General features: G+C 35.2%; 2 protein-coding genes and 1 non-coding gene across 3 annotated transcripts; 2 read left to right on the top strand and 1 right to left on the bottom strand.

The window, feature by feature from the left end:
- The first annotated feature begins 20,462 nt into the window (after positions 1-20,462).
- Positions 20,463-35,875, top strand: LOC127136919 (uncharacterized). The gene is made up of 3 exons (XM_051063428.1): positions 20,463-20,780; positions 21,132-21,910; positions 35,749-35,875. Exons 1-3 carry the CDS (start codon positions 20,463-20,465, stop codon positions 35,873-35,875), a joined length of 1,224 nt encoding a protein of 407 aa, XP_050919385.1.
- An 11,152-nt stretch (positions 35,876-47,027) lies between these two features.
- LOC127136918 (uncharacterized) lies at positions 47,028-47,504 on the bottom strand. Its single transcript, XM_051063427.1, has one exon. The coding sequence runs from the start codon at positions 47,502-47,504 to the stop codon at positions 47,028-47,030; it is 477 nt and encodes a 158-aa protein (XP_050919384.1).
- A 1,175-nt stretch (positions 47,505-48,679) lies between these two features.
- Positions 48,680-48,786, top strand: LOC127077545 (small nucleolar RNA R71). Its single transcript, XR_007787342.1, has one exon. It is a non-coding gene; the product is annotated as a small nucleolar RNA R71 (small nucleolar RNA).
- Positions 48,787-72,089: the final 23,303 nt, after the last annotated feature.

Raw genomic sequence — 72,089 nt, 5'->3', positions numbered from 1 at the left:
TGGACTTGAGGAAGATGAGCCTCAGAAAAAGACAAGTTTGTGGCTATAAAATCCAAAGGTAAATCTGAGAAGGCCAAAGCTTTTCAAGCTGAAGAAGAAGAGTCAGAAGAAGAAAATGAGTTGTCTCTACTCTCTAGAAGGATCAACCATCTCTGGAAGAAAAGACATATGAATTTCAGAGTTCACAAAAGAACATGTGGACATTCTGAGTTAACCTCTAGGCAGCGGAGGTCTGAAGCTGATCAAGAAGTCACTTATTTTAAGTGCAAGTAGTCGGGTCATTACAGAAATGAGTGTCCCAAACTCATGCCTAAGAAGAAATTCTCTATAGAAAAGAAGAAGGTTCTTATGGCTACCTGGGATGACTCAGAAGGTTCAGAAGAAGATTCTAAAGAAGAACATGCTCACATGGCACTAATGGCTAACTTAGAGGCATCTGACTCTGGATCAAAATCATATCATACTCAAATGAGGTATTCTCTAATATTACTCATTCTGAAGTCGAGTTCTCTCTCACTGAAATTCTTGAAAAGTTTCTGAGTCTTCAGAACAGACACAAGAATTTGAAAATAATCCATGTAGCTGACTCTGAAGCCCTTAGTGAGATGATGAAAGAAAATTCTAATCTGAAAGAGAAGTTATATGTTCTTGAAAAAGATAACTCAGTTCTAAAAAGAAAGAGTAAATAACTTGAAAAATAAATTCTTTCAGAAGCTCTTATGGAATCTGATGATGTCATAAAAAAATATGACATGGCTTTTCAGATTTTTTTTGCACAAAACATAGACAAAAGCAAAATGTCTTCCATGATCTATAGAGTAAGCATAAATGGGAAAAAATGTATTGGTTATGAGCCACTTAAACACTCTAGGGTCAAACCTAAATCTAAACAAAATGCTACAAAACCAAAATCTCTATACTCCATTTCACTTAAGGGCACACACACGATTATGCTGCACAAAACCCCTAGTTAAGAAAAACTCTAGGAAAACTAACAAAAAAGGATCCAAAAAGATATGGGTACCTAAAGATAAAATGATATATGTTATAGACATCCTTAGCAACAGAGTTGAAACACAAGTCATGATATCTGGAATCTGGATGCTCACGACATATGTCAGGAAGAAGGCCTATGTTCCAAAGTCTGAAACTTAAGCCTAGAGGCACTGTAGGTTTCAGAGGTAATTAAAAGGGTAATGTTTTTGGCTCTGGAAATGTTGTTAATGCTCTCTCCCTTCTATAAATAATGTTTTACTTAAATGTTTAATGCATAAATTATTGTCCATAAGTCAATTATGTGACAATGATTATGATATTATCTTTAATAAAAAAAAGAAAAATTGTTAGTCAGAAGGATGACTCTATACTTTTCAATGGCAAGAGGATGAATAACATTTATAAGATTAGACTTTCTGATTTAGAAAATCAAAATGTTAAGTGTCTCATGTATGTCAATGAAGAGAAATGGACCTGCCATGGATGGTTAGGCCATGTTAGAATGAGAAGGATCTCAATACTTAATAAGCTAAACTTAGTCAGAGGCCTCCCAAATCTAAAATTTGCTTCAGATGTTCTTTGTGAGACATGTTATAAAGGTAAGCTTTCTAAAACCTTTTCCAAAAACAAGAATGTTTCTTCAACCTTCAGGCCTTTTGAGCTTTTACATATTGACTTGTTTGGGCCTGTGAAGATAGCCTCTATCGAAGGTAAAAAGTATGGATTTGTCATTGTTGATGACTACAACAGGTGGACATGGATTAAGTTTCTTAAACACAAGGATGAGCCACATGTTGTGTTTAATACCTTCTAATCCCAAGTACAAAATGAGATATACCTTAAGATTGTTAAAGTCAGAAGTGATCATGGTGGAGAATTTGAAAATAAATATTTTGAAAAACTCTTTGATGAACATGGAATTTCACATGATTTCTCTTGCCCTAGAACTCCTCAGCATAATGGAGTTGTAGAGAGGAAAAATAGACCTTTATAAGAAATGGCCAGAACCATGATCAATGAAACAAATATTGCAAAGTACTTATAGGCAGAAGCAGTCAACACATCTTGTTACATTTAGAACAGGAGCTCTATAAGACCTATTCTAGGTAAGGCTCCTTATGAAATGTGGAAAAACAAAAAATACAACATTTCATATTTTTCATCCTTTTGGATGTTCTTGCTTTATTCTGAACACTAATGAAAACTTAAACAAGTTTGATTCTAAAGAACAAAAATGTATCATGTTAGGATACTCTGAACGTTCAAAAGGCTACAAAGTATATAACACTAAAACAAGAATTATTGAGGAATCAATTCATGTTAAGTTTGATGATAAGCTTGACCTTGACAAGTAAAATCTAGTTGAAAAGTTTACAGATATAGAGATTGGCTACTCAGATTTTGAAGGTAAGGAATCTAGAGTTAAAGACTCTAAAGATTTTGAACCCAAAGTTGTTCAACCTATATCCGAAGCTACTGCCTCTCAAGCACCTCCGAGGAAACAAATGCAAAGTTCTTCATATTCTGAGGAATTGATTCTAGGAGATAAAATTGAACCTATAAGAATCAGATCTTCTTTCAAAAATTATGAAGAAATGCTTTTGGGACTGGTGTCTTTAATAGAAACTACTTCCATTGATGAAACACTTTTGGACACTAAGTGGATTCTGGCTATGCAAGAAGAGCTAAATTAATTCTCCAGAAATGATGTATGTGATATTGTGCCTAGACCCAAAGGAACCCATGTGATAGGAACCAAATGGGTCTTCAGAAATAAGTTGAATGAGCAAGGAGAAGTGGTAAGGAACAAAGCCAGACTGGTTGCACAAGGCTATAGTCGACAAAAGGGAATTGGCTATACTGATACCTTTGCACCAGTGGCCAGATTAGAGTCTATTCGTATCTTAACTTAATTTTTTGTAAATCACAACATCATTCTTTATTAGATGGATGTTAAAAGTTAATTTTGTGAATTATTATATTACTAAAGAAGTGTATGTACATCAACCTCCTGGTTTTGAAAATCACAGAAATCCAGATTTTGTTTACAAACTCAATAAATCATTGTATGGTCTGAAACAAGCTCCTAGAGCATGATATGAAAGACTAAGAAATTTTCTTTTGAAAAATGATTTTACAAGAGGGAAAGTAGATATAACTCTATTTTGTATAACATTCAAAAATGATATCTTAATTGTGCAAATTTATGTTAATGATATTATTTTTGGTTCTGCTAACGCTATTATTTGCAAAGAATTCTTTAAGTCTATGCAGGAAGAGTTTGAAATGAGTTTGATGGGAGAACTAAATTTATTTTTGGGGATTCAGATCAACCAAGATTCAGAAGGGACATATATTTATCAAAGAACTTTTGAAGAAGTTTGACTTGTCAGAATGTAAACTAGAAACCTCCAATGCATCCAACATGCATTCTGGAGAAAGATGAAAGCAAACAGGTATCAAAAGGTATACAAAGGTATGATTGGATCTCTCTTATACTTTACTGCTTTTAGACAAGATATTTTATTCAGTGTATGTCTTTATGCTGGATTCCAATTAGATCCTAGAGAAATCACTTAACTGTTGTTAAAAAGATCTTTAGATATATTAAAGCTACTACTGATCTTGGTGTATTTTATAGAAAATCCAAAGATTATAAATTAGTAGGTTATTGTGATGCTAATTATGCTGGGGATAGACTAGAAAGAAATAATACCATTGGAAGTTGTTAGTTTCTAGGTTAAAATCTTATTTCTTTATCTAAAAAAGGCAATCAACAATAACATTATCAACTGCAGAAGTTGAATACATTGCCGCATCTGGTTGCAACACTCATATTCTCTGGATGAAAAGTCAGCTAGAAGATTATCAATTATATGAGAGTAACATTCCTATTCTTTGTGATAATACTTTTGCAATTTTCTTATCAAATAATCCTATTTTGCACTCTAGAGCTAAACACATAGAAATCAAACATCATTTTATAAGAGTTTTTGTTCAAAAGGGTGTAATTAGTTTAAAATTCATAGATACAAACCATCAATGGACTGACATCTTTACAAAACCCTTGCTGAAGATAGATTTGTTTTAATTCTGAAAAATCTAAAAATGGAACTTTGTCCAGAATAAAAAAAATATTTTCAATTGTGTAGCCTTTTAAGAGTAAAGTATGACTCAAAGATATATTGGCTCTGAACCAGTTAACCCTCTGAAGTTTAGAGGCTCTCTAGGTCAAAAGGTTCAAAGTCAGAACCCTTATATGACTTTCTGTCTTCTGGACTCTAAGTTGTTAATAATAATGGTATAATCAAGAACTTTTGCATGACTATAAAGCAAGACAAATGTCCTACATTAAATTCATCTAAATGTTTGATGTGACCCATTAGGAAAATATTTCTTGGCCCAAGAGAAATTCTTTTCACTTACCTCCCTTTGTCAGTTTGCATGTGATTTTAAAATATTTTTTTTTACTTTTTAAAAACTGCTTTCTCTTATGTCTTTTCAAATGTCTTGTATTTAATCTTTTCAATGTTTAGCCTTAATAGCTTATGACAAGCATGCTCTATTGCGTGTCTTGGTTTAAATGCTATTACTGCTACATGTGTTGGTTCCTGTTGAGTATATTCATTTAGGCTTCTACCTATTCCCTCCTATATCTTTTTAACTCTTTTCTTCCTTCTCTATTTGAACTCATCTATAACTCTTTTATTTTTCATCTCATCTTGCACTTGTTCAAATCACTTTAAAAAACTTCCATCTTCCTTTCCCTTTCAAAATATCCAAAATGTGTTCTGTTTGTGGAGTCGCATGCCCCCTCACCATTGTTTCTGAAAAATTCGTTGACTTCGACGAATTTAAAAATCATGGTTTGGATATTCTAAGTTACGTTCGATCCCAAAAATGGGTGAATTACTTTAACATGCTTGAATGACCCACTATCATATTCTCATTAGAGAATTATTGACAAATGTGTCCCTCTTACAACTTAGACAAGATGCTTTGTGCATTAAGTCTGATGTTTTTGGAATTTCCATTTCCATAACTCCTTCTCTGGTTGATAAGGAAATTGTATGCGAGGAAGTTGGGGTTCATATGGACATGTACCCAAGGATAAGTCTATTTATTTGAGAGAATTCTAGATAAGATCCTTGCTACCAAGAAAAATATGGCAAGTGTCTCATCACTTCTTCCCAAGGCGAAGATCTGGCATCAACAACTGGTGTCAAAATTTCAGTCACAAGAAGATGCGCTAGAAACACTCACCTATGTTGACAAGCATCTTATCCTCTTCATCTTGTCGAGGACTAGGGTTAACCTTCACCTCACAATCTTCAACTTCTTGAGACAAAAGATGGTTGCCTCTCACGAGAGAGTATCTTCTCTCATACCTTTTGGAAGAGTTATTTCTGAACTTTTCTTTCAACAAGGTATTGTTGAGAGTGTGTAGGAGGATGGGTTAACGGAGGCTCTGGAGACCACCTGGAGTCAGAGGCTTGCTGCAACTTAGGACCCTCTAGTGTTGGATTCTTTCTGCTCTAGTTTCTCCTTTCCATAGTTTTCTTTTCTTGGCATCTTCTTGTATTTTATCTTCTTTAGTATTATTTTGTTCATCAATGAAAAAATATTTTCATTTCTCTCGTTTTTACTCTTTGTTTTGCATTTTATTTTATTTTGCTCTTCTATTTTTATCTTTTTGATTGATGACAAAGGGGGAGAAAATGGATACTATTTTTATATATCTTGTGGCCTTAATATATCCCAAACATAGCTAAAATCAAATTGATAATCAAATATTTTTTGAAGTCTCAACTCAGGGGGAGCTTCAAAACCTCACTCTGAAGAAATTAAGAAAAATGTGATAAGTACGTAGAGGAAGCTTACAAACCTTACTCTGAATTTTAGAATACTTATCTATTTTGAACTTTTATTCAAACCAAAATTATTTTGAGTCTTAAACTCAAGGGGAGCTTGTAAACCTCACTTTGTAGATTTAATTTGAAGAAATGATTTTGAAAGTATAAAACTCAGAAGGAGCTTACAAACATATATCTGATATAAATACGATTATCCAAGTAAAAATTATTCGTCAAAATAAATGGATTTGTCATCATCAAAAAGGGGGAGATTGTTGGAATAAGTTTGGTTCTACACCTATCCTTGAGTTTTGATGATAACAAAGTGTAGAGAACAATTTTGTACTCTAATCATTTTACTGAGTGTGTAGAAATTGGAAACATACTATAACTCTGAAGATGTCTAGAATCTGAACCAATTGATAAAAGTGTGTTTACAAACAAGTCAACTTTGAAGTATCAAGTCAATATTTTTTAATAGAAACCATCCAGACAGACTCTGATAAAAGGTTATAACTACCAGCTTATGAAAGTCTCAGCACCCATTTCTCCAAAGACTCTTAAGTCTCACCAAAGTTCTCAAGGCTTCATGTGATCTCTACTCAAGCTTCAATCCACTTGCATAAAGAAGCTTCCGACTAGAAGATACGTATCAAAATGTCAACGATGTTTGATGTGATAGAAGTACAAAATAAAATCTAATCTCTATGTAAAGTACTATACTTTGGCCCACTAAAACTTCTCACATCCCATCGACCTCACCAACTCTCTGTTGCAAGCTCTACTCTAGTGTTGCATATGAAGTGACCTTCATATAACGTTCACATAGAAGATTTTTCATCTTCACCTCCCAACGGATCTATTTGCTTTTATATAAAGAGGTATTTGAAGATTGAAGAGACATGAAGATAGAGATACACACACTGAAAAATCATTAACGCTTACACTCAGGATACATGTATAGAAAAATATAAAAAATAATTATTTCTCACACTTAAACACTTAGAACAAAAAACTCATTGAATATTCTTGTTAAGTGTATACTTGGTTTAAACTTGTGTATCTGCTGATTTGAAGCATCTTGTAAACATAAAATTTTCTATTGTAACTCTAATTGTATTCATTAAGCGGCCAAGTTGGTTAGACTCTTGAGAAGTCAGTGACAAGTAGAGAATTAAATCTCCTTAAGCGACCAGGTTGGTCAGGATCTTAAGGAGTCAGTGACCGTCCGATTTCATAGGGGACCGGTTGGGTCATAATTCTTAAAATGCCAGTGATAGGTTATCATTGTTTTTGTGATCAGTTTGGATATTGGATTAAGTCCTTGTTAAAGGTGAAATCACTCAGGCGTGTGGACTGTACGCAACCTCGTTAACTGCGAATCAGGATAAAAATACTTGAGTTCTTTTCTTTATCATTATTCTTGTTGTTTGAGTTATTGGATGCAAAAAGTTTTAAATTCACAATCTCAATTCAAAACCCTCTTTCTTGTGTTTCTTGCACTTTCAAGCCAAGGGGCATAAAAAATCCTTTTAAGCCTATAAAAACGACCTATTTAAATAAAAATGAATAAATTTATTATTATTATTATTATTATATTATATTTTGTACTTTGAACTAAAATATGAAAATAAATGTCATAACTTTGTCATTAGTTTTTTTTCATAAATTCTCTCAAACAAATAGTATCACAAAATTTATGTTAATTGCTAAACTCAAATGAGTCAATAAAAACAAACATTTAGTATCGCTGATATTTGAATTTGTTAATCTATTTAACATTAGTTGAATTTATTATTTATAAATGTTCAAATGAAGTAGGTTTTTAAGTAGGCTAGTAGGTTAATCGGATCTTCAAAAGTACTAGGTTCAGACCTAAAAATAAGTCAATGATAGGCTAGAGGTCATTCTTAGATTTTGAATTTTTTAGCAGACCAAACTCATATTTAACGAAGCTTAACTCGGTACTGCCTTTTCTCATCCCTAATAATGAGTTCAAAAATACTATAAGTGTGATGAGTCATCCTCATAAACTTACGAGATTAATTACTATACACTGTCAGTATAAAAAATTTTACACTGTCGATTCATCATCATCATCCGTTTGTATTACTTTATAGATTTTTAAAATAAAAATCATTTTTTTTTAACATTTGACGTCTATGATTAACTGACGGTGTAAAATTCCTTTACACTATCAGTGTATTTCAATTAAACTCTAAATTTTATTAGTAGTGACTAATTCAAAATACAACTGATCCATAACAAATTATGGATTAAATAGATCGAAAAGATGAACTCAACCCATTTTAACTAGGATAATAGTCACTATTAATTTTTTATTTATTTATAGACGAAATAATAATAAGTACTTAAAATTTACAAAATTCAAATCTCGACGATGAAATCTAACAATATATCGACTTAATTGAGCTAAGATTGCAAACCTATTAAATCAAGTATTAATGTGAGTGTATTTCCACTTTATTAAATTGTATACACGAGTATTTGATCCTTGTAGAATAAGATTTTATATAGTCACTATTAAACGTTTTATAACAGGGAAAAATCTTGTTCACTATTTTGTAGAATATTTGTACCTGACTACCTTAGGTGGAGCATATTGAGCTTCTAGCCATTTTTATTCAATTTGTTGTGGAATAATTTATCCATACAGCATATAGAATGTACTTAGGATAAAAAAGGATATAATTAGGTAAAAATAAAAAAATATTCCTTAGTTTTATTCCTTGGTTCTATATTCTATACCTTAGTCTACTCTCTTTCAGACATGATATAGACTTATCATAGTTTTATAAAAAATAAATAAGGAAAACTAAAAAAAACAAAATTTAGAGTCATGTGGAAGAGACTTATAGTAATTCTTAATCAATTTAATTATATTATTCTTTTAGTTTGTGTTGTCATTTAAAAACTGCATTATCAACAAAAAAATAAAAAAATAAAGAAAAGCTATAATAAAATGAAGATACTTAAATCGAAGCTATAGATTATCTTAATGAGAGAATATTATATGATTATGCAGATTATTAGAAAAAACATAAAGATAAAGATATTCAAACATCATTGCAAACAGTGCTAAGATGGTCAAGGATTATACATGATTGCAAAATGACCACTGTGATTGTACAGAACTGACAGCGTCTTTATGCCAACTAACTCGAATTTTTTTTAGTTGTCATCTATTTTCCCTATAATTTATATGTTTTATGTTTTTAAAAATGTTCAATAAAATGTTTAATTGCTTTTTTAAAATATATGTACATGGAACCATAAGCCTCTAACACTTATATTTTTCTTATCTCTTATTAAGAATCACACTTCCTTAGAAAAATTCTAACCTATGAGATCGTTGTATAACTTAGTGAGTAAAGTTTTGGCTAATAAATTGGAAGAGATAATGTATAAGATAATTAGCTTTAACCAGTCCGCTTTCTAAAATGGAGAATGTTGATTGATAGAGTAGTGTCGATTAATGAGGTGATTTATTTCGGTAAGCGAATTATGAAAGCTTGCCTAATCTTTAAAATTGATTTTGTAAAAGCTTATGATTGAGTTAGCTAGAGCTTCTTGAATGATATGCTTATTAGATTTGAATATAATGATAAGTGTGTGAATCTATGTGTTTGTATGTATAAAGATGACAATTCCGCAAAAGATCATCTCTGATGTTTTGATGACGACAACGATAATTAAAGTCAGTGTCAATAACTTTCATCCTTGATGATGGTGACCTAACAAGAGAACCATCTCATGCCTCATCAATACAAAGAGACTCAAAATTAAAGTGTCTATATGATCAGGAGTGATCCAACAAAGAATCTTGAAGCCTAAGATAAAGTGTGAAAGCTCGCCAAGTCCACTACTACAGAAAAGTGATTTGACCTCGGACGCGAAAGGGCTTTAACCTCGGTTACACAGACTAGGTAACGAAAGGTGTCATAAAAACTTGATACTTTACCCATCAATTTTGGAATAACCGGTGGGTAAAGTGTTCTTTACATCGCTTTGATCCCTAGCTTCTATATTTTTATTATTTTCAGAACTGGATGATGCGCCCCCTGTTACCTCTCGGTTATTTGAGAAATCAAGGTAATAGATTAACATTATTACCTCGGTTTAAAATAATAACCGAGGGGAAAACATTGATATTTAATTTTTTTATTTTTAATTTTCTATAGTTTAGTTTTAACCTGTATTACAAAATAATATTTTGGCCATTTCTAAAATATAAATACTATTACAGAATCATATTGTTCCATTTTCAGAAATAAGTACATTTTGGCCATTTATCAAACATAATCGTTGTACCATAAATATTCATTGTATACACCATTTTCAAACCCAAAATGACACATGTACACCTTATAAGTTTACAACAAATTAAAACTAAAATGCAATAACCATTTACAAATGATAAATCAGCCAAAGCAATAACTAAAATGCAAAATCTTGTAGGCCGTCAAAAAGTTCGCTTATGTGATTTGTCACCGGTTGTAAAACACCTATAATTTGAACCACATTTGAAACCAATTAAGATCATCATCAACAACAACATTAAATATTTAGTAAAAAGAATATAAGTGATATAAAACATTTACTTACTAGTTTTCCCATATCCCCTCTTGATGATCACGATGAATAACATGCACATCATCATCAGAATCATTTTCTTTTGACGATAGACACACGTGTGTTGCAAAAAAAAGGGGTATCAAAATTAAAATCTCGATTTTCATCACTATCAGGAATATATCTTCCTTGAAGAACAATTGACCATCTTGTGTTAGAAGGATCAGCGACATAAAAAACTTGTTTTGCTTGGGATTCCATGATGAATGGTTCATTCATATAAGTCACCTCTTCTCTATCACCTATTCTCCATCACCTCTTCTCCATCACCTCTTCTCCAACTTTTTGTTGTTGTTGTTGTTGTTGTTGTTGTTGTTGTTATTCTTGTTGTTCTTGTTGTTGTTCTTGTTATTGTTGTTGTTGTTATGGTTATTGTTGTTGTTGTTGTTATTATTATTGTCGTCGTCATCGTTGTTGTTGTTGTTGTTCTTGTTGTTGTTATTGTTATTCTTGTTGTTCTTCTTGTTGTTTTTATTGTTGTTGTTTTTGTTGTTGTTGTTGTTGTTCTTGTTGCTCTTGTTTTTGTTCTTGTTTTTCTTGCTATTGTTGTTGTTGTTGTTATATTGTTGCATTTTTTTTATTTTATTAAAAGACATACAACAACGGTTGTTTAAAATAACTGTTGTGATATACTGAGACATATAACAACAATTATTTAAAGTAACTATTGTGATAGGTTGCATGCTACTTAACTTATAATCACGGTCGCACGACCATGGTGGAAAGAATCATACATACAATCATACATTATCTCACAACGCTTGATCAGACATGGTTCTATCCCATTTCCAACCATTATGAGAGGTGTTTTCCTTAGTAGTGCGGACACCTCTTCAACTATGATTTGGGCTTAAGTCTCTTTTTTCGATTTTCTTCCCCTTTCATTCAGACAATTATATTAAGGCATTTGGAATTATTAATGTCCTCACATGCACAAGATCGATCGAGAAGTTTTTTCTAGGAACATTTTTATTTTTATTTTTATTTTTCGATGAATTTACGCACTTTGGTATTTATTGGTACACTTTGGCACGACATTTGAGAATCAACCGACGTTAGGATAGATAAACGGGTGAGAGTTACCTAACTTAGAAGGTTTATTTGTATTTATTGTCTTTTTCATTATTTTGGTGCCCATATTATTTGTGTCTCAACCAATCATACATACATGCAAGTCTTTAATCATGTAGGACCGTCAATATTAACTAATAGGAAATACTTCTCAGAGCCGAGTACTATGGCATAAATCTACACATTGGACTCACGTCCTTACTCTGAGGGACCTAAGGTGTTTGGATAATACCTAAGTTTTTAAACTTTCCCAATTCCCCTAGTCCTAGCCTCTCTTCCCTCAAACTCTATATACTTTGTCATCTCCCCCACAATCGAAGCTTGTCATAAAAAAAATTCACGGTCTTAGTATTTGGAAAAACTACGAAAATATGGTCTTAATGCATCAATCAAACTAGATTTTTTTTTTAAAAAGGAAGAAACAAAAACAAAAAATTGCAAGGAATAAAAATGTGATAAAAATAAAGAAAAATTCAAGAAAATAAATAGATACCCCCCAAACTTGAACCAACCATTGTCCTCAATGTTTTAGCATAGCATGAGTTGAGCTATCAAGGTTCCTGCTAAAAAGAAACAACAAAAAGAAAACGTAAGTACGAAAGAATGTGGGTTTCCTCCTACTAAGTGCTTTGTTTAACATCGTTTAGCTCGACGGTCTATGAGTGCAAGAAATCATGGTGGATCCTTCAAGATCAAACTCACCCCTTGGTCAACAGCATCCCTAGAGGAATATTGTTCCAGCCTTTCCATGTTCACGATAAATGGTCCCGTGGGCTCACTCCAAACTTCAATTTCTCTATACGGTGTTACCTTCTTCACAACAAAGGGTCCAGATCACCACGACCGAAGTTTTCCAGAAAAAAACTTAAGTCTTAAGTTAAACAACACGACCAAGTCTCCTTCTTTGAATACCCAATTTATAATCCTTTTATCGTGCCATCTCTTAGTTTTCTCCTTGTATAACTTTGCATTCTCGTACGCGTCAAGCCGTATCTCCTCCAACTCACTCAACCGCGATTTCCTCTTTTCTCCCGCTGCTTGGTAGTCTAAGTTGAGGGCTTTAATGACCTAATAAGCTTTATGCTCTAACTCAACAGGCAGGTGACATGACTTCCCATAAACTAGCCTAAAAGGGGTCATACCTATAGGATTTTTAAAGCAGTTCAGTATCCCCAAAGTGCATTGTCGAGTTTAGAGGACCAATCTTTCATAAAGAGGGAGACTATCTTTTCTAAAATGACTTTTATCTCTCCATTAAAGACCTCTACTTACCCATACTTTTTTAGTAAGCTTTCAAACTGTCTAGCAATGAAATCTAACCCCCCGTCGCTTATTATAAGCCTAGGTACCTCAAACCTTGGGAAAATAATATTTTTGAACAATTTTATCACAACTCATGCGTCATTAGTTGGAGAGGTAATGACCTTAATCCATTTTGACACATAATCAACCACCATGAGGATATGTTGATTCCCTAAGGATGAGGGGAACCATCCCATGAAATCAACCCCCCAGACATCAAAAATTTTGACCTCAAGAATGTTATTTAGAGACATCTCATTTCTCTTCGATATGTTTCCCGTGTGTTGGCACTGGTCAACTTCTCTATGAAAGCATAAACATCTTTGGACATATTTTGCCAATAAAGGGCAGCTTGCAAATTTTTTGACATAGTTTTATTGGTGCCAGCATGTCCACCGTAGGAAGAAGCATGGCAGTGAGTCATGACACTCTTAGTTTCCTCTTCGGGGATACACCTTCAGAAAATTCCGTTGACACCTCTCTTAAAGAGCAAAGGCTCGTCCCAATTGTAGTGTTTCAAATCAGAGAAAACCTTCTTTTTACGTTGATAATTCAAACCCGGAGGTAAAACTCTGGTAGCAAGGCAGTGGATAAAGTCAACATACCAAGGTGAATCCTTATCAATCAACGCAAAAAGTTTTTCATTTGGGAGAGAGTCATCAAGAGGTAACTCATCCCCTTTTAAATCAGTTAACCCAGATAAATGGTCGGCAACCACATTCTCCGTCCCTTTCTCGTCCATAATCTCAATATCGAACTCTTGTAGTAACAAGATCTATCTAATTAGCCTAGGCTTGACATCCTTTTTACTTAGGAGGTACCTAATGGAATTATGGTCAGTGTAGACAATTATCTTCGACCCTACAAGGTATGAGCGAAACTTATCCTTGGCAAAGACAACGACACATGCTTCTTTTTCGGTGGTCACATAATTAATTTATGCCTCATCCAAAGTCCTACTAGCATAATATATGGCATGCATTTTATTGGCCTTTTTATGACCCAACACCATGCCAACGACGTAATCAATAGCATCACACATGATCTCAAAAGGTGTGCCCCAATCCGGGGGCTGCATTATGGGGGTGGAGATCAAAGCACTTTTTTAAGCTAAAAAAGCTTCAAGACACTCATTATCAAATTTAAATTCAGCATCTTTCATCAATAGTATGGTTAGGGGCTTGGTAATCTTAGAGAAGTCCTTAATGAACCGGAGATAAAAGTCAGCATGACCTAGGAAACTCCTAACCTCCCCCATAGTGGTAGGAGGGATTAACTTCTCTATCATCTCGATCTTGGACCTATTGATATCGATCCCTCTTTTGGACACTAAATGCCAGAGCATAATATCATCTTTTACCATGAAATTGAAGTTTCCCCAATTAAGTACAAGGTTCACCTTAACATACCTTTCCAAAACTTTCTATAGATTTATTAGACAACTATCAAAACTAGACTCATACACGGATAAATTTTCCATGAAGTCCTCCAGGAAGTCGGAGAAAATTGACATCCTGCAGCGCTGAAAAGTAGTAGGTGCATTGCAAAGCCTAAAAGGTATTAACCGATAGACAAATGTGCCATAAGGGGCAAGTGAAAGTCATTTTCTCTTGGTCACTAGGATGAATGGGGATTTGGAAAAATCCCAAGTAACCATCAAGATAAAAAAATGCAAGTGTTTGGCTAGGCGCTCAAGCATTTGATCAATGAAAGGTTAGGAGAAATGGTCTTTCCGAGAAGCTTTATTAAGCTTCCTATAGTCAATGCACCTTCTCCACACTGTAATGGTCCTAGTGGTAACTTGGTCCCCTTTTCATTCTTAATAACTGTCATCCCTCCCTTTTTAGGTACAACTTGAATGGGACTAACCCACTTACTATCGGAGATGGGATAGATTATCCCGGCCTCCAAGAGTTTAAACACCTCATTTTTAACTACTTATTTCATGTTGGGATTTAGCCTCCTTTGGTGCTCCGTAGAGGGCTTATAATAATCCTCTAGCATTATCTTATGCATATAAATATAAAGGCTAATATCTTTCAGGTCATCTATGGTATACCCCATGGCTTTTGGGTACTTCTTTAGGATGGTGAGAAGTTTTTCATTTTCGGCCTCCCCAAAACTAGCATTCATGGAACGGTTTCTCTCTAGGTCTAAAAATTCATACCTAAGAGTCTTTGGGAACAATTTAAGCTCTATTTGGTATTTTTATTGCTCGGGCTCGTCGCCTTGTGTTACAAGCACTTCAAAGCTTTGTTATGAGGCAATGGTACTTTCGTCCAATATCTCCTCATAAGCCTTCACTTCTATATTTTATTTATTGTTTTAGGCACCATGAAGCAAACACACTTCAAACTTATCAGTCGGAGAAGGTTCTGATGTGCTCTTTTGAACACAAGCGTCGATAATATCGACTAAGCAACAATAACCCCTCAAAGGAGAGTTTTTCATGATTTTTACTAGAATAAACTCAATCTTTTCCTCTCTTACCTCAAAATTAAACTTTTGTCTCTTTATATCTATGATGGCCCCCATCATGGCTAAGAAGTCCTTCCTAAATTTATCGAGATCTTAGGATCTACATCTATGTCCATTATGATAAAGTCAATCAACACATAATACTATCCCACTCTCACCAAGATATCCTCTAACATAACTATGGGATACTTAATCGATCTATCGGCAAGTTACAAAGACATATTGGCAGGCTTTATCTCTCTCATATCCAACTTCTTACACACAGACAAGGGAATTAGGCTAACACTAGATCCTAAGTCACATAGAGCTTTCTCAAAGTCCATGGTAGCTATATTACAAGGGATAGAGAAACTTCCTGGATCTTTGAGCTTAGGGTTCACCATGTTTTAGATCACTACACTACTATCAAGGGTCATGGTCACAGTTTCATGGTCCACTAGCTTTCTTTTCTTGGAAAGGGTCTCTTTTAAGAACTTGGCATATGATGGAATTTGGGTTAGCACCTCAATGAAAGGAACATTGAGGTTGATCTTCTCGAGAAGTTCCATAAAAAATTTAAATTGGGCATCCACCTTGGCATTCACAAGCCTTTGTGGGAAAGGAACAATAGGTTTGTAGGGAGGATGAGTAATATATGATGCTTCCTTCTCAACCTCTTCAATAACCTCCTTTTAGGAAGGTGTTGGCACACTAACCTCAACCTCTATCTATTTAGAACTAGAATTACCCACTTCCTTACCATTACGGGTTGTCACGACATTCAAATACCCCTTATAATTTTGCTCGGGCTACCCCAGAAATGACCCGGGAGGAACGGGAGAAGCGGCTTGTTGTTGTGCCACTTGGGAGATTTTAGTCTCCAACATCTTGGTATGAGTGACAACATTATCAACCTTAGTGTTCAATTGCCTAAGCACTAGGGATGATAATGGGTAAGGTATGGGCAGGATACTATAGTACCCATCCCCATACTTGCAGTTTGAAAAAATCCACGGGTCAGAGCCCATACATGCGTGGGCACCAACATTTGTACCCATACCCGTGCCTTATGGGTACCTAAGTACCAGTACCCATGCCCGTTTACCCGTATTTCTAATAAAAATAATTGATCAATTATAATTTATCATGTAATTTTAAGTTTTTAATAATACTTAAAAAACCGAGGATATTATTGTTGAGTTAAGAAATAAACAAACATTTATACAAAAATGCATACAAATTTAATAGTGATGTATTCAATCAAATTTGTCAATTAACTTATGTACATAAGAATAAAAATAAAAACACATAAATATATATTATGTGGGTATGGGGGGCGGGGTGGGTAGTAATATACCCGTACCTGAGCCCATACCCACTTATTTTAATGGGTAATTGTTTGTGCCAATATCCATTTTGCGAGTTTTTACCCTATGCATTATTGGTAAATTTTGAGGGTAACCACTAGGGATGATTCTAATTGCCATCCCTACTAAGCGCCTCATTGGTGAAGAGGTTCTTGATTTCTAAACTCATCATTTTGACGAGTTTGTGTCAAAACAAATTTTTCCACCAAAAGTTCAAGATTAGACTTCTTAGGCTCGGGTTGTGTAGCTTTTTGGAAACCCGTAGGTCCCATGGCTTGTTGGGGGTTATTGTTTCTATAAGAGAAGCTGGGGTGATCATGCCACCCCAGATTGTAGGTGTTAGAGTAGGGGTTGTTCCTTTGACTCCGTATATCTCACAGTAGAGTGTGGCGGGGGAAACCAAATTAATATGGGCTGGAATAGTATGTGTGGAAAGTGTGATGCTTAGGCTATCTATCTTTTCGTAAAGAGCATCCAACTTAGATTTAATGTGATAAAAAACATTAACCTCATACATACCACTAGTTTTAGGAGTAGACTTAGAGGCGACTTGTCACACACTTCCCCCTGAGTGGTGGTTTTTATCCATCTCTTCTATCAAATTGTAGGCTACATATTAAGGACTATTCATTAGGGCTCCGTCGGAAGCCTCATCAAGGGTCAACCTTGTGTAGTAAGAGAGACCATTATTAAAGGTATGGATAATCATCCAGTTCTCAAGCCCATGGGACAAACATAGTCTTAGCAAATTTTTATATGCTCCCACTCGTGAAACAAGGATTCTCTTTCTTCTTGCCTAAAATTGTTGATCTCATTCCTAACTTGGTCCATTTGACTTGGCGAAAAGTACCACTCTAGAAAGGCCGCTTTCAACTGGGTCCATTAAGTAGTAGAATTGACGGGCAAGGATTGGAGTCAAGCCCACACACGGTCTCTTAAACAAAATGGAAATAGATGAAGGAGAATGACATTTTGGTCAATACCATTTGGCTTAACGGTTCCACAATTGTAAACAAAAATAGAAATATGAAGATTAGGATTTTCCGAAGGTAAACTGGAAAATTAGTTTTGTTGTACCATACCGATCAAGGAAGGTTTTAGTTCAAAATTATGAGCCACAATTGGTGGGTGCACAATACTACAATGCAGTTTCTCCTCGGTAGGAATATAATAAAAGTTAAGAGTCTTAGTATCAATTAGATCGCCCATAGCTTGTAATCTAAGATATCGGTGTCTCTCGAGTAAGAAAAGCTCAATTTCGTCAACAAGCTCAACTAAGTTATCAACAGAATGAGTTATGCGCATAAAAGAGCAACGAGAACTACAACAAACAATCACAATAAAACAAGCAAAAAAATAAGCTCTAGTTTATACAATGATCAAACATAAATTCTATATCAAACGCAATTGATCCACGACAACATCGCCAAAAACCTGATGCAACCGCAAATGCATGACTATTGTGAAGTAATAAAATAAACATCGAACCATAGAGACCAATTGTTTAAGTATCAAATTCTTATTCAGTTAGTGTATATCTAGAGAAATCAAAAGTAGAGATTTTAGTAAACAACTTGAAAGAAAAATAAATTAAATAGATACAGCGAAAAAATCACTTAAATCTCTGATTAGTGCATTTTGATGCAGATTCTTCTATAATTGTACTTGGGCATTTATCTAGTTTATTTTTCTTATTTTACTATTTTATTATGTTTTTAGATTTAAGTTCATGGTTGTCTTTAATCTATTTTCGTTTGCTATTTTCAGTTTTAGCGGTTATTTGATACCTGTCCACTGTTCGGGTCATAACTTGAGCTACAGGATGTCGTTTTGCAAGTTCTGACATGTGTTGGAAAGCTAAGAGAAAGGGATACAACTTTTATGTTGAAGACAAAAGCTGATTCGGAGTGCCGACGTCTCAAATAATTCGTTGAAGTTTCGTACTTTAGGAAATATTTTCTTTTGGGCCATTTGTTGGGCCGAATTTAGGTTTTCCGACCCAGTTTGAATTATTAGTGAAACCCTTATTCTGTTTAAAAAGGCAGCCGCGGTACTGTAGCAATCACACATTATTCACGATAACTTTTTATTTTTATGCGATCATGAAGAGGAACTAATCTCCTAGAGTCAATCTGCTGTAACCGAATTTCCAAGGCTTTGAGGTTTTTATTCTATCAATTTAATTTCATTCTCTTTCAATCATATTCTATGAAATTTCATTTGCTTAATCTGTATTTTATGGAATGGTTTTGATTAAATTCGTATGATTGCATTCCTAACTATTAATCGCCGTTTTCGTTGCTTTGTCGTTAAATTGCGTTTGTAAATCGTGTTTGCTTAATTCACGATTGTATTTATCCGTTTGCTTAATTCGGAATATAGGAATATAAATCTGTCATATATCTATTGCGCTTGTCAATCGAATTTGAATCGAATAGAGATCGAAGCCGCTTAGGGAATTGGTAGGTAAAAACCAATGATTAGCCAGAAACCGAAAACAGTAGATTAGCTTATTTTATAACCGCTTATTTTAATAACTTTTTTTGCTTTGTTTTCTAAATCGACCACTAAAACATAAACCCCCCTTAAATCAATTTCATTAGGTTAAGAATAATACAAGAATCCTTGCGATACGATACTCGAGGTGTCGCTTCCTGTTTACTATATTTTATTACTCGTTTTTTACCCGTGTGCGACAGCGGATTAAATTGACGCCGTTGCTGGGGATTCTTTTAGATTTTAACCATTATTATAGTCTAACTATTATTATAGTCATATGTGTTTTAACATTTTTTTGCCCTAACTTTCTTGTGTTCTGGTGGTTTTGTGTTTCAGGATAAAAAAAATCTATTTTTTTAAGAAAATCGGCTCAAATTATTTCGATTCTTTGTCGATTAACTAGGAAAAAATCAAGGATCAAAAGCCTCTATTTAGGAACTAAATAGTGGAAGTCATCCTAAAAACCCGAAATTCCTTATTTTTCTATTTTTTATGATTTTTTTTTCTTTCTGTTTTGATAGTTTCAGAAAATTCCGAAAAAATTCTCAAAAATTTTAATTGACGTTATTAGATTAATTTTTGTGTTTTTGTATTTTTTCCCTTTTATTTTAATAGTTTTTTTTACGTATTTCAATTGTTTGATCTTAATAGGGACATTGTCGGTATTTTCCTATTTGTTGCTGCATTGCTGGATTAGTTATGTGTTTTCTCATTCTTTGTTGATTTTTTTTCTATTGAGTTTAATATGGCTGACCAAAGAACTCTGAGAGAACTTGTTGCTCATGATATGAATTATAATGGTTTATGTATTTAATATGCTGATGTTACTGTTCCTTTTGAGTTGAAATCTGGTTTAATACACTTGTTGCCAAGGTTTAGTGGTCTTGCAGGTGAGGACCCGCATAAGCATCTTAAGGAATTTCAGGTTGTTTGCTCTACACCATTGAGACCTGAAGGAATCACCGAAGATCACATCAAGCTGAGAGCTTTCCCGGTTTCACTACAGGGTGCTGCCAAGGATTGGTTATATTATCTTGAGCCAAATTCTGTCACGACTTAGAATGATTTGAAGAGAGTCTTCCTAGAGAGATTCTTTCCTACCTCCAGGGCTGCATCAATCCGAAAAGATATATGTGGTATTAGACAGGGAAATGAGTCATTGGCTGAGTATTGGGAGAGATTCTAATAATTAGTATCCAGCTTCCCTCAACATCAAATTACCGAACAACTGCTTATTCAGTATTTCTATGAGGGATTGTTACCAATGGATAAAAACATTCTTGATGCTGCTAGTGGTGGAGCACTTGTCGATAAAACTCCAGTTGCTGCTAAAGCCCTGATTGAGAACATGTCACTCAACTCCCAACAATTCACAACCAGAAATAATTATATGGTCCAAACAAAAGGTGTGAATGACATTCATGTTTCCTCTTCCAACAAGGCTTTAGAAACCAGAATTGAAGAGCTTACTTCTTTAGTGAAACAAATGGCAGTGGGTAAACCTCAAACAACAAAGTTGTGTGGTATTTGTACTTCTATTGAACATCCAACTGACACATGTCCTATTTTTCAAGATGATTCGGTCACTCAGTTGCCTCAAGCATATGCAGCTAACTTTTTCAACCAAAGCAACAATCAGAAAGGGTACAACATTCCTGACTTGTCCACCAACAAATATCACCCCAAGTGGAGGAACCATCCAAACCTTTGATATGGAAACCAGCAGCCCACCCCACAAAAATTAGTCATACCCCTGCCACAACCACAAACCACTCCACAAGTCTCCACCTTTGCACCTTTCAGGCCTTCATTGGAGGATCTTGTCAAACAAATGACTGTTAACAATCTCCAATTTCAGCAACAAACAGATTCCAGTATTCAGACTTTGCAGACACAGATTGGACAGATTGCCACTTCAATGAATGCCATGCAGCAAGCCCAAGGATCAAACCAACTTCTTGCTCAAACAGTTGTGAATCCAAAAGGCCCTAATGCTAATGTGAGTGCAATTTCCTTGAGATCCGAGAAGATAACAGAACCAGCCCCAGAAAAAAATAAAAAAATTCTTGAGGTAACACCTGAACCTTCTTCCGTTGTGATAGAAACTGAACCCTCTCTTGTGGTAGAAACTGAAAAAGAAAAAGAGAAGGAGTATGTGCCACCAGTTCCATTCCCACATAGAATACTGAAAAATAAAAGGACTGGTGATGGAGACAAGGAGAGAGAGATTTTAGATGTGTTCATAAAAGTGGCAGTAAACATTCCGCTTCTTGATGTTATTAAGCAGGTTCCAAAGTATGCAAAATTTCTAAAAGACTTGTGCACAAGTAAGAAAAGGTTGAAGGGCAATGAGAGAGTAAATTTGGGACGAAACATTTCAGCCCTTATCCAGCCTAAACATTCACCTGAAAAAGCTATTGTTTCATCCCTCAATCAGACCATACCCCAAAAGAGCAAGGATCCAGGAACTTTTTATATTCCATGTACCATTGGGGATAGTAAATTCGAAAATTGCATGCTTGATTTGGGAGCAGGCATTAATATTATGCCTACTTCTGTTTATAATAACCTTGACCTTGGTCCTTTACATCATACATGTTTAATCATTCAACTAGCGAACAGAAGTAATGCTCGCCCTATTGGAGTAGTGGAAGATGTGCTTGTTCAAGTTAATGACTTGATTTTTCCTGTAGATTTCTACATTCTGGACATGTATGGAGAAACAAATTCGAGCAGATCGCCCATCATTTTAGGCAGACCATTCATGAAAACGGCGAAAACAAAAATTGATGTCGACGATGGAACCATGTCCATGGAATTTGGTGGCATTGTCGCAAAATTTAACATTTTCGATGCCATGAAACATCCCTTGGAGGAGCATTCTGTTTTTCATATTGAATTGATCTCTGAGTTGGTTGATGACACCTTTTCTGAATTGTTTTCACTTGATTTTCCATCTCTATCTGAGTTTGATGATGTTTATTCATGTGATGATTGTACTGACACTAACCTTTGTGTTGTTTGTGCTGAGATTGATGCTGCCTTGCAGGGTGACAGTGTAAATGAAGTTGTTTATGTAGATGAAGCTCTTGACATTCCGGCTGCCCCAAACATACCATCCATTGAACAACCACATTCTTTAGAGCCTAAACCACTTCCCGAGGATTCATATGATTCAGCAAAAGCTTCAACTTAAGCAGAAATATAAGAAAGGAACTGGATGGACCTTGGCCGACACTCGTGATATTAGCTCATCCATATGTATGCATAGGATCTCACTTAAAGATGAAACAAATGTAGTGAGGCAGCCCCGTAATCCTTTAATTCTTGATGTTATGAAAAAGGAGATCACTTTCACATGCCCATTCAACACTTTTACTTATCGAAGATACTTTTTTGATTTTGGAATACAAGGCAAATGCACTAATCAAAATTTCAAGGTCAATGGACACTACCCAAAGCTACTCCATGAGAACCCGACTTTGGAAGAAGAGACTGTAGAAGAGCTCTCTTTGGGAAAGGCTACTTATGCAATCATTTATCCGCCTTGACTCCTCGGGTGTGTTCTTTCCTTTCTCTCACTCTTATTTTATATTTATGCTCTTTCATTGAGGACAATGTATGTTTTAAGTGTGGGGGAGGGAACTATTTATTTGTTTTGTTTCTTTGTTTTGTTTTTAGTTTTTCTCTGTTTTGGTTTTTGTTTGCTTTCTTAAAAAAAATTGCATGCTTTTTCCTTTGGTTTTTGAGTTACAATTATGAATATTTTTCTTAGTTCTCTTGACTAAAGTCTTGTGGTGTGATGTGAAAATTTTGATGTGCATTTTTAGTATGATAGGTAGGACTAGACTCTAAATTGTATATCTTTAGCAGTAGATCATTAACCCTGGTGAGCTTTGAGCTTTATATGGATAACATACAAAAATCCATCTCTTTCTTTCTTGTGTGATTCACTCATGTTTGTTAGTCTCTAGAACTTGAATTGACTCTTATTGATGCTGTTGTTTAATTGTGCACACTGATATGATAAAAGTAATTTTGTTTTTGTTTTTTTGTTTTTTTAGCCAGTTAGCCAAAAAGCCAACCCTGAAATAATTTCATCCCTTGTTTGAAACCCCCTTGAGCCTATTCTCCCTTTTTTGTTTAAAACTCATTACAAGTCGAGAAGTGAAAAACAATATTATCACCCTATTCAAAGGGTTGAAAGAGTCTTGTTTGGAGTTGTGTGAGGTTGAATAATTATGTTTGTAATATTTCAGAAGATGACAGAAAAAGAAAAAAAAATAGAAAAGAAAAAAAAGGAATGAAAAAATAGAAGGATAAGAGGAAGAAAAAATAGAAGGATAAGAGGAAGAAAAAAAAGGAATTCTGTTTGTAATATTTCAGTACATGTCAATACATACTCCTTCGAAAAAAATGAATAAAAAGAGGAAGGAGAAGAGAGAAAAATTGCTATAAAGTTGTTCAAGTGAATGAAATATTTTATAAATTCAACTCCCGCAGTTTCTTTCAAGTCTCTTTTATCTCTTTGAATTTTAGCTTAGTACCCTTTAGGATTTATCTCACCCTTACCTTGGCCACGTTACAACCAAATAAAAGTCCTTTTGATCTTTGTGTGCATGTATTTCAATTGTGGATGTTAGAGCCTTTTCAAGCTTATGGTAGTACGAATTTTCATGTTATGCTTTGAGTGTAAACAGTTAATCTAAACACTTGAGAGTTGAGTGAATTATATCCTGTGAGGATCTTACTGTTGTTGATGTACTTTTTGGTAATCTGTTTTTCTATCTGCTTTGAATGTCACAAAAAGTTGCTTACTAACACCATGTTCTTGAAGCTTAGACTTAGAATTATGGTTATACCTTGTATCTTGAAAACTTTTGGAAGTGCATGTTCTGTTTTCTTTCCTTTTGTTTTGAAATTGTAATTTTGCTCGAAGTGCAAAAGTTCAAGTGTGGGGGAATTTGATCAGTACATTTTGATGCATATTCTTCTATAATTTTACTTGGGCATTCATCTAGTTTATTTATCTTATTTTACTATATTATTATGTTTTTAGATTTAAGTTCATGGTTGCCTTTAATCTATTTTCGTTTGCTATTTTCAGTTTTAGCGGTTATTTGATGCCTGTCCACTGTTCGGATCATAACTTGAGCTACGGGGTGCCGTTTTGCAAGTTCTGACATGTGTTGGAAAGCTAAGAGAAAGAGCTACAATTTTTATGTTGAATACAAAAGCTGATTCGGAGTTCCGACATCTCAAATAATTCGTTAACGTTTCGTGCTTTAGGAAATATTTTCTTTTGGGCCATTTGTTGGGCCGAATTTAGGTTTTCTGGCCCAGTTTGAATTATTAGTGAAACGCTTATTCTATTTAAAAGGGCAGCCGCGGTACTGTAGCAATCACACATTATTCACGATAACTTTTTGCTTTTGTGCGATCATGAAGAGGAACTAATCTCCTAGAGTCAATTTGCTGTAACCGAATTTCCAAGGCTTTGAGGTTTTTATTCTATCAAATTTAATTTCATTCTCTTTTAATCATATTCTATGAAATTTCATTTGCTTAATCTTTATTTTATGGAATGGTTTTGATTAAATTCGTATGATTGCATTCCTAACTATTCATCGTCGTTTTCGTCGCTTTCTCGTTAAATTGCGTTTGCATATCGTGTTTGCTTAATTCACGATTGTATTTATTCGTTTGCTTAATTCGGAATATAGGAATATAATGAAGGAGAATTACCATCCAAGGCGCAGCGGAATTTAAAATTTTCTCCATTTAGTGATCCTTACGAATGGGCATGATCAGTGATAGAATCGTTACCTCTTGTGGCGATTCAAACCTTTGGTGCAGATCTCTTGTAACGATCAAAACCTTGGATACAAATCCACGGAGCGATCACGAACGTTGAACGATGACAACATCTCTACTCAGTCCACACGAACGGATTCCTTCAATCTCAGTGCTAGCTGGTACGAATGAAGGCTTTGAGTGAGAGAGAGAGGGAAACGAAATTCCAAGTCATCACTTGAGTTTGAGTCTTAGTTATAATGCTTCTACCCAAGGGGTTCTATTTATAGAACCACTTGTGTGAGCTTCAAGCTAAAAAGCCCACTTAAGTGTATTTTGGCCCATATCTTATAATATGCCAAGAATCACTTAAGTATTTGGTACCTTACCATATTTTATATTCCATTTAAGTGCACCGTACCTTACGATGTTCCTTAGTTACTCTATCTCTCATCAATCCGTCCTTTGTGTGTGACCCTGTAGGTTTTCGCGACGTTGGCAATTATATTAAATCACGCATTTAACGAAAATGTCATGTGATATGACAAAACCTCCTGTGATAATAATTATGTGTATAATTACCCCTTTGCCCTTATGTCTATATTTAACACAAGGTATAGACCGTGTCATCCTTGTCCAGTTCAATATTGGTCCCATAGACATTTATCCTGTTTCGCAGGATGGGAAAAATTGTATCTAGGTCACGCATGTCCCTCAGCATGCTTCGTGGAGTACCCATCAACTGTCTTTATGGTTATCCAGTTACGGACAATGTTGGATCAGCAACAAAGCACTCGACTCTACGTCTAGGGTCCATAGTGGTTTCAGGTCGAAGAGTGGCATACACCATTATCACCATGAGAATAACTTATGACACTTTGCATAAATTTCTATATAGTATTCTCATAGAGGGTCAATCCGGTATAAATATTACTCTTAATATTCATACCTATGTTTAAGACTTGATAACTCTTTATCCATGATCCATGAGATGTGATCATCAGTCTGCAAACATAATAGTCTTAATGCTTTAATGTTATCCCACTTCACAATAAAGCTCGACTACGGATACTTTAAGAATAGTGTCCTTATGTTTAATGTGGTCTCATGATTAAGTCATACTTGATACATTAAACGGACTATCTATTCTAGGGACTTTATTAAACAAACATAGTAAAGAAAAAGCCTTAAATAATTCGATACAAGTACCAAAAGTATTGCCCTCTAGGGCTTACACCAACAATCTCCCACTAGCGCTAGAGTCAATCAGGCATACCCCTAATGCCCATTAATCTAGTATGGCCATCATGCTTCTGCTGCGCAAGAGGCTTTATCAGTGGGTCAACAATATTGTCAAGTGTAGGTACTCTATATATTTTCACATCTCCTCTATCTATTATCTCTCGAATGAGGTGATAACGTCTAAGTATGTGTTTGGATCGTTGGTGAGATCTAGGCTCCTTAACTTGTGCGATAGCACCATTGTTATCACAATAGAGACCAATGGGATCCACAATGCTAGGGACTATGCCAAGTTCACTAATGAACTTTTTGATCTAAACAGCTTCCTTTGATGCACTTGAGGCAGCAATATACTCGGCCTCGGTTGTAGAATCAGCAACTGTATCTTGCTTTGAACTTTTCTAGCTCACAGCGCCACCATTTAAGCAAAACACATAACCATTGGAATCATTCATATTAAAGCGTCTCAGCACTTTGTCTATGTACTCTGACTTAGGCCAAGCATTTTGTGATCTATCTCTATAGATTCTGATTCCTAATTTATAGGCTGCTTCACCTAGGTCCTTCATAGAAAAGCATTTCCCCAACCAAGACTTTACTCGTTGCAGGGTAGGGATATCGTTTCCAATGAGTAATATGTCATCTACATATAATACCAGGAACACAATCATGCTCCCACTAACCTTCTTGTAGACACAGGGCTCATGTTCGTACTTGATCCATGAGTAATACATCACCTTGATCAGATATCCATATATCTCAAGTAGGTGACGTATCCTGCTTGACCTACGCTGGTCTTGTTCTACTTGAGCAGGTTGCTCTTACACAACTATTTGTGTTTCCTGCTCTTATTCATCCATAGGTGTATCAATGCCTTGTGATTCTTGAATTTCTTCAAGCTCTACTTTCCTCCCACTGATTCCTTTGGAAATAAAATCCTTTTCTAGGAAAACTCCAGTTCGAGCGACAAACACTTTTCCCTCTGAAGGATTGTAGAAGTAATACCCTCTTTTTTCTTTAGGATACCCCACAAATAAGCATTTGTCAGATTTGGGCTCAAGCTTAGTTGAAATTTGTCGTTTCACATAAACTTCGCAACCCCAAATCTTCATGTAAGACATATGTGGTTTCTTACCACTCCATATCTCATATGGTGTCTTCTCAACCTTTTTGGATGGAACACGGTTAAGTGTGTAAGCTGATGTCAATAGTGCATGTCCTCAAAAGGAGTTTGGAAGATCGGCGTGACTCATCATGGATCGGACCATGTCCAACAGGGTTCGATTTCTTCTCTCAGATACACCATTCCATTGGGGTGTTCCAGGAGGAGTGAGTTGGGATAGGATCCCACACTCTTTCAGATGGTCATCAAACTCTAGGCTTAAATATTCACCACCTCGATCTGATCGAAGAGTTTTAATATTCTTACCTAGTTGGTTTTTATACTTTATTCTTGAATTCCTTGAACTCTTCAAAGGACTATGATTTGTGTTTCATTAAATACACATAACCATATCTACTGAAATCATCAGTAAATGTGATGAAGTACTGAAAACCTCCTCTGGCTGGCATGTTCAGTGGTCCACATACATCAGTATGTATGAGGGCCAAAAGATCATTATATATTTCACCTTTTCCTGTGAATGGAGACTTTGTCATCTTTCCAATTAAACAAGATCTGCATGTCTCATATGATTCATAATCAAAAGAGTCCAACAGTCCATCTTTATGGAGTTTGGAAATGCGTTTCTCATTTATGTGGCCTAATCGACAATGCCAAAGGTAAGTTGGATTTAACTCATTAGGTTTCATCCTTTTAGTATTAATGTTATAAATAGGCATTTTAAGATCAAGGACATATAGTCCATTGTTCATTTGTGCAGAAGCATAGAATATATCATTCAAATAAATTGAGTAACAATTGTTCTTTATTATAAATGAAAAACCAAACTTGTCCAAATAAGAAATGGAAATAATATTCCTGCTAATTGCAGGTACATAATAACAGTTCTCTAACTGAATTATTAAACCACTAGGTAAAGTCAATACATAAGTTCCTACGGCTAAAGAAACAACCTTTGCTCCATAGTCAACTCGTAGGTCGACTTCACCTTTTGCCAAATCTCTACTCCTTTTTAGTCCCTGCACATTTGTACAAATGTGAGAACCGCATCCAGTATCTAATACCCATGATGCAGAAGTAGATAAATTAATTTCAATAACAAAAATACCTGAAGTTGAAGTCTCTACTCCATTCTTCTTATCTTCCAGGTACTTTGGGCAGTTTCTCTTCCAGTGTCCGGTCTTACCGCAATGGAAGCAAGTGCCTTCTTTTGCTATGCCTCAACTAGGCTTTAAAGCAGCAACGGTGGGTTTGGGTTTGGCAACTTCCTTGCCTTTCCCTTTATCACCCTGCTTAGTGGGCCTTTTGTTCTGTCTCTTTCCATTTCCGATCATTAGAATGGACTTCCCTTTTGACTTCAGATTCTGCTCGGCAGTTCTTAACATGGCGAGCAGTTCAGGAAGCGATTTGTCCATATCATTCATATTGAAATTTAGGATAAATTGTCTGAACCCATCTGGAAATGATTGCAAGATCAAATCAGTCGCAAGTTCCTTTCCGAGGGGAAAACCCAATCTCTCAAGGTTTTCTATATACCCAATCATCTTGAGTACATGGGGACCTACAGGGGCTCCCTCAGCTAACTTGCCTTGAAAAAGGGCTTTTGAAACTTCAAACCTCTCATGCCTTGCTTGCTCTTGATAGAGCATCTTCAGGTGTTCGATCATATCGAACGCTGACATGTTCTCATGTTGCTTTTGCAATTCTGAGTTCATGGTAGCTAGCATGAGACAAGCAGTTTCATTGGCATCATCGACATGCTTCTTATAAGCATCTCTTTCTGCCTTAGGTGCAGAACTAGGAGGTTCCTCTTCAGGAACAGGTGTCTCTAAGACATACAACTTTTTATCATGTTTGAGGACAATCCTCAGGTTTCGATGCCAATCCAGAAAATTTGTCCCAGACAATTTTTCCTTATCAAGGATTGATCGCAAGATGTTGTTAGAGGTGTTTGTTGTCATGGTAATCTACATAAGGATTAATGAAAATATAAGTATCATTGACATATTTAATTAGGCCTTTAATTAAATATGCTCCCACTATTTTTCTCAAAACAAATGACCCTCATCATTTGATTCGGAAAATCCCGTTGGAAGATTTTCTAGTGGGTCGAGATCCATATTTCACTTCGTTCTAAGTCCGCGTAGGCGGATTACACAAAACTAGGTTATTTAGGTAGGAACTCCTTCCAATTGTATCTCATACAACTCTCGAAAATTTCAGTTGGGTGAATAACTCCTTATTCCAATCCATCATATGGATCATTCCCAACTCTTGCTTCTAAACATATATAATATTATTATAATCAAGTTTGACCCATCGTTTTAGCAGTTGGATATTACAATTATCCCATCGCACCTTACCAATATAGAAAATGCACCTCGCGTAGGCGAAACCTACATTGTCCGATACTAGTCTTGATGAGTGCTAAAACTTGGAAAGCAAACATATATAATATTATTATAATTTGTTTAGTTAAGTTTGACCCATTGTTTTAACAGTTGGATATTACAATTATCCTATCGCACCTTACTAATATAGAACATGCACCTCGCGTAGGCGAAACCTACATTATCCGATACTAGTCTTGATGAGTGTTAAAACTTGGAAAGCATAAACTTAATATTTAATTTGAGGGAATTGCAATTTTTTCGGATCTCACCGGCTTATTTATCATATAAATCGCCTCTCACATGCATCAACATACATTCACATGCATCAACATACATACATACATAATGTAACAGTTATGGCCCCTAGCGCAATTGTTCTCCCAAGCCAATGAGAGAACCTAAGCTGACCTAACAACGATCTAAGCTTCTCCAAGCAAGATCTTCAAGGTTGTCCTCCTTTGGCACTGACTTCTTTGCTTTATTCATATCATTAAATTACATAAAAGAAACTCGTTTTACATACGAGGGAGTGAGATGAGAAAAGAAGTTACATTGAGAGATTAAAAGAGAGGCACGACACGCAGGTCGTATTTTAAAAACCAAAACAAAATAAAGGAAAACTAAGGCCATAACCGATCACCACAAGACAATAATAAACATATTATTATTATTATCAATTTTAATTCTTTTAATTAATTAAAACCAAACTAAATTTCGACGACCGATCACACTACGCAGAGTTAGCCGGGGGTCCGCTGCCCGGTCAGCGGGAACGGGTGTTCCGCTGCTCGGTCAGCGGACGGTGGTTCCGTTCAGCGGACAGGGGTCAAGCGGTGAAAGTTTAAAGCACTGAGTTAGCCGAACGGGTGAATTTTGCCTTGCGTTAACCGGTTAACCATATGCGTTAACCGGTTAACACTGTTTGAAATCTGTTCAAAAATTGTTTTCTGCCTTGCGTTAACCGGTTAACTAAATGCGTTAACCGGTTAACACTGTTTGAAAATCTCTTGGAAAACTGTTTTTCGTCTTGCGTTAACCGGTTAACCAAATGCGTTAACCGGTTAACACTGTTTGAAAAACTTAAATTTTTTATTTCGTATTGCGTTAACCGGTTAACCATATGCGTTAAACGGTTAACACTGTTCCATAAAGTGTTTAGAAAGCACAACTCTTGTGCAGTCACAACCCCAATCGCATAACTCTCTGACAACACAACCCTTGTGCCGTCACTAACCCTGATGCACCAATTTCAGACCGTTAAACACATCTCGATTGTTGATTCAGTATGATTGATCAACACGTCATTGCTTCACCATACTAATGTCGGATCAAGAAGCAAATGACCATTGATCGCTCAAAGGAAAACAACCATTGAGTGTTTGAATGAACGAAACGAGAACACTATATCATATATAATGTATTTTGCATCAGGATTACATATATCATATATATAACTTGATCGATCTCAATTTAATCTTTGATCCATTCTGTCTTTAATCATATTAATACATAACAAAAACAGTTATCAGATTCATGATTTCGTAAGTGGCTCTGATACCACTGAAGGAGAATTGCCATCCAAGGCGCAACGAAATTTAAAAATGTCTCCATTTAGTGATCCTTACGAATGGGCATGATCAGTGATAGAATCGTTACCTCTTGTGGCGATTCAAACTTTGGTGCAGATCTCTTGTAACGATCAAAACCTTGGATACAAATCCACGGAGCAATCACGAACGTTGAACGATGACAACGTCTCTACTCAGTCCACACAAACGGATTCCTTCAATCTCAGTGCTAGCTGGTACGAATGAAGGCTTTGAGTGAGAGAGAGAGGGAAACGAAATTCCAAGTCTTCACTTGAGTTTGAGTCTTAGTTATAATGCTTCTACCCAAGGGGTTCTATTTATAGAACCACTTGTGTGGGCTTCAAGCTAAAAAGCCCACTTAAGTGTATTTTGGCCCATATCTTATAATATGCCCAAAATCACTTAAGTATTTGGTACCTTACCATATTTCATATTCCACTTAAGTGCACCGTACCTTACGATGTTCCTTAGTTACTCTATCTCTCATCAATCCGTCCTTTGTGTGTGACCCTGTAGGTTTTCGCGACGTTGGCAATTATATTAAATCACGCATTTAACATAATAAACAGTGAGCGGTATCTAGCAACACATCATTGCTACCCAAGACACGAAAATGTCATGTGATATGACAAAACCTCCTGTGATAATAATTATGTGTATAATTACCCCTTTGCCCTTATGTCTATATTTAACACAAGGTATAGACCGTGTCATCCTTGTCTAGTTCAATATTGGGCCCATAGACATTTATCCTGTTACGCAAGATGGGAAAAATTGTATCTAGGTCACTCATGTCCCTCAGCATGCTTCATGGAGTACCCATCAACTGTCTTTATGGTTATCCAGTTATGGACAATGTTGGATCAGCAACAAAGCACTCGACTCTACATCTAGGGTCCATAGTGGTTTCAGGTCGAAGAGTGGCATACATCATTATCACCATGAGAATAATTTATGACACTTTGCATAACTTTCTATATAGTATTCTCATAGAGGGTCAATCCGGTATAAATATTACTCTTAATATTCATACCTATGTTTAAGACTTGATAACTCTTTATCCATGATCCATGAGATGTGATTATCAGTCTACAAACATAATAGTCTTAATGCTTTAATGTTATCCCACTTCACAGTAAAGCTCGACTACGGATACTTTAAGAATAATGTCCTTATGTTTAATGTGGTCTCATGATTAAGTCATACTTGATACATTAAACGGACTATCTATTCTAGGGACTTTATTAAACAAACATAATAAAGAAAAAGCCTTAAATAATTCGATACAAGTACCAAAAGTATTGCCCTCTAGGGCTTACACCAACATATAAATCTGTCATATATCTATTGCGCTTGTTAATCGAATTTGAATCGAATAGAGATCGAAGCTGCTTAGGGAATTGGTAGGTAAAAACCAATGATTAGCCGGAAACCGAAAATAGTAGATTGACTTATTTTATAATCGCTTATTTTAATCACTTTTTTTGCTTTGTTTTCTAAATCGACCACTAAAACATAAACCCCCCTTAAATCGATTTCATTAGGTTAAGAATAATACAAGAATCCTTGTGATACGATACTCGAGGTGTCGCTTCCCTTTTACTATATTTTATTACTCGTTTTTGACCCGTGTGCGACAGCGGATCAATCTCAAATTAGGCCAAAAAGGACTCGGGGTTACTATTCATGTTTATAACACAATCATACGATCCTGGTCACATCTATTGCGAGTCTTTTGCATAAATTATAGAAAATACATAAAATTGGGCACTACTTGCTTTTGTTAGCGCATTTCCCCTATCTTCGATGAATAATCCATCGGCTTTCGCATCATCCGAATTATTATTTGATGAGTCATTACTTTTTCCTAGCCATATGTTTTCTCAATTTTGTCCGTCAACTTTTGCATCATCCAGATTAGGTTGTTTAAAAATCTGCGCTCCAGTATCGACATATATCCTCTCAGACTACAGTCGATACCTGAGAACCACTTACTTTCATAGCGAAGTTGAAATGCATGCAGTCAGGTTAAAAAATAAATTTAATTAAAATTCTCACAATCGATATTAACATATTATATGATAGGTCATGAAACAATCCCCATAATCCCTAGTCCCTAGGAAACTATTCACTCATGGTGAAGACAAATACAACCACAAAGATATTCATCACCAAACTCATATTAATCAAACAAAACAGATAAAAAGTATAAAGAGAATGAATAGAAAACCTGAATTGGATTATAAACCTTGTTCCACAAATTTCTCCCTTGGAGATTTGAGTTACAAAGAAAAGTAGAAAAATAGAAACTAGAAACTAGGAGAAAAATACAAAAGTTGGGAACCCTAAACTCATAATAGGCTATGAGTTTTATAGGGAAAAATAAAAGTGCAAAATATCCTTGGTTCAATACAAAGTATTCAGATTTGATTGAGATCCAATCATGCCTAAGAGCCATAATTAAAAGGAGATCTTTCTAATTATGAAAGTAAAGCAAAAACTTAACTTATCCTCTTTAGTTGATGACAAAATATTGAGAAAAGACATAATATTAAAATGTGCAAGAGGTTTGTAGATCTCATAAAATTCAGCTTGCTCTTATGCTTAGTTGTCTTGAATAAAACATCATAAAAAGCAACCAAAAACTTTTCAAAAACATAAGTTGAACCTATTGAAATATTTTCCTTAAAATATGGTACTCCCTTCGGTCTTATTTATAAACAAAAGTTTTCTAAATTTTTTGGCCTTAAATATAAGAAAATGTCAACAAATCTAGATTCATTTAATACCTTTATTTCAAAATTATCCTTGCATTAATTACTTAATATTGTTAGCGGTAATAATTTAATTGAGGGTATACTAGTAATTGTGTTATTTCTCTGGCATGAAATCAATAATTGTGAAATTTATCTTTTTTACTTATAAATCATGTTGGAGTACTATCAGATTTTTTCTAATAGTTACATGAATCTTTCCACACTATTCATAGATAAAATAAAAATAAACATGTGTGTGTGCGTGCGTGCGTACGTGTGCGTGTGTGCGTGTGAGTGTGTGTGTGTGTATGCACGAGTGTGTGTTGTTGTGTGTGCGTGTGTGTGTGTATGTATGTACACGTGTGATGTTGTGTGTGTGTGTGTGTGCGTGTACTGTGTGTGTGTTATTGTACGTGCGCGTGTGTGTGTGTGCGCGCGTGTTGTTGTTGTTGCTGGGATTCGAAGCATGCCCTGAATTATTTTTTCCCTCAATTATATTTTTAAATCGAGGAAATATATGATATTTATTAAAAAGAACGTGGTGCGCCTTGATTTTTGGTTGGATGAGGTGAAAGTTTTATCATGAAATAGAAATAGAAATGATCATCACTGTAACAATGCAAATGAAATGAATGACCAGATAAAATGGTCATAACATGCACTTTATGAAGTAAAAGATCTTAAGAACAAAATTTAGGATATGCCACTTAATAAAATCTTCATATAATTCCTTTCTCAAGCTCTTCACGTAAGTGCATTTCTTTTACATCAAATTGTTATAATTCTAATCCGTAATTGGAAGCAAGATATAATACACTAAAAATGTATTATTTTTGCGTTTTTGAATGCAAAACCTTTAGCAAGCAACATTGCTATGTGTTTCTCAAATTTTCCATCTTTATTGTATACACTTACTTGCAACCAACTAGTTTCTTTCTTTTTGGTAAAACATCCAACTGTGTTTTATTCTTCTCTGATGCGTATATATATATATATATATATATATATATATATATATATATATATATATATATATATATATATATATATATATATATATATATATATATATATATATATATATATATTCATCTTCCAATTATTATCTGATATTTTTTTTAAATGTACTTGACTTTATTTATAACCATGATAGTTACTATGATAATAAATAAACATGTGAAATTTACAAAGTAATTAAGTTAACACAATTTCTTAATATACTTAAAACCTTATCTACAAAATAATATATTTTAATTTTCAACAATAATAATGAGTTTTCCACCTATGAAATATTGAATCAAAATCAAATTAAGTTCCATCAACACTTAAATGGTGGCTTAAAATTAAGGTTAAACACTTTCTATACAATTAATCTATTTGATGACACAATCCTTCACGATGCCGTGACATATAATTTCCATTTTTCTTTTCTTTTGTGCACGTTTTGTGACCGAATTGCACTTTTAGTTTTTTTAGCTGTTCAAAGAATAAAACTTAGGCACAAAGCCATAACTGTGACAATAGTAAATAAAAAAAAGCAAAACTCCACTAAATTTGTTTATGTTGCAGACGTTGCTTTTGATTATATAATTTATAATAATGTTAATTAGATTCTAATTAATTTACTTAATTTGTAAATAATACTATGATGCAGACCCTCAAAAGATTCTGATATAGACAAATTTGTTGGAAACACACAAATCTCGAATAGAATTGGAGCTAGCATTGAAGATAATTTTGAATATTATTGTCTCAAAAAGAGCCATCTACAAATCTCTTAAAATAAAATAAAGAATAATGCACATTGACAACTTTAAGTATATAACATTTATAATCAAAATGTATTGAAACACAAGAATTAGTATTAAATAAATTTTTATGGTTTTGATCTAACCGCTGTAATAATTGGTAAACTACGTGTAGATCCATGCATGTGAATGCGTGTTTGTGTTTAACTGTATTTTTAGTAAAAAAAACATAGCTTTTTGTTTTACTCAGAAAAGTATTGTTAAAAAGCGATAAAAATATGAATGCAATAACGTGTCAAATTATTGTTCACTAAACAATCGAATTGTGTGTAGACTCTATATATAGTGAAATGGGAATGAGAATCAAAAACATTTGATATAGTTATACTTTTGCTTTTAGTGACTTTTACACGGTTTATACATATTGAGTAAATTCTTATATCATAGTATAAATATAAGTAAATATCTATTCTAAAATTACACTATATGAATGTCTTAATTATTTGAAAATAATCATCATTAATAACTCTATGCCCTACAAAAAAAAGTTGTGTAGGAGTATTGGTTCACTTCAAACAAACATTAGAGGGCCTAAAATATAGGGGGAAGAGGGTGTGTCGGGTTGGCCTACGCCATGGCTGGTCTGCACTTAAAAACATCAAAGAAACTTTTCTAACCCTAAAAATACTTCAAGTTTATTGGATAGTTGTAATGATAGTTATGTCGGATTATGATTTTAAGCTTATAATTCCTAGCACAAAAAATAAGATAGTAAATCTTTTACGAAAATTTTAAAGATTTATGCATTACGCGATAACATTGACAGACATGTCTGTCATATTTAAGTTTGTTTCGCAAAAATTTGTATAAACTCAGATGTACTAGACATGGTTGAGAGCGGGGCGATTTGTGGATCTTGCATCTCTAAAATTTAAAAGTTGTATAAATTTTTATTAATGTCGCACTCGTGCATCTCTAAAATTTAAAAATTGTATAAATTTTTATTAATGTCGCACTCGTAAAAGTCTATGTAAAACGGAACAGGACACATCAAATATATTAGAGGGATCAATTTTTCTATCCAAAAAAAGATAACAATACAATACAATACAACACAGTTTGTTGTCAATTTGTCTTTATATATATATATATATATATATATATATATATATATATATATATATATATATATATATATATATATATATATATATATTCTTTATTATATATAAAATAGATTTCTTACTCTTAATATTTAATGGATTGGTTTATGTTGATTTTAACCTAACTTGCAACCCAAACCAAAATTAAAATTTTGGTTCGGCTTTTAGTTTGATAAATAAATCATTGAATTTAATTTTTGGTTTGAGTTTGATAAAATCGATTAATTTTATATTTTGTTGGATACGGATTACCGATTCTTAAAAAAAAGTACATTTCAAAGCATTTTCAACTATATTTTGTATTTTTAAACGAAAGAAGAAATTTCCATCCTTCTTTTCTCTAAAAAAAACTATCTAAAATATAATAATGGCAATAAATTATCTCAATCACATAATATACAAAATGCATTTATTTGATATCATAAAACACTTTTAAAATTAATAAAATACAACTTCAAATTGGCAACAAAATGATTCAGTGTGACCCTTCTAATCAAGACTCAAGATTTAGTTCACAGGTCTTGTTGTAAATAAATAAATTAGTGTCACCCTTCGAATCAAGACTCAAGATTTAGTCATACATCTTATTGTAAATAAATAAATTAGTTTTCATGTTAGACTAGAATAGAAACGTAGGGAACAAACCAACAAGAGAAAATGAGATACAATTGGTTTTTGACATAGCCTATCTCATCATTAATTTTTTTAATGATCAAATCTGATAGGTTAATTGCATCATGTGAATTGGGTGCGGGTTCACGTGATATACATAAATATCTTTTTTAAATAGAAAATTCCTTTTCTAGATATCTCGCTCGATTCTTTAGTGTCTCCGTCTATAACGCTCAATCGTGCGTGAAATGTATATTGGTTCAACAAATGTTACATAAAAGATCGTGAGATTTAATTATGCTCTCTAGATTTTAGGGAATCAACAATTACCCATTCTAAGAGTGGTTACTATATTCTAGGAAGACTTAGGTCCAGACCCAAAGAATTATAAATATCTCAATATAGTGATAGAAAAATCTAACAACAACTCATAAACATACACATATAAGAGCTTCTCACTCCACATGAGCTAGCTTTCAACCTCACAACAACCTTAAAGCCTCTAGCAACCCTTAATCTCTAGGGGTTGTCACGCATTTGTACTTTTAGCAAGTACAATTGACGTCCACTGTGGGGTTCAAGTCAAACTAATATAGGCCACACTCATCACGTATTCACCATTGCTTTCACCATATTCTCACGAGGATGTTCAAGTGAAGTTCTGAGAATACCACCAACACCATCGCTAGAGGCTTCGTCGTGGGGGAGAATCTAGCTCCCCTTGAAGAATGTACACCCGACAAGTGTTAACGAAAAACATCGCTCCCCTAAAGCTCTAAAAAACCCTAGAAAGAGACCAAGAACCCTAAATCACCTTTTTGAGAGAAACCAAAGTCGATGTTCCACCCCTTACAATAATGATCCCATGGTCATCACAATTCACTATGGCAATTGGGATGTGAGGCGAATGTTGATCAACCTTGGCAGCTCATCAGGCATCCTGTTATGGAATGTATTCTAGGGGATCCAACTTGATCCTGATAGTATTAGAGCTTTTCAAGGATCCCCGGTTGGACTTTTCAAGAGAGTAGGTGTAGGTTAAGGGCCACATCACTCTCGAAAAAACATTCGGTTCAGGGGTAAGTGCCTGAACCATTGAAGTAAAGTATCTAGTGGTAGATGTCGCATATCCTTACAACGTCATCCTAGGAAGGCCCACCCTAAAACTATTGGGGACCGTCTTGTCCACCCTTCATTTACCTCTAATATCCACTACTTTATGAGCATGCGAATACGATCATAGGGGATCACGAGATCGCCCAATAATGTTACTGGAGTGGCCTGCAAATAACGTGAGAGCCTCTCACCCTGGGTGTCATCCCTTATTCAGAAATAGAGGATGTTGATGCATCAAGATGGGACCCCGGGTTAGGGGCATAGAGTGAAAGTCTTACTCCAACAGAGGATTTGAAAGAGGTCCATATTGAGAATTTGCATGACTAGGTTGCTAAGTTGGGCACATCATTATTAGAGTCTGAAGAAAAGGATTTTATCTCCCTACTCATGAAGAACATCGATAGTTCACCTAGGCTTCATAGGATATGCCTGGCATAGATACCATAGTGGTATGTCATCACCTCACCATAGACCTTTCAGTCAACCCAGTGTCTTAAAGGAAGCATAAGGTTGGCTATGAGAAGCGATCAACAATTGACGAAGAGGTTCAGAAGCTTACAAGCACTGATTTCATAATAGAGGTCAAATACCCTTTGTGGTTGGCTATCATGGTCCTAATGAGGACGACATCAAACAATTGGCCTATGTGCGTCGATTTTATTAACCTCAATGGTGCATATCCCAAATATCTATATTCTCTTCCCAAAATATATTGCCTAATTGACAAATCTTCGGATTGAGTTTCATGGATACTTATTCACGATACAACTAGATTAAGATGGACCTCATAGATGCACCCAAGACGATATTCATGTCCAACCATGGCAACTACTATTACAATGTCATTCCTTTTGGGCTTAAGGACACTTGTGCCACTTATCAAAGACTCATGGATTCAGTGTTATCAAAACAAATAGGGAATTACTTGGAGGTTTACATTGATAACATGATAGTGAAGATGTTAGAAGGGGTTTCATGCAGCATACTTGAAAGATATCCTAGGTTCAATTAGTGAACTCTTGGGGTTTTATGCACACTAAGAGGGGCATAGAGGTGAACCCAAAAAATAATAAAAGCCATTATAGACATGAGGAGTCCCTTCAACGTCAAGGAGGTTCAACAACTAATTGGGTGTTTAACTTCCCTCTCTCATTTTCCTTCCTATGTGGATGACAAGGCTTTCCACTTTTTTCCTATGTCGAAGAAAAGTTAGAGGTTTGAATGGAAATACAAATGTGAGGTGACTTTCTCAAAGCTCAAGGTGTTCCTAGCATCACTGCTATCCTGACACGCTTGATATCAAGTTCACCTTTATATCTCTACTTGTATGTTAATGACCAAGTGTTGACCTCAGTGCTCGTCTAAGAAATAGATAGAGTGGAATAACCTATGTATTTTGTGGGCAAAGTGTTCAGAGGCGCCGAGATGCGTTATCGGAAGATATAAAGGCTCACATTGGCAGTAGTGGTGAATGTAAGAAAGCTTAGGATTTATTTTCAAGAACATTGGATATTGGCAAAAACAGACTTTTTCATTCACCAGGTCCTCAAGAAGAAAAATTTAGTAGGAAGAATGGTATCTTGTGCAATCGAGTTGTATGAAATGGCATGTGATACATTCCGAAAGGAAACATCAAATCACATGTATTGGCAGATCTTTAAGTAGAGTTCAGCATGCCAATTGGCTAAGAATTTCCCCATATCTAGATCCTTTTGCTAGACGGAGGCTCTAACGTTAAGAGGAATGGAACTGGGATATTTCTATAAGGGAAAGATGACATATTGATTGTTAAGTCGCTAAACATTGAATTTAAGGCACACAATAATCAGGCCGAGTATGAAGCTTTATCGCTGACATGTCTCTTACCCTAGAAGTAGGTGCGTCAACTCTGAAGCCCAATAATGGCTCTCGATTGGTAGAAAATCAGATCACGTATGAGTATTAAATAAAGGATCCACAACTCATCAAATATAAAAAGAATATACGAGAATTAATCGAGCTTTTCAGAACGTTTAAGATAATGCATATGCTTAGGGAACATAATTTCAGGTAGACCTATTATCCAAGCTTTCCAGTTCAAAGAAAATAGGGTTGAACTTTAATGTGATACAAGAAATGCTCGCCATCCCTAGCATTGAGGCAGGGGAGGCAAACATTATTGATATCGCCTCGATTGGTAGTTAGATGACGCCTATAGACGAGTTACCGGCAAAGCAAATCTATAAGCATGCAATGAATTAAATTTGGCTGCCAGTGAAGCTCTATAAAATGGGAAGAGTCTCCCTTATCTTAAGGTTCTTGGATGATCGGGAAATTACCTTGGTTCTAGCTAAAGTATATCAAGGGGCTTGTGATAGCTATATTGGTGGGCGAGCTTTGGGTAACAAGTTGTTAAAAGCAGGTTACTACTATCCTTCCCTAATGAGGGACAATATGGATTTTATCAATATATATGACTAATTCCAGAGGATGTTAATATACACCATGTGCTATCCAAACTCCTCCATTTTGTGACAACTCCATGGCCATTCTATCAGTAGGGAATGGATATTCTGGGACATTTCCCTATATTTCCCAGCCAGCTAAAGTTCCTGATCATATGAGTGTATTAATTCATGAAATGGATATATGTTAAAGTTATATCTAAGATTAAGCTAGAAATAGTTTACAACTTCTATTGACAAAGGATTATATGCAGGTTCAATTTTCTAGATATTATTGTTTTAGACAATGAAATTCAGTTCACGACTATTGTTGTGGCCGATTTTTGCAAAGATTTGGGAGTATAAACCTAGTTCATATCAATCGTTCACACATAGAAGAATGGGCGGGTAGATTCAGCAAATAAAGTAATGATGAAGAGGATCAAGAAGAAGTTGGATGACGCTAAAGGATTTTGGGAAGATAAGCTACACGAAGTGCTATTGTCATATCACACCACATCTCATTTCACCATCGGGGAATCCCCCTTCACACTAGTATATGGGGCGGACACCATGTTTCTAGTAGAAATTGACACGCCATCATGGTGATGATCTCAGTTCAACAAGGAGGCAAACGAGGTAGTGCTAAGATGTGTCATTAACCTAGTTGATGAGATAAAAGATGTCTCCCACATTTGAGAGTTCATTTCTAAGCAAAGAACATCCAGAAGATATAGCTCCAGGGTGGTTCGAAGGGAGATGCAAGAAGGATATTGGTGTTGCGACAACTTTGTTCGGGCATTTTAAATTTTCAGGCAGACAACTTTTTTTGTTTTGTCCATAATAAAATTTCAATTTTACAGGCAGATCAGTTGAATCAATTTCTCAACCGCGTGTAAAATCAGTGAACAATGTTTTCATGTTTAGACCTGCAACTGTTTATTTTATTGATCTATATTACGTGTAGTTTAATTTGGTATGCTCGTTTTATTTTTTAAACATCCATGCACGTTTTCATTTTGATCAGTTTGAGCCTTTTCATTCGGGTATTTTTAACTGTGAGATTTGATATGCGACTGTATGTTTTATGGAACTTCACTGTGCATATATTATTTTACTACATTCATTTGTTTTTTTGCATGTTCGCGCGTCCGCTTTTTGTTCGTTGTAATCTCTTTTATTTCATTTTTTTAATTAAAAAGTAATTGAGAAAAATAAATAATAATAAACGAATTAATTGAGTTTGATTTATTTATGTTTGTTATAAAAGTTCTGTGAATTTTATTTCATTAATTTTGAACTCAATTTGATCACCTAAAAATATCTAAGGGCAATTTGGATAGTTGATAAATTTTCAACCCTAATTGTGCTACTATATAATGTTAACGTTGAGCCAATGCAAGGATATCAATCACATTTTTCCTCTCTCAATTCAAAATCCAAACCATAAAACATATAAATAAATAAAAAGGAAAAACTCATAAGAAGGATTTTGCTTCTTCTTGATGGAGAAATTATGTCCACTATGCACACCCATCAAATCTCTCTCCCACTCTTAGCTTTTGAAAAAAAAAGGAAAACAACATTTCCTCTCTCTTAATTTTGTCAGCATGTAACCCATACTCCTTCTTTCTTCACTAAACATCACATTTACATCCCACTCTCCTTTAAAAAATCAAACCCACCATGCATCATCACTCGTTAACCACCAGAGCCACTGATGACTTCTCGGCAAGTGTATCGATAATGTCATATGAATAAAAAAGATCAAATCCACAGGGACTGCTATTCAACACGACAATATTGTGCAATACGTAGAAAATACTAAATTAAGGGGGTTCGAGTTTTAGTTTCGAAAAGAAAATAAAGTGTTCTAACAAATTTACGAGAGCAGTCAGGTTGTGTATAGAATCACTTATTTCTCTATTGTTGATGTTCGATGCATTACATGAATGACATCGTCAGTATAATTCCACGAAAAATTAACAAAACCGTTATAACAAATCCATTAGTGTATAACTCACTAATCTATAATCGAAGTTTTCTATCCCTAGTCCACTAGCGTAAGCAAGATTAGACAATGAAATAGAACCTTAATTCCTAAGCAACTACTTGGAGTTTCCTATCCATAGTCAACCCGTATAACCCCAACAATTTCCCTAGGTCCAACACATAGACTAATGGTTTGTATTCCTTATGTGCCCAAAATTAGATTAAAAGAGTATCTCACATAAAAAGAATTAAGAACAAGGTGTAATTGAATAGAATTATAGATCAAATTATTCATGCAATATCAAATCAAACATATGTCCCAACAATATCAAAATAGGTTCATCAAACACAACCTAACCTATAGAGAATTAGCTACTCATAGTGCAAATTACAATACCAAAATCAAATAAAAAAGGTTGCATAAGAAATCCCTTGAAGAATTGGCCTCCAATGGCTTCAAATGCTCTCCAAATATGCCCTTTGGTGCTCTAAAATCTTTCTTCACATGTAAAAACTCAGAACCCTTGAAAAAATACAAAGTTTTCCATTTGAAAGCCTTCAAAATGGATCAGAACGTGTCATAAAAAGCCCAGAAAAAGGGTCATTGCGCGTGTGATAACCTGCATCACGCGATGCAACTTTTACTTCCCTATCGCTCGCATGATTCTGCGCGTGATTATTTCAGTAGATGCAGATTTTTTCTCCCTTTTTCACCTAATTTTCACCAAGTCCATATTTCTCCACACTTAGTCATTTTTTCCTCTTTCTTTGGCTGTTATTCTCATTTTTGCTCCACTTTAACTTGTTTTGATCCTTTCTTCGACCGAAGTCATGTAATGACAGAGTGTCATCACAACCCCAAACTTGAATTGTTGCTTGTTCTCAAGTAACTTGCTTGTATTTCCAATTCCAAATAGAATACAAGTTGCACTATAACAATTGAACATCACCATATAAATTTTATTTTACCTGACCATCGTTCTAGCTTCCAACTTCCATCAAGAAAATTCATAAAACATCCTCAAACTTTAGAAAGTACTCAACATGTCCCTCATCTCACCTTGACTCACTCAATGGATGAGGGAATCTCTCAATCTACGTGCAAAATAGTTTATATTGAGTTTGATCATATTCTAATATAATTTGTCAAAGAAATTAAAACACACACATTTGAGGTCTTTTTAGTTTATATCTTGGCTTATGTTCGGGTAAGATATTTTTAGGAAAGTAGGTGTAATCCTTTGAAGTTAGGTGCCTACTTCTCCTTATATTATCATACCCCTTTGTTCCTTCTTGATGGTACTAGAGATATTACTATCGTGGTCCTTATTAAGCACTTTGCATTCTTTTAATTTCTTTTTTGAAGAAGTTCCTTTTTCCAACTTCTTTTTTTCTCAAAATTTTGAATTTTTTACCATTTTTCTCTAATACCCCAATCCCAAACTTAAAATTTTGTTCACCTCCAAGAGCAACCCCAAACTTAATATTTTTTCATACCACTTAAGAACTATGTTTCTACCTAACTCCAAAGAGATGGTGGAAAGATAAGATCTTTCAAGTAATACAGCTAAGAATTAAGGCTAAGTCACCGAAAGAAAGGCTAAGTTCAAAGTGGTTAGAAATGGATATACCTATTACTACAGGGTGGTTAAAAATGCTCAAAGTTAAAAATAAACAACAATGTGTGTCAATCAAACCAGACAAATTTAATCAGAAAGAGTTCAAACCTGTTAAACCAATAATGCATGGATACACTCAATAAGAAAAAATAGTAAACAGTGGAATTTATTTGGCTCAAACCTTACTAGTTTAGGTATCTGAAGGTTGAGTATAAGTCTCTTGATTCTTTTCTCATCCCTTGACTTCAAGTTGTAAGTTGATTTCTTGATGATCAAGTTTCTTTTTGGTTCATTCGTTCTATGCTATAGTTGCAAATTTTATGAATCTGAAAGAAACAACAACTACAAACTTATTCATTAAAGACAATATTACTGAATAATACATTGGGGGAAGAGTACTTATAGTTGCTATTACTATTCTCTAGTTATACATTTGAAAATAAAAATAAATTCTTCTAAGAAATAAAAACAAACTACATGTATTTTCATATGTTATGATTACGGAAAATATCATGCATGTCATTCATTGTGTTGTTGAAGTTGTTATTCTGCCTAGTCCATTATGCTCGCATATGGTCTCTCCTAGTTGCTTGCTCTTATTCTTGATTAGTGAAGTAATTATCCATATCTTAAGCGGTTGAAAAGAATTCTCTTAAACTCTGAGTAGACATATGGTCTTCTTGCTGGTTGTAGAAATCTTAGAATACATAAGTGAATCTCATAGGTTCATCATACAAAGTAGGTAAAACTTATGTTATCCACCTTGTAACCCTCACTGCATGAGCTTCCATTCTTCTTTGGAACTCTGAAGCCTATTAACCTTTCATTTACTCTGGTTGTTGATGCACTTGCAGTTGGTAAAATCGTTTGTCATTTCCCGCTTGATTGTCCTATTGATCATTTTGAGCAGCTTCTGTTGGATGCATATGTTGCAGCCTCCTTATAGATGAAACGTTGAGAGGTGCTTTTGGATTTATCATCTCATCATCGGGGTAAACGGTAATGTCGACTCTCCTGTACACTTCATTAAAAACACAAAAATACCGACAGGCTCGTTGTGTAACATTAGCCATGTATTTGATATTTTTAGAAATTAACCGCCCCAAATTAATAAGTTCTCCCCCTCAAAAGAGATAAAATTCCTAAACACCGATTCACAATAAATTGTGATTGTTTAGATGCGGCTTCTAAAGAATGCATAAAAAATGATGCCAAGCCCTTGGAATTTGGCGGTTTTGAGTTGCAGTGCTAAGCCACACTCAGCCACCCATTTTGCCTCTGGCCTACAAAAAGCTTCAATCATCTCTTGATTCATTTCCTAGTTTATTACCATGTTCTCATTTATATAGTTCCTAAGAGAACATATAGGAGGAGGTTGAATATTAAAAAGATAATTAATAGCACTAGGAGAATAATCAACATATTTACCTCGCACATAAGAAGTGTAGGTGCTCACCTCGCTAAATGTCGTGTTTGCATAAAATTATAGGCTGGTGTTTTTATTTGCTTCACAAATCAAATTGTTGAAACTTACCTAACGCCTTTGTTGCAGTATCTCTACTACGTCTCCAAAACCTTGCAGATCTTCACATGTGAATGTTCTCTCCCTCACAATATGGTAATAAACCAATTTAAGGTACGTTTTAGCATGAACCTCAGAAAGAAATTTGAGATTGGGTAAGGTTAGAGCATTAGGAGCCGAGGAAGCTCTTGAAGATGAACCTCTTGTCATCCTTCCTCTTTTTATGCCATTTGTACCTACAACAACACAAAATAACACTGCATAAAGAAAAAGAATTATGCAGAAAGTATGCTCAAATGAGTTTTTATGACGCAAAATGAGAAGAAAAGGATTTGTGAGGAAAGAGATTTCAAAAATCTCTATTTATAGGACATATATCTGTTGCCATCGCGTGCATTATACATCCATTATGTGCACGATGGTAACTGTCTCCCCAACGCTTCTCATCAACGTCTATAACACGGACGTCATTTTCTTCTTCTTTTCCTCTCCTTGGGTTTCTTTCACGTGCTTACTTTCTAGCAACATAACCCACCAATTTTACATTTTTAAAATTCAAAATTAACTTACAAATAAAATAAATACTTATTGATGGGTTGTCTCCCTCAAGCGCTTCTTTTTAGTCATTAGCTTGACGGTTCGTGCCTAAGGCACGTCAAGTGCAAGGGATACCTTCACGCCGGTCAATTCACTTGCTTTATTTCCTTTGCCAACCTTACTACCTTTTTCTTCTTGCTATTAGCATGTATTTAGATCATCCATATATGATGTCCATTCATACACCTTACACATCACTTTTTCGTTGTTGAACTTCAAGACAAGTTCACCGGTTTCCACATCTATTAAAGCCTTCCCGATTGCCAAAAATGGGCGTCCGAGAATAACTGACACTCCTGAATCTCCTTTCATATCAATAACCATAAAATCTGCATGAAAAACTAAACCATCAACATGCACTAACACGTCTTGTAAGATACCAAGTGAATGTGTAATAAATGAATCATCTAAAGTGAGAGTCATATTACTCGGTATGACTTCTCCCAATTTCAATTCTTTAACCTTACTTAGTGGAATGAAATTTATACTAGATCCTAAATCACATAAAGAATGTGGGATATTTACTTCACCAATAGTAGAAGAGATGGTAAACTTACATGTATCATTTAGTTTTGGTGGCAATGTTTGAGGCATTGTTGTCTCATCCTTCTTCGTCATGTTTACCTATTCTTTGACTAACTTCTGCTTCATCCCCTTTAGAAATTCCTTCATAAATTTAGCAAACTTGGGCATTAGTTCTAAAAATTGATGAAACGAAATACTTACCTGAAGTCTAGTCAACATCTCTTTAAACCTTGCGAACAACCATGTCTCATCTTCCTGTAAGGTTTCTTTTTAATTATAGGATAAGGCAGTTTGATGTAATCAGGTAGTTCTGGATTGAGGTCATTAAGAATATACTTCTTAGTCCTTCTCTAAGGGGAGTTTTTATCTATTAGTTGTTAAATGGTGACTCCTTTCTCAGCTTGGTCACCCTGATTGTTACTTTCCTCTTTTTCGGTCCTCACTTCTTCTTTTTACATCAAATTGTCTTCCATTATTTCATCTTCACCCCTGTTTGTGATCACTTCAAAACCTGTTTCTACAACCTTGCAATACTCATTTTTAGTATTACCTATAAATCCTCCACTTGAGATAGGTAAGGAAACTATTTGTCTAGATAGCTGACCAATCTATATCTCCAAAAAATTTATAGACGCATCATTATTCTTACTCATTGTCTCATGGTTTTCATTCACCTAATCAAAGCTATTATGAATGGCCTTGATGAAGTTTTGCAGGGTCTCTTCCAATTGTGAAGGTTTCTTTGGATTGGAGCTTGTTGGTTTTATTGCATACCTTGATTAGCACTTGTATTCTAGTTATTTCTCCATCATAAATTTGGGTGATCCTTCCATCCCAGATTATAGGTGTTATAATAAGGGTTATTCTTCTGGATATTGGAAAATTGAGATTTTTCACTTGACCTTTCCAAAGAGCACCTTCTGTTTGCATGTCCTTCTCCATAGAAATTACACCTAAGTGCTTGTGCACGGCTCACTTTATCTTTACTTAAGTTGCTTCCAGCTAGCGTTTTATTCAATAATTCAATTTGGCCTAAAAGTGCAGTATGAGTAACGACAACTAACATACCTTTGGGTGTGCCCACAGTTTCAATTTTTACTGACCTTTCGCTCTTTAAACGATATTCATTTAAGCACATCTTTTTAATCAGTTATTTAACTTGTTGTTCGATCATTGTTCGGATCCTACCACCCGCAAAAGCATCTAACAACATGTGTGTTTAACTCTTGAGACCTTTGGTAAACTTCTAAGTTTGCTCCATGTTATTCATATTATGACTTGGGCACCTGCGTAATAAAATTTTAAACCTTTCCCATGAATTATACAATGATTCAGTTTCCTGCTGCTCAAAATTTGTAATTTCTTCTCTTCGTTCAGCAAACTAAGTAGTGGTTAAGAATCTCTCTAAAATTTGTCCTCAAGCTCCTTCCAAGTTTGTATTATTCCATTTGAAAGGTAAAGTAACCAATCTTTAGCCTCTCCAATTAGTGAGAACCCAAACAACCTAAACTTGACTTGGTCTTCAGTAACCTCGGTTGACCTGCACATCGAAGTTGTTTCGTAGAAGCGTGCAAGATTCTCCCACGGTCCTCTAATCGTGTTCCCGTTGAATGAATTGTCTCTCAAACCTGAAAGCACAAAAAAAATAGTATTAAAGTTAGCGGGGTATGCCGATACAAACCCCTAAGAAACCTGTCATTCATCGGTTCTTTTGCGGCAATTCCTTATAGTTTAAGGTTGTTTATCTTCCATGTTGATTTCCTCTTCAGTGTCCGAAGAAATCAGTGAATTATCTTCTACTAAGATCCTTTGAGCTAGAGTTTCTTCCCTAACTACTCTCCTAATAACATGTGCAGTTCTTTCAATTTCTGGATCAAACAGTGTCAATGTTGATCCTAAGCTACGCATACACAAATAAGAAATCCTCATTAGTACTTTAATTAACGAGTAAACAAAAATAAAAAAAAATATTGCACAAGCATTGCCTTGTTGAAATTATCAATAATCTCCGGCAACGACGCCAAAAACTTGATGATTTCTCGGCAAGTATATCGATAATGTCACAGTAATAAAAAAGATCGAATCCACATGATTTCTATTTAACGATACAATATTATGCAATGCATAGAAAATACTAAATTGGGGGGGGGGGGGGGGGGGGGGGATTAATTGCGAAAAGAAAATAAAGTGTTCTGACAAATTTACGGAAGCGGTCAAATTATGTATAGAATCCCCTATTTCTCTATTGGTGATGTTCGATGCATTACATGAATGATATTTTCACTATAATTCCACAACGAATTAAAAATATCTCTATACCCAATCCTTTGGTGTATAACTCACTAATTTATACTCGGAGTTTTCTATCCTTAGTCCACCAATATAAGCAAGATTAGGAAATACAATAGGAATACTACAGGGGAGGAATACTACAGGATTCAAACACTTGGGCAAACCACCTAAAATGATGTTAGGGTACAGTTGTTCCCAAATCTCCTTTCGAGGAAAATTTCTTTAAAGATCCTACATACTAGGACACAACAAGCTACAAAGGGACATGTTCTATCCATACCTTCAAGCCTCTCAAGCAGACCCTTCCAGACACCAACAACCATTAAGTTCAAAGCGAGTGTCAGGATATCATGCTAGAATGACATCCTATCACCTTTTAACAAGTAGCCTTATGTAAAAAACAAAGACACTTCTCAGTTTAACCTTACAGGACCCACTACAAGGGAACTTGTTGAAACATTTAAACCATTGCATAAATCATTGTCATGCATTAATCATTCTGATACGCTATATCATATCATCACATTCATTTGGAATATTCACATGGCATGAATCCTTGTAGAACGAACATGTAGCTTGCTAGTAACCAGATCAAACTTGGGGGCACCAAGAGCATCCATGACTGCCTTTCAATCACAACATCGTCAAAATCCAGTGTTGGGAAGTCAAACCCTTTCCATATGCCAAAGTCCAATATTTTATTAGTAACTAGAAGAATGCCTAAAAGTCCATTCTTTAATTGGAAACCAAAAAAGACCAAGGTCTAGTTTTCATTGGAATTTCCAAAACCAAAGTTTAATCAACATTGGAACCATCTTCCAAAATCCGATGTTCATCAGTAATTCAAAATCTAACAGTGTTTAACAAACAAAATCCAATCGTCATTGGTACTCAAAAGTCCAAATTGCATTGGCATATCAAACACCAATTGACTTTGGTATCCCAAAACTCGTCTTTTCCTGACCCTCTCAATAAGGAAACCAAGCATGCAATAGTCCAATCATCTATTGGCACACTTACATGCAACGGTCATAAAATTCCATGCATCATTTCACGCGTAACATATCCACCAAGGTGAGGCATTATGCCATACCATCAAAGCATGCATACAAAGCATGATCCACGATCCAAGACCTTTCACGAAAGCCCATGTCAATCCTCCATTAAGCCAGTGGTATCTTTCTGAATGAGTTTTTACCCTGTAGGTTTTCTCATTGCGTATCCCTAGTGAGTTCGCTAGATTTTCTCCCCAAGCCGATGTTATCCTAAAAAGTATCCTTTAAATCTTTTCCTCTGCAGAGCATTTTTTCCAGTAAATCTTCTCACTAGGGAGTCTTTTCTGGAATGTCCCTAACTAACGATAGTTGCAATACCAATTAACTCCATTAGAGTTATTATTTCTCTATTGATCATTTGAGTTTTTGCTCTATTAAGTCTCAGGGAGTCTCAATTGTATCTTGTTGAGTATCTTATATGTTAATTCTTAGAAAGCCTCATTTGTCCTCTATGGATCTGTCTATGTCAATTCTCAGTATCTCCCAGTTATAGCTTGATCCTTTGAGTTTCTGGTCTGTTAAGTCTCAGAGAGTCTCAATTGTATCTTGTTGATCATCTTATTTGTTAATTCTTAGAAATCCTCAACTGTCTTTTATGGAGTATTCTCCTTTGTTAATTCTCAGAGCATCTCCTAGTTGTTGCTTCATCATTTGAGTTTCTGCTATGTTAAGTCTTAGAGAATCTCAATTGTATCTTGTTGAGCATCTTATATATTAATTCTCACAAAGCCTCAATTGTCTTCTATAGAGTGTTATTCTATATTAATTCTTAGAGTATCTCCCACTTATAGCTTGATCCTTTGAGTTTCTGCTCTATTAAGTCTCAGAGAGTCTCAATTGTATCTTGTTAAGCATCTTATCTATTAATTATCAAAAATCCTTAATTGTCTTATGTGAATTTTTGTTCTCTATTAATTCTCAGAGCATTTCATAGTTGTTGCTTGATCATTTGAGTTTTTTCTATGTTAAGTCTCATAGAGTCTCAATTGTATCTTGTTGAGCATCTTATCTGTTAATTCTCAGAAAGCCTCAACTGTTTTTTGTGGAATGTTGTTCTCTGTTGATTCTCAGAGCATGTCCCACTTGTAGCTTGACCCTTTGAGTTTATGCTCTATTAAGTCTTATATAGTCTCAATTGTATCTTGTTCTATGTTAATTCTCATAACATCTCCTATTTATTGCTTGATCATTTAAGTTTCTACTATGTTAAGTGTCAGAGAGTCTAAATTGTATCTTGTTGAGTGTCTTATTTGTTAATTCTCAAAAAGCCTCAAATTATCCCCTACAGAGGTTATCTATCTGTTAGTTCTTATAGGACCCCCCCTTGTCGTTATTTACAACATCCATTTTGTTTTGTGGATACATTTCTCTGTTAATTCTCAGAGGATCTCCCATTTGTTACTCGCATTAGTTATTTTTAAATTTTTTACTCTTATACTATTTTCCATCTATAATTCGTTTTATTATGTTAGAAGTTTTCTCATTAAGTCTCAAAGGAGCATTAGATAACTGTTTGTTAAAAGTCGTCCCTATTCATTCTCAGAAAATCTCTCAATGGTGTCTAATTGAATGCCTTCTTTGTTATGTATCAAGGAAATATTTTGATACTGGTAGTAAAAACGTTTCTTCGTAATTCTTGGAGAATCTTTCAGATGATTTCTAGTTTCCCCTTTTGTTTTCTTAAATTTAAAAATTCAAAAAAATATTTCGATACTCGCTAACTTAAAGACCTCTTGGTTAGTTCTCGAAGAACCTTTCAAGTGACGGTTAGTTGAAAGTTAACTTTTTTAGTTCTCAAAGGATATTTAGACAATTGTTAGTTGAAAGTTGTCTCTTCTAAATCTCGGTGAATCTTTCAATGATTTCTAGTTGCATGTTTTATTTGTTAAAATTCAAAATTTCATTAAACTCCATCCTTACTCGCTAATCGAAAGTCTTCTCGGTTAGTTCTCGGAGAACCTTTCAAGTTACAGTTAGTTGAAAATTCACTTTGTTAGTTCTCAAAGGATATTTAGATAATTGTTAGTTGAAAGTTGTCCCTGCTAATTATCCAAGAATCCTTCAGTACTTGGTAGTTGAACACTTTCTTTGTTAAGTCTCAAGGAATCCTTTTGATTAATGTTGGTTGAAAGTTTACTCTGTTAGTTCTCGAAGAATCTTTCGATGATTGGTAATTTAAAGTCTTTTTTGTTAAGTCTCAAGGAACCCATCAACTGTTATTTCTTTACAAAATTTATCATTGAAGGTGAAACCCTAAATGAAATATGGAAGTAATCTTTTCTTATCCCCAACGGAGTTAACCCTTCATAAATTTACCTCTCTCGTCACCTTTTTGGGATAAAATTTGGGTCTTTTTATATTTAATTATCTTCCACCATGAATGTATGGAGACTGTTGTCATTCATACTCTCGGGTTTAGGGCAATTAAATAGGGGCAACTATCATATCCCAATTTTGTCAGGGCATTTTAAAAATTTTAGGCAACCAGCTTTATTTTGTTTTGTCCAGAATAAAATTTAAATTTTATAGATAGACTAGTTAAATCAATTTCTCAACTGCATGTAAAATCAGTGAACAGTGTTTTCAGGTTTGGGCTTCCAATTGTCTGTTTTATTAATCTATAACACTCTGCCCATAAAACCACATTTATCCCTTTGTTTCACACAACTAACAACTTACAACTGTCCACTCAACTCTGTTGCAGGACCACTACCAACCATACAATCTCTCCATCACTATTTTTCTATCGCCAATCCCTCTATCGACCACCACCATACAACAATAACACCCCGCCTCCTTCTGATTCACCATAAAACTTTGCACCACCTTCAAATAGCCATAACTCCACCACTTTTCTCACTCACAACCTTACTTCCTAACCAACATTTCCGCTTTAAAGTTCCTTCCAACTTCAAACAATGATCACCATTCAATCCAACCGCATCTAATACCATCACCCACAACACAAAGGAAATGAAACAACAATGTTGAAGAAACTCGACGCTTGGTAACATTTTGGTTTCGAAATTTTTGTGGTGTTTTCATGCCGTGTATCTTATATTTTTATTGTGTATTTAATTTTTGATTATCGATTGCATTTAGCTTTGTTGCGCATACTAGATTGTAGTTTTTTTATGTTGTAAACATTATGTAAGACATAAATAATTTGGGACTGCATGTGTTATTTTTACTTTCGTCTTATTGAAATTGAATCTGAATGATCTGCAAGTCTGACATGATTTGTATGTAGTGACTCTATTGCATTTTATTTTGATATAATCATGTAAATATTTGATATGTGTGTTGCTATTTACTGCTTATTATTGCGCCAGAATCATATATGATTATATTACGTGTGTTCAACTTGGTTTTGTTTGTCAGTATTACACCACGGGAAATTTGTTTCGATTGCGATGAACGTGTTTTGTGTTAACAGTTTGCTGGCTGGTTTCCTTTTGTTTATGTGCTATATTTCAGTTTTGTTATCCTCACGTTCAATTCGGATTTGTACACAATTTTGGTAGATCGATAAAGCGTCAATTCTCATTTGCTTTTGCTACTTTGCGTTTCGTCACATGACATTGCTTTCGTTGTGATACAATTCATTGCATTCGTTTTGTTTGCGATGATCGTGCGTCGTGCTAGCAACTTGTTGTTTGATTCGTGTTGGCATGTGACATTTAAATTTTATTACATTTAAATCAAATTCAAATTTTGTGTTTCCAGCTTTGCATTGCATGTCCTCGGGTTACGTAAACTCAATACGCATTCTCACGTTGCATTTAATTTAACACGTGCATGGTACGTTACTTCTCGATTCGATCATGATAAATGCGGGCTGGTTAAGATTGTTATATGCACATTATTCTCCTATCATTTTGTTGTGTGTCTGCACGCGGTATTATGTTTCGTTCTATTTACAACATTAAGTTACGCCTCGCTCCCTTGCGCTAGAATTCGCGCCCTCGTGTTACGTGAACTCAATCCACATTCTCGCGTTGATTTTAATTTAACACATGAATGTTATGTTACTTTTTGATTTGATCATGATGAATGTGGGCTGGTTATGATTGTTGTATGCACATTGTTCTTATATCATTTTTTTTCATGTGTGCGTGCGGTATTGTGTTTCATTCTATTTGCATCATTAAGTTACACCTCACACCCTTGTGCTAGAATTCATGCCCTCATGTTAAAGTTTGCACCCTCGCACTAGAACTCGCAACCTTACATTTCAACTTACACCTTTTTTTTCCCACCATTTCACCATCAATTCAAAACCTTTTCAAAACCAAAACCAAAATCATTTTCAAACCAAAACACATGATCTCCTCAAGGTCTTTATAAATCTAATCGTTTCAAAACTATTTTTCACAATAAACAATCGGTTGAAAAAGGATTAGATGGACGTACTTGTCCTTCATAGTCCCCTAGTATTTGGATTATGGTCGTACTTAGCCTACCTTTCAAGTACTCGTCACCTGCTCAAAAATATACTAAGCCAATCAAATTCATATTTTCTCACCTTCGTGTGATCAAAAACCTTTTCACAAACGAACAATGTGTTACCGTTCTATCGCGATATAAACAAACGCTTAAGCCTCCATTGTAAGCATACATGAAAACATTTAACTGCTAGAATGTGACCTAAACATTCGTTCACTAAAATCAACCAACAAATAATTGGTTTTCTACCAAGAACTACGTAGCTTTGAGTTCCCCATCACACCTAGGGATACTTAGAAGCGAGATTTAACGTCTCTTCAAGCACTATAACAAAAACCCAAAAAATACTTTTGTCTTGCCCATAACTATGTAGCTTTGAATTCCTCATCGCACCTGAGGATATGTAGGAGCAAGATTCACAATCTTGTCAAACACCCTAAATAATTTTTTTTTGCATCCTTTTATCTTTCCTTTTAAATATTTCAATAACTTGAAGAAAACAATAACATAAGAAAACATTCTATTCGCAAATCTAACTAAATGGTTTCCGTCGAGTACAACAAATGTGAGGGGTGCTAATACTTTCCCCTCGCATAAACGACTCCCGAACCCAAATTTGGTTGCGACAGCCATTTTTATTTTATTTTAAGGGTTTTATCGATATTTTCCCTTTCCTTTTGGAATAAATAAATTTCGATGGCGACTATGTTATCATATCAAACATGTGAACGGCCGTGGTAATTTGTTCGCGTTATGACACCTGCCTAGTTAAGAAAGGTGCAACCTAACTTGGAGGGACCATATCACATATGTTAGAAGTTTCCCTATGGAGCCTAAGATATTGAAGAGTTGGATGAATGACTCATTCCCAGAACATGAAACTCATTCAAATATAAGATATTATTGTATTTAAGTGGTATGAAGGCAAATCACTAATTTATGGAAACTCTTGTAAGAAATTATTGGAAATTGCAACGGGTTATTATAGTTTGGCTATCATAAGTTAAAATTTTAGACTTCCACATGAAGATCCTTTCCACCCTCAAGGTAATTAAATTGATGGACTTTCAAAGAAAGATCCTTGTCGCCCTATTGGGTAATTAAATTGTTGAACTTCTACAAAAAGATCCTTACGGCCATATGAAGTAATTAAATTGATGGACTTTTACGGGAAGATCCTTATTGTCCTACATAGTAATCACTACAACAAACAAGACCTTAGACAGCGCTTTTTTTAGCCTTAGACAGCGCTTTAAAGCGCTGTCTAAACCTCCGCTGCTAAAGGTTTAGACAGCGCTTTTTTAAATCTTAAAAGCGCTGTCTAAGCCCCCCCCCCCCCCTCAGACAGCGCTTTGGCCAAAAGCGCTTTATAAGACCCTCTTATTTTAAATTTTTTAGGTATACCTTAGACAACGCTTTTGAAAAAGCGCTGTCTAAGCCCCCCCCCCCCCCTTAGACAGCGCTTTTGCCTAAAGCGCTTTCTAAGACCCTCCTATTTTAATTTTTTTAGGTATACCTTAGACAGCGCTTTTCAAAAAGCGCTGTCTAAGCCCCCCCCCCCCCCCCCCCCTTAGACAACGCTTTTGCCTAAAGCGCTTTCTAATGCCCCCCTTAGACAGCGCTTTTTACAAAAGCGTTGTCTAAGGTATACGAAAATTTTTGAAGCTTTTGTTTTAAACCACATTTTTTCCAGGTTTATAAACCAGAATTTCTACCTGTTTTCAACCAGATTTTGACAGACAATTATCACATTTTATATATGCCATTTTGGCCTTTTTTCTACCAATTTTTGGCTAACAAATATATATATATACCAATTCAAACCAATTTTGCCTTAAATGTATCAAAATATATACAAATTTATGTACACATTTACAAGTCATTACATATACTACAAATGTACACAGTAATTACACAAATTTATGAAAAAACATTGAGCTCTATCATGAATTGACACCACTCCTCTTTGATTTCGTCCACTTGATCCTTTGTATAAAATGCACACTTGAATTCCTCAAAGTACTACATAATAATATAACATATTTTGAATTAATTCCAACTATTTAATTATATGAGATATGTGTAAATATAAAAATAACTCATAAGTTAGAAATACATACATCGGTGGGAATCATTAATCGGTCCAAAGCAAGAGTATCTCGCATAAACCTCAACATGAAATACCCGCAATCTATTTGATTACGTTGTTGAGGACACTACATATGAAAAAAAAAATATGGATTATAAATCCTAAGTTTTATCAAGTGTCATCACTAATATAATAAAAAATGTGGTAATTAAAAATATACCGCCACTTTAATCCATGTAATGGACTTGGCGCCCCTCCTTGAGGTTTGGATATCTCGTTGGGCCCGAAAAGCTTGTAGGACGCTAATAAAATAAAAATGAAGCAATTAGAACAATTCACATAAACTAAGAAAAATTTTGAACATTCTCACTTACGTGTCAATTAGGACCTTCATATCCGGGTATGTTGTCCAATCATTTCCTAGCGAGTCAAGATAATACACAATTTCTCGGATAGGATTGATTGCGAGCAACAACCAATGTCCACTGTAATGATTAGTCAAATGTTAGATGGTAACTTGGAAAATAATTATAATAGATGAATTTAGAATGAAATGCTAACCCGGTATTAAACGGTATAAAAAACAACTTCTCCGCATCTTTATTGTCCATGAGGATCCGAAGAACGTACTCCGTCACGGTATTCGGTCTACTTAAGATTAAACCTAAGTTGACGGTCGCGGGTGCTAAGAATCCGAATGACACGTACAAACCATTGGGGCGCATCAATTTGTCATACAAAAACCTAATATAAAAACATCATTAACACCTCTTTTGAAACATAAAGTAAACCGGATTAACATAAAGTAAACATCATTAACATAAGTTGTTTAATTAATAAAACAAAGTAGACCGGATTTACCTAATATATGTATTGACAACGGTGACGCCGATTTCTTCATGACTAAAAACTTGCATGAAGTCTTCATTACCAATCATTTGGTCGTGATCAAAGCCGAAAATCCCTACCTCCATATGTACAGTCCGAACACCTCCGGTCGGTATATCGGTCATCTCTAGAAATGTCCTGAGGCACGACCTATACTTGGTGGTAGGTTTTTTCCTAGCTACGGTCTTCTTAGCACCAGAACTTTTTACCCGTGCGGAGGCGTTGCTAACCTCCTTTTTTTGTTGTGCGGAGGCATTGCTAACCTCATTTTCTTTTGATTTGGATTTTGTGGGAGTCTATTTAACATAACCAAGGAAAATATGTAAGTAAAATTTTAAGCATAAATTTTAAACTTTGAATATACACATTAAAGTTAACATAAGTTTTAAGCATACCTCATATCCTACGCATATGAGGTTTGTCGGCCATGCAACAAACGAACCTACTGCTTCGTGCACCGTTGTTGCATCCGAATCATTGCTAGGATATGGTAATGCTGCATTCGGCTCAACTGCAATATCAACTGATACCTTCAAACATCCAGCAGGGAGCTCTCTAGTGTGGAGTAATACTCCGCTAACGTTATGCACTTTTCCCTTGCCAACCATCCGATAGTATGGTGACGACAAATACAGCTGACAATGGGAAATGCCCTAAAACCAATAATAACAAGAAATCGTTAATGTGTATATATGTCAAATACATAATTTAAGCAAATAGTTCAATTTAAGACAATTATATGTAATTACCTCTGGAATGTTCGGCTGAAAGGTACAATTGATACTGTTTTTGTCCGAAGCATCTCTGTATACTGTTGAGGTGCTAGCCTCTCTTTCTCTCCTCAATGCATCAAGCTCAGCTTGCATGGCTTCCAGTCTTGCATGAAGCTCCCGATTACTAGGAGCCTTTCCTTTTTTAACACTCAGGGAGGTCGGAGTGACTCCAAATCCCTTACCCCTCACCCGACCAGAATACTCAGGGACATCTAATGCCCGACTAAGTATGCCCTTAGTATCATCGGGAGATAAAGACTGAGATAGCTCCTCCTGAAAAATCAGATGAATACCGTATACTTGTCAAATATTTGTGTATAAAAATGTCATTCAATTAATGAAAAAATGTTATACTTACACATTTCTGGTATACGTGTAAAACTTCTTCTTGAGAAACTCCAGATTTGCCCACACGGGCTTCCTTCCACAAAACATGTGCAGGAAGAGATGTTTCTGAACTTTCCTCCTTCTGCAGCTACACATTAAGTCATACAATTTGATCAGATAAAACTAATATATGATGAACAAATTTGTTATCGCAATTTATAAATACTTACCATGGATTGTTCTAAGCGTCCATATCCGACCCGTCCTTTTCGGTACGGATATGCGGGACTTGATGCTCTTTCTCGATTTGTAGCACTTATTCTTTGAAAAACCGGGTCTTGTCTTTTGGATTTGAAAGCTTCCCATTCTTCAGCCGATATCAAACTTTCATATTTTTTAGGAAGCTCCGCATCCACAAAATTACCATCCGCATCCTTAAGGAACTTGGATGATAAAAATGTCCGAAACCCTCTTAGAAGCTTTCCGGCCAATTTCATACAATAACCTCTTCTTTCTTCTTCGATGTTAAAACATCGCTAAGAAAAACATACAGATTGATAGTTAGTATCGGTAATTGAAAAAACATAATTGATACCGTATAATTAAGGGCCAAATGATTGTACCTTTATCTCACTCCAAATTTTTCCTTTGGACTCATTCAGCTCTTTGTTTCTCCAATCATCACATGTAATGGGAATTTCATTCCTTACTAGTGCACCGATAAAACTAGTTAAGGTATGCCCATTAGGTTCTATAAGTTGTCCCTGGTTGTTCCAATAGACATCTAGTATGATGCCTCGAGATCTTCCTTGGACCACCCTTCTCATTACTGTGATGCCTCTTCGAATTTCTTCTTCCGCGGATACTTTTTTTCTAACTTCCTCATGTTGGTCATCAGCCATGTCTAACCTGTAATAAACCAAGGAAACCATCAAATATCAAATATAACTTATAATCAAAGCAATTGAAAACAAAAATATAATGAAATCATGCATTATCACATATAACTTATAATCAAAACAATTGAAAAAAAAATAAATATGACTCAAATCACTAACATCTCTTTCTTTTCTTTGTTGGAATATTAATCACTTGTTTCTTAGCAATGCGTACGGATGAATTGATCCAAATTCCCTCATTATGATCGTTTCTTATATATGACTCATCCGGTATAAGATCCTCAACTTCATCATTTCTATTCAACTCATTCCGTCTAATGCATGACTCATTCTCAACATCAATATCACATTGATCGACACCGCTATCATCAGTCACTTTGTTAGAGAAAAGCACTATAGACCATTTTGTACTCTTCGGGTCATTCACATAGAACACTTGTTTAGCTTGAGATGCTAGAATAAAAGGTTCATCTTTGTACCCCACCCTAGTAAGATCAACTTGCAAAAATCCAGACTTATCCATTCGTATGCCACTACTATTCACCCACTTGCAACCAAAGATGGGAATCTGAAACTTCTCGTAATCAAACACCCAAATGTGCTCAATAACTCCAAAATATGACAAATTTGCATATTTGGGTTTAAGTCCTTCATACTTGATATATGCATTGCTTCAGCTAGCACGGTGACACCACTATTTTGCATAGTACTCTTATCATCTTGTTCTTTGGTATAAAATGTGTATCCATTAATTGAATATGCGCTATGAGAAAACACATGCAAACTTGGACCATATGCCAAACATCTCAACATTTCTGTTACCGAAGAAGGATCTGAAGAGCGCTTCAAATAAATATGATCCTTCAACCATTGTATGAAACTTTGATTGTGCTCTATAACTATCCAATTTTCATTTCTGTTCGGATTTAACCTTCGGAGTACATCCTTGTGCATTTCAACATATGGCTCAACCTCATTATTATTGTGCAGAACATACAAATGAACTTGATCCCGTTCATCCCTTGATATTGTCACAATTTTATTCCCAATTAATTTTTTACCTTCCATTTTGTCGAAAATCTGAGCTCTGGGGAGTCCAATCGATTGAACGTTAGACAAATATTCAGTACAAAACTCAACAGCTTCTTCAACAATGTATCGTTCAACAATACAACCCTCTGGTCGACTTCGGGATTTCACGTACCCTTTTAATATTTTCATATACCGTTCAGCAGGGTACATCCATCTCATATAAGCTGGTCCACACAACTGTGTCTCTTTCACAAGATGAACAACTAAATGAACCATTATGTCAAAAAAAGACGGAGGAAAATACATTTCAAGCTCACACAAGGTAATTACAATCTCTTTTTGTAGTGTTGGTAAGATCTCGGGATCGATCACCTTACTACAAATTGACCTAAAGAAAAAACACAATTTAGTTATGGCACTTCTTACTTTTTCTGGCAAAATAGAACGTATACCTATCGGTAGAAAATGTTCCATTATAACATGGCAATCATGTGTCTTCAAATTCTTCAACTTGAGGTCTTTCATAGAAACAAGTCTTCTGATATCAGATGAGTATCCTTCTGGAACCTTAACTTCACTCAGAGACTTACACAAATTTTTTTTCTCCTTTCTAGATAAAGTAAAAGCAGCAGGTGGTAGATATGTTCGTCTTCCTTTCTTCACGGGTGCTAATTCAGTTCTCATTCCCATTTTTAACATGTCCTCCCTTGCTTTAAGGCCATCCTTAGACTTGCCTTTTATATTGAGTAATGTACCGATAACACTTTCAAATACGTTTTTTTCAATATGCATAACATCGAGAAAATGTCTCACGTACAAAGACTTCCAATATGGCAATTCAAAAAATATCGACCTTTTCTTCCACCCACCTTTCACAATCTTATGTGCAAAAGGCTTGCCAAACTCAGTACGCACATCTTTCACCTTTTCAAAAACTTGTTCACCTGACAATGCGGGTGGAGCTCTACGATGTTCGGTGTCTCCATTGAATGCTTTTCTCCACCCACGGTAGTGATGTTTAGAATGTAAGAATCTACGATGACCGAGAAACACATTCTTCTGGCAAAGTTCCAATCGAATCGTATCGGTTCCGTCTTCACAAACAGGACACGCACGTTGACCTTTAATGCTATACCCAGATAGATTCCCGTATGCTGGAAAATCATTAATTGTGCCAAACAACATCGCCCTCAAATTGAAACTTTCTTTCCTATATCCATCATAAACCTCCACACCGTTCTCCCACAAAATCTTTAAATCTTCGATCAGAGGTGTCAAGTATACGTCTATGTCATTCCCTGGTTGTTTAGGCCCAGAGATTAACATAGATAACATCATGTACTTACGCTTCATACATAGCCACGGAGGTAGGTTATAAATCATAAGAATCACAGGCCATGTGGTATGTGAGATACTTTGAAGACCATGTGGGTTCATTCCATCAGTAGATAATGCCAATCGAAGGTTTCTTGCTTCTGATCCAAACTCAGGATAATCATTATCAATCTTCGACCACTGTGGTGAATCAGCCAGATGCCGATACTTTCCATCAATAATTCTTTCATCTGCATGCCAAGTAAGATGTCTTGCATCGGTTTCACTACGAAACATGCGCCTAAATCTCAGAATTATCGGAAAATACCATAAGACTTTTGCGGGAGATAATCTTTTCTTATATCGAGACAAACCGCATTTAGGGCACTCAGTTAACATTGCATATTCGTTACGAAACAAAATGCAATCGTTAGGACAAGCATGTATCTTATCATAGCTCATGCCAATAGAGCACAACATTTTTTTTGCCTCATAGGTTCGATTAGGAAGAACATTATCATCCGGTAGCATTTCTCTCATAAGGGCCAACAACTCTGTGAAACTTTTATCCGACCATCCATTGCCCGCCTTTAAGTTGTACAACTTTAATACCGCAGAAAGTCTTGAGAATTTAGTGCAACCTTTGTACAACGGTTTCTCTGCATCGCTTACCATCCTCTCAAACATTTCAGGACAATCATGAAGATCTTCTTCCAGTGCTTCTACAATCTCTTCAACTCGATCACAATCGTATGTTTCCGTGTCTTTGTCGTATGAAGCATAGGTCGTATTACTTTTTCCACTCGATTCAACATTCTCGTTAATTTTCTCACCATGAAATATCCAACACTGATAACTTTGATCAATTCCATGCCTCAGCAAATGCGATTTCAATCCATGTGCGTCAACCTTACCAATATAACAACAACGCAAGCAAGGACAATGCATTCGTCTGGGGTTTTCAGCGTGTTGAACAGCATACTTAACGAATTCCGCAACCCCACTCTCGTACTCTTTGGTCATTCGATCGACACAGATCCATGTTTTATCCATGGTTTTCCTACTTATTAAAGTAAACAATTAATCCAGACGAAAATACATAACTAAGGTAGTATCTTTGAATATCCTAACAATTATAAAGTTCCCGACATTTTAAACTTCAAAAACCTATACATAACCAATGTTAATATAAACTTCAATAACGTATCCGATACGCCAATATACCAACGTTAATTACCTCATCACTTTCATTTTTTATATTACAAGAATCAAACTTTTTCTATTACAATATACCTATAACTATACCTATAACTATATTAGAGTTCGTTCAATCATTTTATGGGAGAAATCTTGTTCCTTTAGAATGAAAGTGAGATGAACAACACTTTCACAGTTAAAAAGAAAAAAAACTACCTATTCAATCTTCAAGTATAATCACTAAGGAAACATGAAGTTTGAACAATATTGAACATCTAAATCCAAGCCTAGTCATGACAGCCCCAACATGCAATGCATTTCAAAATTCATCATGCATACCAAGCAAGTATAAAGAAAATCAAATTGCATACACATATACATACACAATTCAATATACATACATACACAAACTAACAACTCCCAAATCACCAACTATCATTAAACATTGCATTTGTAACACCAGCAACTAACCGATTAGCATAGCATTTTCAACAAATAGTTAACCATAATTATCATAATTATAAATTTCAATGAAGAAACATGTACACCAAAGCATTAGTACATAGCATTACATGGCAAACTTCGTGCACATTAACATAACATACTTTTACTTCTATGACAGTTGCAGACCAAATTTACATAACAAGACCAAGCAATACATATTTTTCAACCAGCATACATCAATTCACGTGCAATCCATTAACACCATTTCAAAAGGGGGCATGAATGCATTGCTAACAATCATTTCCTACAGTAACAACCCTATTAATCATCTTAACAATGGCAGTTGTGGTGGATAGTAAAAATTTGATCAAGATTGCAACAGGGCAATGGACAAACCACAAGCATTGAGTGTAGATTCAAACAGGGCAGCCATATGCTAACACCAACCCATACACATACGTTCAGCCATGGATCTAATTGCACACATACAAGGCTATAATAAACAACAACGGGTCCATTCAAGCAGAGCAATTAACATAGGCAAAACATACAAGTGCAATAAGTATAAAAGAAAGAAACTATTGCAGTAACAATCCAAGTTATTTGAACTCATGGCATTACAATCAAACAAGCACATTTTTAACACCAACATTTCAGTTCAAGCCAAAGTCAAACAAGCAGGCGTTGTGGCATTGCATAACTAGTAAGCTAGCTAACTAACACAATAGCTCAGTTAGCATCATTGACAAATCCAAGAACACTCCAACATTCTAACTTCATTCTATGACAGAAATCCCACTGAGTTCATTAATTTTTCTTATTGTAATTGACAATGGAAATCGACTGTGATAACATCATAAGCATAACTAAACTAACTCTATTCTAAGCCAAGCTAATTATTTAACCATATTGACTAACATCTAACAAGTTAGCATTATGTTAGCATTAGAGCAGAACGTACCGTATTCAACTTCAAAAGATGGAAGAAGAGGAAGAGCATTAGAGCAGAACGTACCGTATTCAAGTGATCTCCTTGCGCTGCAACCTTCGATTGTTTGGGTGACGGCGGAGGTTCGGAGGTGAGAGGCGAGTGCGGCGGTCGATTGTTTGGGTGACGGCGGAGGGACCCTCGAAGGCGGAAAATAGGGTTTTCGGAAGTTGAAGGAAAATAGGGTGATATGGGGATGTCGTGTTTTGGAGTGTCTGCGTGATGTTGTGTGAGTTGAGAAGAAGGTTATGGCTGATGGAGATTGAGGGAAAGAGGAAATGGCGGAAGTTTGTGAGGTGAGTGAAGAAGAGGGAAAACAAAAGAACAGAGAACGAAAGCGCTTTTGTGGTCTGAAATTTTATTTTAATTAGACCTTAGACAGTGCTTTTGTGGAAAGCGCTTTCTAAGGTATGCCTTAGACAGCGCTTTCCAAAAGCGCTTTCTAAACCCCCCCTTAGACAGCGCTTTTGGTTTTAATTTTTTTTTTTAATTTAAAGACTTTAGACAGCGCTTTATCAAAAGCGCTGACTAAGGTCTATATTTAAAAGCGCTTTCTAAAAGCGCTGTCTAAGGGGGGGTCTTAGACAGCGCTTTTGGTTTTAATTTTTTTTTTTTAATTTAAAGACTTTAGACAGCGCTTTATCAAAAGCGCTGACTAAGGTCTATATTTAAAAGCGCTTTCTAAAAGCGCTGTCTAAGGGGGGGTCTTAGACAGCGCTTTTAGAAAGCGCTGTCTAAGACCCCCCCTTAGACAGCGCTTTCATTATTTTCTTGGAACATTTTCCGTGTTTTATTTTAATTTTAACCTTAGACAGCGCTTTCTTTTAAAAGCGCTGTCTAAGATGCGCTGTTAAAAGTCATTTTTGGCGTAGTGAATCAAATTTTTGTACTTAACGGGAAGAACCTTTCTTCCATACGAGGTAATTAAATTGTTAGACTTCCATAAGAAAACCCTTGTCGTCCTAAGCGGTAATTAAATCATTATACTTCCAAGGGATGATCCTTGCCACCCTATGTGGTAATTAAAATATTGAATTTCCATATGAAAAATCCTATCCACCTACAAAGAAAATGCACTAGGAATATCTTTTCAAACCTCAATGAAGACTCAACTAAAGTCTCTCCTGAGGAAATCAACTAAGTCTCATCAGAAATGCTTAATTAAAGTATTGTCTGAGGTACTTAACTAAGTCTCGTCAGGAAGGATTAGCTAAAGTCTCTCCTAAAGGTCTCAACTAAGTCTAATGAGGAAGGCTTAACTAAATTATCGCTTGAGGGACTCATCTAAGTCTCTTCAGGAAGGCTTAACTAAATTCTCATCTAAGGTACTCAACTAAGTCTCGTCAAGAAGGCTTGACTAAAGTCTCACATAAGAGACTCAACTAAGTCTCATCATGAAGGGCCAAATAAGTATCGCCGGGAAGACTCAACTAAAGGCCCACTTGAGGAATCAACTAAGTCTCACCAAGAAGGATCAACTAAAGTCTCGCCTGAGTGAATCAACTAAGTCTCATCAAGAAGTCTCAACTAAAGTCTCCACTAAGGGCTCAACTAGATATCGTCAGGGGGGATATAAATACCACAATATCGTGATGGAAGAACCTAGTGACAATACAAAAATACACACATACATGAACTTCTCACCTCATATGAGGTAACTCTCATCCTCATAACAACTTTAAAGTCTTTAACAACCTTAATCACTAGGGGTCGACATAAACTTATACTTTTAATAAGTACATATAATATTAGCAATAATTAATTATAATTATAATATCTAATTTTTATAACATAAGAAAAATTGTCACCATAAATAATATTTATCTATGCCACGTCATCACCAAGTCATATACGAGATAAACACATCAATAAAAATAAAAGGACCAACAAATTTTCAAAATTCATTAAATGAAATGATAAGTTGAGTTTAAAAATAAATGATTAATATTTTATTTTATTAAAATAAAAAATTCAAAAGAACACTTAAACGAATTTTATTTTATAGGCCACCTCAATATTAACAAAGTCATTTATTTGTATTTTTATAATCTTCAAAGGAGGAAGAAAGAGTTAACAACCTAAATCTCCTGGAAAAAATATATTGGCAATAATTTGTCTTTTTTTAAGGTGATTTGTATATTTGAATTGATCAAGAACTTAACAATAGTTTTTTTTATATATAGCCGAAATATTAATCCTCACAAACGCAATCATAAGATCTAAGTTGAAACCTAATAATAATAGATTTTCTAAGTTGAGTTTAGATTTTATGAACTACCTGATATTTTAAAAAAAATAAAAATAAATAAACGAAATCTTAGTGATGTGATTATTTTATTAAATTTACCATCAATTCAAACAAGTCGACCTATTTCATTGTAGGCTAAGAAATGAAACTTAATCAAATGGTCTAAATCTTCCAAAGAAAAAAAAAGTGTAGCACGAAATCTATGGCTTTATGTACAAGGAACCAATGACATATCATGAAATATAAATAATGGTCTGATTAGGATAGCATAATATTTGGTGCGCCCTTGCTTGCAGAACCTTGTCTCAATCCACCTTTGTCTTCTTTCCTCGTTCATCATGATTGGTTCTATATATAATATATCATCTTAAATTCGTCTACGTTTTTTAACATTAACATAAATTTGACCCCACATGGTCTATGATCTTGCCCATGGTGACAAAACCCTACATATGAAAATGACTTGTTTTTTCTTTGTTGGTATTACAATATATGTTGGAGTGGGACTAAGCTAGATATTGTAATACTTTTATGGAGATATGTTTGCTGTAGCTAGTCCTACACTCTCAAAGTTTTAAAGTGGGAAGTTCGGTAAATTGGTCATTTTTGTTATTTGAGGACGACTCCTATGTATTCAAAGTATTTTTTTAGATCATAGTAGCATATGAAACTTGTGTTCAACATAGGTTTCGAAAAACAACTAAAGTCGTCTTCAAATAACAAAAATACTTAAGGATACAATGCAAAGCTTAGGAGGTCATATGACAAGGGCACGTGCAAGAAGAGTCAATGATGCTTTAGTTCACTTCATGATCAAGTCAATAGAATGCATGGGCCAGATTGAAGAAAAAGAGCCAAGTTTATTCTTATCATCCAAGCATGTGATAAAAGGCCCAATAATGCATAAATAAATAAAAATAAAGGAAATACCAATAACCACACTATAATGGACGAAAATTGCAAGAGAAGTGGTAAATAAAGAATTGTCATTATTCTGCCCTTTCAAGAACCCCACTATCTCTTCTTTATTTTGCACTTTCTTTGTAATAACTCAACCCACTATCATGATAATTAGTGGCTGAAACCTTTTGTTTTCTTAGGAGTTAATTTTTACTTATTTCATCATCTTAAGCCATTCCTATATAAAGGAGGCATGTATCTTCTTTTTGGATCAATGAATTTTGGCAAGTTTACACATTGTGTAAGTGAGAGTATTTGCTCTTAGGTTCTGGATTGGACCAAAATTGATCTTATCAAGAAATCCTTTTCTTGTGGTGATCCTCATCCATAGGCTTATCATTCTCTCTTGGATTAGAAAGAGTGTGGCGCCCCTTCTACTTAATTCTATTTCTTATTTCTCCTTTATTTCATATCAATCTCGTTTATTTTATATGCATGTATCAAATTCTGTCATTCTTTCAATTATAAGGCAGATTACTTCCTCTGAGTCACAAAAGAATTAATATTCAAAAAGTTAACAAAGTTGTTTCAGGAATTTTGAAGGAAATGCATAAGTCTAAAAGGTTAGTGCATATCAAGTGGTAATCAGAGCATATTCCAAAAAAAAAGGGTCGAAATGTGGTAAATTGTCTATATTCTTGTTCTTCATTATTATCCATTTATCATTATAAAAAAAAATAAAAAAAAAGGGGTATAAGAAAAAAATTTAAAAAAAAGGATCTGATTGTTAAAGATTGTGATTAAAAAAAAAAATCTTTTTGTTTTCTTGCCAAACTCTTAAAATTCTCCTGGTTTCCTTTGTTTTAGAGTCTTTTTTTTGTTTGCTGTTTTTTTTAAGTTTTTTGTGTGTTGATTATCATCTGAAATTGATTTCTTTGTGTTGATTCATTTTGGTTTCTCTAAAGAACTAAAAGAGCAAATTGAGTGGTATGCAGAACGACCAATTGATACTTGGGAAGAGATGAAAAGAATCATGAGGAGAAGGTTTGTCCCTTCCTATTATCATAGGGAATTGCACAACAAATTGCAAAGACTCACTCAAGGTTCTAAAAGTGTTGAAGAATATTTCAAGGAGATGGAAGTTCTCAAAATTAGAGCTAATGTAGAGGAGGACGATGAAGCAACTATGGCTAGATTTCTCCATGGTCTAAATCATGACATTAGTGATATAGTGGAACTTCATCACTATGTTGAAATGGATGAATTGGTACACCAAGCTATCAAAGTAGAACAACAACTCAAAAGAAAGAGCCAAGCAAGGAGAAATTCCACCACTTTCAATTCTCAAAGTTGGAAGGACAAAACAAAGAAGGAGGGTGCTTCATCATCTAAGGAGGCCACGGTTGAAAACAAAGGTAAAACTATTACATCTTCTTCTTCAAGTGTTTCAACTAACAAAAGTGTTAAGTGTTTCAAGTGTCAAGGCCAAGGACATATTGCATCTCAATGTCCAACAAAGAGAACTATGCTTATGGAAGAAAATGAAGAAATTGTTGAAGAGGAGGATGGTGATTATGATGAGGAGTTTGAAGAAGAAATACCTAGTGGAGATTTACTCATGGTAAGAAGCTTTCATGGTTTGGCTAGTTTTTATAGGAGGTTTGTGAAGGACTTTAGTACCTTGGCAGCACCCCTCAATGAAATTGTTAAAAAGGATGTTGGTTTTAAATGGGGTGAAAAACAAGAGCAAGCCTTTGCTGCCCTAAAGGAAAAGCTCACCCAAGCACTAATTCTTGCATTGTCTAATTTTTCTAAATCTTTTGAAATTGAATGTGATGCATCTAATGTGGGAATTGGAGCTATTTTATTGCAGGAAGGTCATCCACTTGCTTATTTTAGTGAAAAGCTAAAAGGGGCTGCCCTTAATTATTCTACATATGATAAGGAATTGTATTCCTTGGTGAGAGCTCTACAAACTTGGCAACATTACTTGCTGCCCAAAGAGTTTGTCATTCATAGTGATCACGAATCCTTGAAACATTTGAAGGGACAAGGTAAGTTGAATAAGAGGCATGCCAAGTGGGTTGAGTTTCTTGAACAATTTCCTTATGTAATCAAGCATAAGAAAGGTAAATCTAATGTTGTGGCAGATGCACTCTCAAGAAGACATGTCTTGCTTTCTACTCTTGAAACAAAAGTTTTTGGTCTTGAGCATATTAAAGGTTTATATAAAAGTGACCTTGAATTTTCTTCAAAATTTTTAGCAGACTACTATTGTGTGTGTCTTACAACCTCTCATCTACCTCTTCTGCCCCGTCTACCTCCTCGACCATCAATTCCCCCTGTCCTCTCGCGATGTCTCTGGTACTTCAATGCCCCATGTGCCTCCGTCATGATGACATCCAGGACTCGCTTGACATCATACCCCTCAGGGAAGATACCCTCGTCAATACATGCCCACACAATTTGCACTATGCGATGACACCTATGTAAGACATCATTAGTATGATCTAGTTGAGCCTTCTCCTCCTCTAGTATCTCCTGATGAGCTGGTCTCGACGGATCTCCTAGAGCAATATGCATCATGTACGAATGTGACATCCTGAAGAACCATCTAATATACTCGTCTATATAGCTCCAGTCGCTCTCAGCTATGGTATCCCGTGTCTCCTCTGGTACCAGATGACTCTCGTAATCATGAAACGTCTCCTATATTTGTCTTTATGTTAAGATAAACTATGAAAGGCTCAGTCGACTGGTTCCCTCTGAGAGGGATAAAAGCAGTAGCACGCAACATATCCTCAGTATACTCAGGCACACTCACCCATCCAGAGAATCGCGGGAAATGGTGGAGGATCAAAGCCTGAAATATAAAAGTTTGGAACACACTAATCATCGGTAATGGCTTTGCAAATATGAAATGAAAATATAAAAAAAAAACAATCAAAGACCAATAGTTATTACCGTAAGTAGTGTCACGCTTCCAATGACCTGTTTCGTCTTCCACATACAACGCTCTCTCAACTTTGAATACAGGTAAACCAAGCAAGCTGTCCCAAGTTATACACATGAATCTGCTCGAGATCCACAAAGTACTGTAGGTAGATGATGTCAGTATGAGTGGCACTTTGGTCCATAAAAATAGCAGTGCCAACTAAAAAAAGAAGGTATGCTCTCAATGCACACAATCTGTGGACCTCCACCTGCTCATGATCACTATCATCCTGCTTTTCTCTCTAGATCTTAGTGACATAGATCTTCCTCAGGAACTCAAATCTAGCATGAGCACCCCTGGTCTTATCCACCTCATCCATCGCCTTCTCTGGATCATCCTCCAAATGCTCTACAATAATCTCCAATGCATCTTCTTTGGCAATCCCCTCATGATCAAGGAATATCCCCTGATCGAAAGATGTAACAAACACGAGACATCGTCCAGTGTGATAGACATTTGACCATGCAATAAATGAAACGACGAGGTCTTAGAGTTCCATCTCTCCACGATGCATTAAGCATATGATGGTTGATTGTAATGTAACTGGTCATGCACAAGCCCTCTAGGCCAAATAAGGATAAAATAGACTGAAACCAAACTGCCTCCTGCTAAGGCAAGGCAACAATCTTCCTCTCGTGGTTAACAAACTTCTGGGGATCACGCTCCTGAAAATTGTCAGAAAATAATAAATGGCAGGAATAATCAATCAATGTCAGAAATTTACATAAAAAAAAAGAATCCAATTGATGTCATAAACACTAACTCTTCGTCCTAGATATGTCTGGTAGTAT

Source organism: Lathyrus oleraceus, chromosome 4 (assembly GCF_024323335.1).
Source record: "Lathyrus oleraceus cultivar Zhongwan6 chromosome 4, CAAS_Psat_ZW6_1.0, whole genome shotgun sequence".
Classification (NCBI taxonomy): Eukaryota; Viridiplantae; Streptophyta; class Magnoliopsida; order Fabales; family Fabaceae; genus Lathyrus; species Lathyrus oleraceus.
The sequence above is the reverse complement of the archived record's forward strand: the minus strand, read 5'-3'. Positions and strand labels throughout refer to the sequence as shown.

What these genes read in the sequence shown, in the direction of transcription:
- LOC127136919 (XM_051063428.1), top strand. Translation starts at nt 20,463, where the DNA reads ATGGATAAAAACATTCTTGATGCTGCTAGTGGTGGAGCACTTGTCGAT. An exon ending in CTATTTTTCAAGATGATTCG is followed by an intron (nt 20,781 to 21,131) that starts GTCACTCAGTTG and finishes AATGCCATGCAG; the next exon opens with CAAGCCCAAGGATCAAACCA. An exon ending in GATTTCTACATTCTGGACAT is followed by an intron (nt 21,911 to 35,748) that starts GTATGGAGAAAC and finishes ACTATGATGCAG; the next exon opens with ACCCTCAAAAGATTCTGATA.
- LOC127136918 (XM_051063427.1), bottom strand. Translation starts at nt 47,504, where the DNA reads ATGACGAAGAAGGATGAGACAACAATGCCTCAAACATTGCCACCAAAA.